The sequence below is a fragment of the Leptosomus discolor genome, chromosome 5, assembly GCF_034619465.1.
Source record: "Leptosomus discolor isolate bLepDis1 chromosome 5, bLepDis1.hap2, whole genome shotgun sequence".
NCBI lineage: Eukaryota > Metazoa > Chordata > Aves > Leptosomiformes > Leptosomidae > Leptosomus > Leptosomus discolor.
In genome coordinates, this window is record NC_141395.1 from 44,725,858 (window position 1) to 44,797,946 (window position 72,089).

General features: G+C 43.6%; 2 protein-coding genes across 3 annotated transcripts; one reads left to right on the forward strand and one right to left on the reverse strand.

Annotated features, from left to right (window-relative positions):
* Positions 1-4,621: 4,621 nt before the first annotated feature.
* On the forward strand, positions 4,622-42,045 carry TRIM55 (tripartite motif containing 55). 2 transcript variants are annotated; one of them, XM_009947779.2, is made up of 10 exons: positions 4,622-4,810; positions 5,222-5,394; positions 12,346-12,511; positions 14,203-14,298; positions 18,755-18,988; positions 20,054-20,076; positions 20,175-20,299; positions 22,438-22,655; positions 24,503-24,787; positions 41,926-42,045. In XM_009947779.2, exons 1-10 carry the CDS (start codon positions 4,622-4,624, stop codon positions 42,043-42,045), a joined length of 1,629 nt encoding a protein of 542 aa, XP_009946081.2. The 2 variants fall into 2 exon arrangements, with proteins under 2 accessions (XP_009946081.2, XP_086321628.1); XM_086465502.1 differs by lacking the exon at positions 24,503-24,787 and having other exon boundaries at positions 4,643-4,810.
* Positions 42,046-44,634: 2,589 nt separating this feature from the next.
* CRH (corticotropin releasing hormone) lies at positions 44,635-45,156 on the reverse strand. The gene has a single exon (XM_009947778.2). It carries the CDS (start codon positions 45,154-45,156, stop codon positions 44,635-44,637), a length of 522 nt encoding a protein of 173 aa, XP_009946080.1.
* Between the last annotated feature and the right edge of the window lie 26,933 nt (positions 45,157-72,089).

Below are 72,089 nucleotides of genomic sequence, written 5' to 3' on the forward strand. Positions count from 1 at the left end.
CTGCACTTTTGATGTGCTCCCAGTGACTCATCCTTAGAAATGTTTTGAGCTTGCCCCTGCTGCTGTGATTTTGTATGTGGAAAAGGAAATTTTGAAAGATGTCACTAACTCCTGTGCTTGTTCTTCTGGAGATCTGAAACTGTTCTCAGACTGTTTTTAGAAGGTCTCCAAATATTGACCGCATATGGACTATCATCATGTATGAGGTACATAAAGACAAATATACATGTTGAGTGGAAAAATGTCAGTCTCAAAAAGCAACTGGTTTTGAAAGTACTTGTCTCTGTTGCAAAGGCTCGCTTTGGCTGCATAAATTGAGTCACGTACAAGGGTAGTTTTGGTATTTATTGTGGGATGACAATAAAAACATGAAATGCATGATACCATTTGCAGTTTGCACTTGTATAGGTAGGAGGGCTTTATCTTATAGCTAGCATATTGGTTTAGTAAGTTGTTGCAAATATAAGTGCAATTTGAGTTTCTGGAACACGCTGGCTGTAGGTGGGAGTGCTGGTGCTCACCATTCACTGCTGAGAGACTGCTCACTGGAGGGTAAGTGGGCACAGGTAAAAGATGAGATGGATGGAGAACCTACCCCCACTGCTCTGAGGGATGCTTGGCTAAAAATGCAAATATTTTCAGCCAAAACAATAAGCAGAGTTAGCAGGATGGGGAGAGGGGAAGGCCGCATTGTTATTTTCCTCTAAATCTCACATTCATTCATGTGGGCAGAAATGGAGGCAGCAGCCTCATTTCCTCACTTTTGTTAGGATGTTGTATTGCTTGGACAGTCAGGATTTCTCACCAGAGGTGAGCGAAGCAGGGCAAAGCTGCAAGAGACAGGCAGGTGGGTCCGGGGGTCTCCCTGTGCAGCAGCAGTAGCTGTTCCCCTCTCTTGCCCCACAAGGGCATCCGCCAGCCCTGCCCTCTTGCAGCAGCTGAGCTCTCATGCAAAGCCCTCAGGTGAGCCCTGCCAGCCTTGGGAGCACAAAGAGCTGCTAGAGGCGTTGATCCCTGGCCAGGTGACGATGGGCATCTCCCTTTGGAGGGGTCTGCCTGCCTCTGGGCTGGGTGGTAGGGGTGGCAGGGTACCAGGGGTGGCAGGGTACTTGCTCATCCCCGAGGATGGACAAGAGGTGGGGCGGCAGCAGGCCAAGGCACCATCACCCCAGGAACCAGGTTGCTCCACGCCACCCACAACGTCCAGTTGAGGATGTCTAGGTGCTTGCAGAGCGGGCTTTGTCTCTGCTGGGCTTGGTGGGGAGGTAAGTCGCATGGTTAGTTATCCTCTGGCAAAAATACACTTTTTCTCTTTGTTTTCCAGTCATGCAAGAGAGCCACAGGGCAGATTTTCTGTGACTGACACACAAGAGCTTCACAGCACTGGTACAAGATAAGAGGATACAGAGGGGAATTCTGTGAATGCAAAACCCAGGGATGTCATTATGACATTGGAACCTGAACCTGGACATCGCTCAACCTCTCCTTCCTCCTCCAAATCCCTCTCCTAAACCCACTGCTTTGCAGCCAGCCTTCCAAGCTCTCCTGGCTGCCAGTCCACAGCCCACAAGCTGTTATTCGGCTGCAAAAATAGAGGAGTTAAAAGCAATGTCTGTAAAAGCAAGCATATCTCTAGGAACTAGTGTTCTGGTTGTATCAACAAAGCCAGGTAACACTCTTGGGCAAGCAATACTGCAAAAAAAAATAATCACAATGTTATGTTCTTCTTGGTGGTGGCTGGCAGACATCCAGAGTTTCTATCCAGGAGTGGAGTTAAAGCAGGTCCTCTTGCCCGTTGTTTGTCACTTGAAAGATGGCTTGGCTTGGTCACTCTTTGAAGGTGGAGAGTTGCGTGTGCTGGTGGTCTTCCCTTGCAGGTGTGGAAGGGGAGGAAGAGAAGGGTGATAGGACTGCCAGGGAGAGATAGGAGGGTGCCAGGCTCTTTCTCACTGCAAGTCCTTCAATGTCCAGCCTAAGCAATCCCTGCTGATGACCTGTGGCTCCACTGCCTCTTGGGCTTTGCTCTTCTCTTCCTCCTTGTTGCAGTGTGGTCATGCAAAGCATGGCTTTCCTGGCACTTCTCATCCAGCCTTTGCAAGCGTGGCCAAGCCTCCACATTTCTTTACCTAGCAATCACTGCTATGGTTCATAATACTTTGACAGAAAAACCTGTACTAATTTTCCATGTGTCTGAACTACATATTCCTGCCAGAAAAAAAATTTCAGCTTAGGCCTGGCCGCAGAAGGTGGGTTTTGTCGGCTCCTTTTTGTGGTTGTGCTATTTATTATCTGTTCCATGTTAGCATGCATCAGCACACAGAAAGGGGAAAACCAGCGGCAGACTGTCCGTCACTTTGTTACCATCAGAAGTCCTCTGCAGATTCATCAGGTGTCACACTCAGCTGAATAAAAGGCTTTCATGGGCAACTGCAGGTAAGTATAAATTCACCAGAATTACATCCCAGAAGCACATTACACCCTGAGAGGTGCCTCAGTTGATTGTCCAAGGGGCCGGCACAGCAGCACAATCCCCCAGCTTTTTTCCATGCCGTGAACACCCCCTTCCCTACGTGACCATAGGCAGGTGTTTCTGTGCACTGACATTTCTAACCTTCAGCTTTTCCTCCCAGAATTTCTCTGTTTCTGCCTGTGTATCAAGGTGGAAGTCTCTGTCTCAACAGGATGGCTTTCCTCGCCTAATTCAAAGCCCCTTATTAAAATAGATTTTGATGCGCAAGGGCTGCTGACTTAGAGTTAGAAGGATAGGAGTGAGGCATTCAGATTCCTCCAGACATGAAAGTCACCTCTGACCCAGCCACAGAGGGGAGGGGAAGAAGAGAAATATCTTCTGGCTGCTGCCAGGAAAGGCTCCCCGAGAGCCCTGCCAAAGCCCCAGCTGTCCACAGCTCAGCTGCTGGAGCAGCCTCTCCCATTGGGCTCTGGGCTCTTGTCTGCACCAGACAGTCGAAACAAAGGTGTGATTTCAAACAGGTTTAACTAAGCTATCACAAATTTCCTGTGAATGCAAGACTTCAGAAAATTGTTTTTATTTTTATTTGAATGCTGACAAATATTTACACAGGGGAAATTCCACCTCGGTGGGCTGCAAATGGGTACAGGATTTCACCCAAATGCTTAAAAAGTATGCAAAATATTGAAAATAAAATAGTCAATAATACATTTAATTTAATGTGATTCATTGCCATTGCATACAGAGCATAGTATTAATTTTCATGCAGAAATCAATGAAAACCTTCATTTTACATTTCCCTGAAGTGTCCAGTTTCCAGACTGGTGCTGCATGCAGATAAAGGGCCCTGCTTAGGAGTTGTGGTCTGCCCCTGGAGACATAGGGGACTCACTCAGCCGCTCTATAGCATACTTTAGGTGCAAGCCGTATCTGTTCATAAGGTAGAAAAAACATGAGAGCTTTCTACAAGACACTTAACAGAGAACATACTGTAGTTACAGATTAAAAGAGAAGACAATATTCTGATTACATGCACAGCACAGTGGTAGGGTTATTTTATACTGTACATGCAAGGACTTAAATTTGAGGATGAGATTTTTATTGCTTGTACAGTTGTGTGATAAACTATTGGCAAGTAGAAGCACAGATGGCTTTCCCTTAAGATCAGGCATCACATGCCACAAATTATCTGGGAAATTGTCATTTTAAAAATAACTCTGGAACAAGTGCCAAGCTGAGAGGGATATCAATGTCTAATAAAGATATATAAACACATCAGTACCCAAAACTAAAATATATTTGAATTAAACTATGCAGAGAGAGAGCACATACAATTAGCACTTATTCTCTAGCAGTACAAATGAAAGCTTTTCATACTGTATTTCTTCTATCTCTTTCTCATCAGGAAATTCAAATAATTTTTTGGTGCATATTTAAGCTGCTGTGGAGTTAATGGCTTGAATAGTCATGTGAGATTCTTACGTTACAGCTCCTAAAAAAAAATCATACCGGAAGAAACTTAAGCACAGTTATAGGCAGGCAATTCTTTTAACCGGTTCTTAGCGTGGTGACATGTTTACGCCCTGAAGTGTCTGAGTTCCAGCAGAGGCATTGCTTGTATTGTCTTCTTCAACAACTGCATGTGCTTCTTACCTTGGAAAGGCAAGATCCTGGCACCTGCCAAAACACACAGGCAAAATTGCATCCGGCATCTCACAGCTACAGCTGGTTGCTCAAAACAGTATTAGGCTGCAGTGTGTGACTGGGTAGATTGGAGCAGCCCTCCACCACCATGCAGAGATAAGGAGGTGAGCAGATTTCATTTGCTTATCACTTGCCCTCTTCCTCGAGGGGTGAAGGCTGCCATGTGGGAGTGAGGAGAGCCAGGGCCCCACTGGCTGCCCCCCCGTCCCCCCGCCAGCTGTCACCTGTCCTAGTCTGTCCTCCTCTCACGTGCTTATATGGGCACGACAGGATGGCATCTTGTGACGCCGCGCTGCTAAAAACAGCCCCAGCTCCCTTCAGCCCCTCATTTAAACAATGTCCTCTGTCCAGAACAACATAGAGAGCCTCTGATTGCAGCACAGCCTTGGACTTATTTAAAGGAAAATTGACCCAGAACCCCCCCTGCAACGCTGTGATCCTGGGCATATGCCCCTGGAAAAGCTAGGGATGAGCACCTCCCTGAACTACAAGTCCTTCTCCAAAGAGCAGCAAACCATGGATAATCTGGAGAAACAGCTGATTTGCCCCATCTGCTTGGAGATGTTCACCAAGCCTGTGGTCATCCTTCCCTGCCAGCACAACCTCTGTCGGAAATGTGCCAGTGACATTTTCCAGGTAGGTTTCTTCCTGCAGAAAGCTCTGCTTCCCAAGCAGCACTGGCTGAAATGAATTAAAAAGCAGATTTTTAACATGTTTTGATTGACTGCTTTTAACTGTTGGTAAGACTGGGTGGGGAGTGATTTAAAGCAGAAGTTGAGTGCTCCCAGGGGTCAGGGCTGAGCTCACAACAGATTAGGGTGTCACCTGTTAGCTGCAGGGACGCGCACATGTGAGCTGGGGAATTGGCCCCTCACCTGGCAGTCACCAGGTGCTTTCCTGGGAGTAGTTTGTTGGAGCAACCCTCTTCTTGGGTGTATTGACAAATGGTTTCTTACGAGCATGTTTTTGCCCCAGTGCTTTTGAAAGAGGTTTTCATGGTTTTGCATGGCCTCACTTGCCTCTCCTTGTGCTGCTTGGCAAGAGCAGGCCTCCAACCCCTACCTGCCAACCAGGGGAGGCACAACCATGGCGTCGGGAGGCCGCTTTCGCTGTCCCTCCTGTAGGCATGAAGTGGTCCTTGACCGGCATGGCATCTACGGGCTGCAGAGGAACCTGCTGGTGGAGAACATCATCGATATCTACAAGCAGGAGTCCACAAGGTAATGAGTGAGTGTGTACCCTTCAGAGGTTTGCCACAAAAGCATACATGGCTTAGGGGACTAGTGGCCTTTGGTCTTTCCGTGCACATGAGGTTGATTTAGTCGTTTCCTCTCTTAGAAGTGGGGAAAGGGATGGTGCTGCCATGTGTGCCTGTCTGTTTGCTATGCAATGAAGTCAGCTCTCACTCAGCACAGAAAACCGTATGCAAATAGATGCTGGATTTCCCTGCTTCCACTTACAGCAGAGGTCTATGCCGTGACTATTCACATGAGCAACACTTACCCATGCAATCAAAGCCCTTGAGGTCAGCATGGCTGCTCACATGAATAAGGGAAACGTAGCTAGGTTCACATCACTTATTTTAAAAGCAGTTCAGACAACTCTTGTTTATCTTTAACCTGTGAGTTCTCATGCTAAAGAAGGGAAATAAATTCCAAATCTCATTAGAAAATCCTGAGGGACAGACAAAGACAGTGCAAACAAGAAGAAAACTGAATTTCACGCAGAATATACCCTGCATCATAATGTCAAATCAAAGCTCAATTAAAAAAAAAGGTCCGTTCCTGTCAGCTTGGGATGTGAACTCAAGGCTTATCTAGGACTCCATAAAAGAAAAGGAACAGCCAGAAATAACATGCATCAGTGTTGTGTGGCTGTGCACAAGAATCAGGACCTCAAGGCAGAGGAATGAGTTAATCCTAAAAAGTAAGACTAGTCCCAAATGTTAACTGCCTGCATTGGATGTGTAATAGATCCAGCAACAGAAAAATGTTGCATTCTTGTCTCACTTTCCGTGGGATGGACCAGATGCATGGTACCACTGTGGGAAACTTGGTAGAGGAGAAGCTAACCCTGGACCCAGGCCACCAAGCAAGCAGCTCTCACCCAGGGAAGCTGCCTTTTGTCAAGAGGGTGGATCCATAGGGATGGTTTTGTACAGAATGGTGTTTTGTACACATGAAGGAAGGTGTAATCCTGGCCATGCTCCCTCACAGTCTTCCCATCCCACCCAACAAGGAGCTTGGTTTCACAGGGACAATGAGGCAGTATCACTGGAGCAGCTGGACACAACTGTCGGATCCCGGTGCTTGGGATGGCTTAGGGCACTTCTACCTTCCTCTGGCAGAGGAGGACAGTCACTAGCAGAGAGAACGTTTTGGAGCCTGACTGTACTTTGGCTGTTCCTAGCTGTTTGAACCCCTTCAGGGACTGCTGTAGCTGGGCATAGTTGGACGCCAAAGCCTCGGAGAGCACGAGGTTGGCTTAAAAATGTCTTTTCTGCTGCCCTTCACACTCAGTGCCAAGGGAAGGTCAACTACCCTTGTGTGTGTCATTGATATCCAAATATTACTTTAGTCAGCAAAACCTGGGAGGAAATGAAGCAGCAAAACTACAGTGGTGGACTTTGCATTTAACCAAATAATCTGGACATGTGTGGCCTCACATCTTTCTTGGGTTTTTTTTTTTTTTTTTCATCTCACAGCTGTGTTTAACTTAAAGAAATGCAGCTCCTTTTCCCACGTAGCTCATGGGCAATTGGAACAAAATTCAGTTAAACAGAAATGTTAGAAATTTAGTAGATTGGTTTTTTAACTCCATGAAAGTAAAACACATGATGAATAAAAGGGGAGAATAGAAAAAAATACAAATATGACCATATATTTGCTTAGACATTTGTCCAAAAGGTTCATTTATTTAATCCATTAAGGTGCTTATTTAACCTTCACGTATGTCCTTAGAATGAAAGTTATCTTCAGGGTTACGTAGCAGTGGCAATGCATAGCAGCGTTATCTAAACTGTTTCTCACTTTGTAGGCCTCAGCTGCTTATCTCCCTCTGCCTAATATTCCTTAGGCTCCCACGAAAGCATAAGCAAGATCTGCCATGGCTTTACCCCATGCTGTCCCACTGAATCAAAAAGTCAAGGGAAATCAAGTCTTCTCAACTTCTTCCTTTTGTATCAGTCTCTTCCAATCTAAGGGCTGGGGTCTGGTAGGGGTACATAAGAGGGTGAGATGTGACCTTTGTCTCCTTGTTTCTTCCCAAGACAACTCTTCAAACTGGCAACACCTGTGATTTCCAGACAGGAGCCTCTTCCCCTTGAGTCCTTCTGTGGGTATAATTCACCATAATTGCATGTGCCAGAATGATGCCAGCTCCCAGCTGCGTTGCACGTGAATTTAGGAGAGTGAGGCGAATTCAGCTGAGGAGCAAACTTTGTCTCCTGTTAGTCAAAAATAATTTATTTCAAAATTATTTTTTAAAATTTGAGTTTCTATTTGAATTAAGGAATTTATTTTTTTTTAAATAAAAGCTGGGGCTGGAGCTGGGCTATGGAGTTGGGAGGGGCTGCCCAAGCCCTCTTGTACAGCCCCTCCTGTTACAAAAAGTCACATCGTATGGTCTTTTATCCCATTGCTCATCAAATTCCAGCTAATGGCAGCGTAGCCTACTGCCCAATTTAGAATCTATTAGGAACACAAGGAACGAAATCTTCAAGCAGCATGTGGCTCCTACAAAGCTGTAAAGGACAGCAAAGGACTGAACCCAGTGGAAACAGAGTTTGCTAAAACATTGAACTAATCTTTGAAAGTCTGTAGGCCACTGATTACCTGAACTATCTGAGGAACATCAGGGTGCCTGCTGCCACCAGGAAAGGGTAGCAACAGGAGTCTGTCACTTCTTGCAAGCTCTGGCAGCCTCTAAACAAGCTCGGCTGGCTGTTCCTGATCAAAAGGTGCTTTGGGCTTTGTTACCAGCTGAATCCTGAACTGAATCTGGCAAGGGACATGAAGGCTAACAAGAAAAGCTCCTACAGGTACATCAGCAGCAAAAGGAGGATTAGGGAAAGTGTGGGTCCACTGCAAAACATAGCAGGAGCTTGTGTGACAAAGGACATAGAAAAGAACAAGGTGCTCAACGCCTTCTTCACCTCAGTCTTTACTAGTAAGATCAGTCTTCAGGAATCCCAGGCCCCCGAGACCAGCAGGAAAGGAGAAGGAAGACTTACCCTGCGCGGAGGGGGATCAGGTTAGGGAATATTAAAAAACCCTGGATGTCCTTATGGGAGGCACCCATGAGTGGTGAGGGAGCTGGCTGTCATTGCAAGGTCACTCTTGATAATCTTTGAAAGGTGATGATAATCAGGATAGGTTCCTGAGGACTGGCCTGGAAGAAATGAAATGTTACTCCAGTCTTCAAGAAGTGCAAGGAGGAGAATCCAGGGAACTACAGACTGGTCATCCTCACGGTGGTCCCTGGAAAGCTGTTGGAGCAAACCCTCCTGGAAACCGTTTTCAAACATGTAAAAGACCAGAAGGTGATTAGAAATAGTCAGCATGGATTTATGAAGGGGAAATCAGCCTGAGCAACCTGTTAGCCTTTTATAGTATGATGACTAACTCAGTGAATAAGAGGAGAGCAGTGGATGTTGTTTATCTAGACTTTCAACACAGTCTCCTAAATATCTTTATTGACAAGCTGATGAAATAAGGTCTTGAGTGCACAATGAAGTGGACTGAAAACTGACTCAACCGTCAGGCTCAAAGAGTCATGGTGAGCAGCATGAAGTCAGGCAGAGGCCACTCAGTAGTGGTGTATGCCTGAGATTGAGACTGAGGCTAGTGCTGTTTAATATCGTCACTAATGACCTGACTGTGCATACAGTCATGCAGATACTCTCCATCCTCTGACCAGGTGCAGGCACTAGGTGATGTGATGGTACAGGAAGGTCTACAGCTATCTTAGTGTCCTCAGTAAAAACATTATCGAAGTTTGATTCAGGATTTCAGTAGAGACCTTTTTAGATTTGTAAGAACCCTAAGGGAATCATACCCTATAACTAAACAGTAGTTTTCCTGAGGTCTTACTATCTCCTTAATTAAAGTGTGCTCCTTTATGTGCCCAGCAACTTTACATTTCCTCACCAAATCACAGAATCACAGAACGGCTGAGATTGGACGGGACCTCTGGACGTCATCTGGTCCAACCACCCTGCTCAAGCAGGGCCACCCAGAGGCAGCTGTCCAGGACCATGCCCAGATGCCTTTTGAGTATTTGCAAGGATGGAGACTTCACAACTTCCCCAGGCAACCTGTGCCAGTGCTCAGTCCCGTTGACTGTTTAGTCCTGATGTTTAGAAGGAACCTCCTGTGTTTCAGTGCGTGTCCACTGCCTCTGGTCCTGGCATTGGGAACAACTGGAAAGAGTCTGGCTCTGTTCTCTTTGCACCCTCCCTCCAGGTGTTTAGATACCTGAAGGTATTGATATGATCAAGGTCATTGTTAAGATACCCCTGAACCTTCTCTTATCCAGGCTGAAAGTCCCAGCTCTCTCAGACTTTCCTCACGGGAGAGATGCATTCAGACCCTTAATCATCTTAGTGGGCTTTTGCTGGGCTCTCTCCAGTATGTCCATGTGTGTCATGCACTGGGCAGCCCAGAACTGGACCCAGTATTCCAGCTGTGGCCTCACCAGTGCTGAGAATCCTCCTCTCCATAAAACATGCACAACACTCCACACATTAAGGTCCAAATCCAATTTTAATGGAAAAGAATAGGCCTGTAGGAATCAAACACAGGGTTAGCATCTCAAAGAACAGAGTCAGAGAACGAGAACAAAAATCTATTAGGCCATTTCAGTAACCTGCCACTTCTTTTGTCACAAGTGTATCTGTGATGAATCTTTTCTTCTACTAAAGCCATGCTGTCATTTTCCTATCAGTTACTCTTTAATCTCCTGTTTCAGGAGCAGCCACCATTTTAAACTTAGAGGTTGTGTTTTGGCTTGTGCTACACCGACATAGACATAGGGAATCCCCTCTGAAGTCAGGGAATGTGGTGCTAATAATCTCTCCTTCTGCACAGCCTAGGAAAGAGACTGTAGATCTGTTTACTTCTAGTCTTTTGTCACTGTCTTCAGGGCCCCGCTAGTTCAAGGAGTTCTGCCAGGTTTCTTCTAGCTCTTTGCAGCACCTTTGAAGATTGGCTACTTCTGGCTGAATTTGCTTGACACTCTCACCTTTTTGCCCTGTGCTATGTGTCTTTCACGCTAGTGGCACCATTCCAGTGTCAAATAACATTCTAGCAGTTTCTGATCTGGTCTTGTAAATATTTGCAGGAAGATCAGCTACTTCAGGCTTAATGAATCACTTTGAAATTCATTGTCTGTTATTGCCCTCACATACAGGCCTTCCCACTGGTGCACTGTAACATGAATATATTAGGGGCTCTTTGCAATCATCTGCAAACAATGTAAAGCATTTTTTATAGTGGAGACACGCCTCTTTGAACTGGCATTGAAATGGTGCTCAGTTTGACACACCGAGTGCCTTATGCAAATGTATTCTGAAAATCTGATTCAAATAATATAGACTTCCTTCAGAAGTGTCTATTACAGATTTTCCTTAGGAACCTTTTAAATTCCAGTGACCTTTTGAAATTAAGAAATATTAATGCATGAGACATTTTCTTTGTTGCCTAATATTTTTTTAAACACATCTAATTGATCACATTCCATTCCCTTCAGAAGAGAAAACTGGTACTTTGTAATCAAAAAACAAAAGCCATGTCCACTCTACCAAACTGTATGGAAAAACTCTACTTTAATATAAGCTAAAATAATGATTTTTCCATATATTTTTTAACTTGAGTAGAATGACTGGTTGCCTCCTTGCTACACAGCTCTGTAGAATGGCTTTTTAAAAAATGTTTCCATGTAATTTCATCAAATTCTACAGTTTTGGAAAATATTTTCTATCAAATGATGAAAAGATATATTTCTATGATGCCATTGCTCCACTGGCTACAGGTAAGTCACAGGTGTCCTTCCAAATGGTAGCAGAAGGTGATAATGGCTTATGTTGGAAATATTTAACATTGCCACAGTAGGAGTGGCAACTTCTGGCAGCTCGAATCCCCAGGCACACTCCCTCCATCAATCTACTGACCCTGTCCTCAGGTACCGCGTCCTTACACGCTCATATGCTTGCCACAGATGCCCTCAGGGTGCTAAGCCTGAAGCATGGACTCAGAAAAGCATCAGCCTGCCCACACAGACTGGATCAGAGCTTTCACTTACACTGGGAACACCAGTTAAGTGGCTTTTTTAAAGAAAGCTAGAACTAAATTAGTTCCTAAGATAGCAGGGATTGACTTGTGTGTATATGGCTAAATCATTTTGGTGAAGAGATGATCAGGACTGAGCTATAGTCTGGTGACAGTTCCTGGCTTAGCACAGGAAAGGAACGCTTCTTGTGTAACCCATGCCCTTGGTGACAGGTACAATTGAGTTACCTACTGTTAAAAAGTTTGACACTGTGTGAGCTAGACACATAACACCTGGCTAAAATTAATGTGTGAGACCTTATTTTGATTGCTGGCATGTGTAAAGGCTGTAAGGACCCAGTCCTATTTGATATTGACAGTACTGACCTGGGCCTCACAAAGCTTGTCAGCAGACATATAGAGTTAAAGGCATAATGCCCACGAATACCTACAGGTCTTGCTTCAAATTAGTCCCCTGCATAAGAGCTTTGCTGCACTAAGGCCAAGTACCCAACATTTTGCATGATGAACCCAAAAGAAATTGCATGCGTTTCATATTTCAGACAGATGTTAGGTATTAATTAAAGTGCACAAGTAGTCTGAGATCAGTCTTAATGAGGTGATTTACATTTTTAAATATGAGCAGGTGTTCAGTCACACTCACAGCTGGAATCCCCCTATGAAGTCATGTTGCTATATTGTCATCACACCCTGTTGTGTCAGGACATTAAGCTGTACTGCTGTCTATTTAGTCATCCCGTGAAGCAAGTTTAAGTCTATGCTATGTATTCAGGTCAGCCTTGGACACTGCTACACAGATGTACTGTATTTTGTGCTGATACCCTAAGTGATGTCATCAGAAACTCATGAGCACCAAGTTTGTTTAAAACTCGTTTTCTTTCGCAGACCTGAAAGGAAATGTGACCAGCCAATGTGTGAAGAGCACGAAGATGAGAGAATTAATATCTATTGTTTGAATTGTGAAATGCCTACCTGCTCCTTGTGCAAAGTCTTTGGTGCCCACAAAGACTGTCAAGTTGCTCCTCTCACAAACATTTACCAGCGACAGAAGGTAAATACCTTTTTGATCTCATAGTCCTCCCAGCAACTGACAGGACCATCAACAGGAAAGTATTACCATGGGCTTCCTGCAACCTTCCAAAGGGGCCTGGGCGTGCCTTTGCTATTCCTGTGTGAGCATGAAAGGCTCACACAAATCTGTGGAAACTGTATAGAAACACAGTGAAATAAATTTATGAGAGATCACACAGAAAAATATTACAGTGTCCCATTTTTGTTAGTGCAGTGAAAAATGTTTTAGACAGCGATTTGCTGTTAACCTGAGGATCTCTTTCAAGGTTCCTATCTCTTTTTTTCAGTGCTTTAAATCTGAAAAAGAGTGGTATTTCCAACACATGAACTGGAAAGAGAACAGAACATTACAAATCAAATAGTTAGCTATCAGGCACTTCTGCCTTAAAGTATCCCATTTTTAAGAAAAGTTAAATGAAAAACCTCCTCCTGCAAGTGAATGCAGGAATATTCAATAGTTGGCAGCACAGGATGTACCTAACATCCTCTGCCCTTGCTGTCACCAGTAAAAGACTTGTTTATTTTTAATACAGTATTAATTTAAAACCTGACTCATTGGGTTATCCTCCTGAGATAAACAGCTCATTTTTCCCAAGGGCTCCAGTGGGGCAAGCAGTCAGACAGGCCAAATTTGCAACCCCAGCCTCCAACTTTGTCACACAGATGCTTGTGTGTGGAAACTACAAATGAGAATTTGCTTTAGGAAAGTAGTTACAACCATCATTTTCAATCAAAAAAAGGAGGGAGAAAGGGGAGAAGTTTCTTGGACTGAATCCATGCCACCATTCACTCCCTTTGCATGGAGATTTGCAAGCAGTGGTTTCCTTCCCAGAGTGCCTGTGGAAAGGGGCAGTCACACCCAAGAATGAAGGTATAAACTGGAGGCTGCAGGATGCTTGTTTCAAAGAATCCTTTACAAAGCTGTGGAGGCCACAGATACGGTTGCCTCTGTCACTACGGCAGTGTTCCAAGGGCCCCTCACCCTCCCCAGCACCCTCCCCAAGTTCTCTAGGGACTAGCTTCTCTGTCTTTCCTCTTCTAAGGATATCCCACACTCATCTCCATTCCCACACTCTGGCCATTTCTTTCTTCCACTCCTTTCCCTCATGCCAGTGGCTCAGCCTCCACCTCCTCCTATTCTCCCTTCCTCTCTACAGTCCCAGCTCTGTAGCACCCTGGTCCCTCCAGGTCTGTGGGCCACCTCTTATCCTCTCCAGGGCTGAGAGCTACAGTCCTCAGGGAAATACCACAGTGGCGTGGCTAGACCCAGGCGCGAAAAAAAAACAACACCTCAAGAGACAAAGTCTTTTCTCTCAACAAATATTTGGGGGCTGTTGAAACATAGCACTTCAGATGAAAGCATCTAGAAGAGCCTTGTAGAACAAAGTGCTTCCTCCTTTCCAAACCACAGTTTCTTCTCCATGAAAAGTTTCAAAACATCAATGTTTTTATAGTTTTTTGGGAGAGGAAACAAATGTCAAAGTACTAGTGGGTAACTTGTGGTCAAGTAAAGCTCCAATTTTCCTTGGTTCTAGTGGAAAGAGCTAGTACTCTGTTAGGACTCCTTCATCTCCTGCTCCTCACTGTTAGATGGGGATTCCACTGCTAGATCCCACCCTGAAGTGGGATGGTGTCTAACACCCCCCTGCTTACTCTTCCCTTACTGCCTAGTCCGAGCTGAGTGATGGCGTTGCAGTCCTGGTGGGGAGCAACGACAGAGTGCAAGGGATAGTCACGCAGCTGGAGGAGACCTGCAAGACAGTTGAGGTAGGTATCACCTCTTTCAATACAGTTATTTCAGTGTGAAGTCACATCTTTCAAACTGCTGGTAACTATCATTCCTTAATTTACTCAAATGCATTCCTACATAGTTTCACTAAACCGTTACTTGTGGCTTTGTACAGTATCAGCTCTACTGCCTCAACCAAAGGATACATGCTGCTCAGCAGCCTGCCTCTGACATTGACCATGTGATCGAGGACAAACAGTAAGGATAATCCATATCAGCATGTCTTGCTCAGCATTCTTAGTGGCATAGGATATCACTGATGTTCAAAGCAGATCCAACAAACTGCCATCAACTCACAGCTCATTTAACGTCTAAGATCAGATTCTAGAGCTGTAAGAGACTGGTGTTAGTCTAAAGTCTGACTGGTCCTGTGAACAGAGCCTTAGTCTCAGCCACAGGGTAGCCACAGCGCAGCTTCCAAGTATGTCAGTGAACTCTGTATTTGGTTGCTTTTACTTCTGCGCAGAGGTAGCTTTTTAATATACTTACATTGTCCTTTAAGGAGTCTTGCTTTGTTGCTGGTGGGAGGGAAGAGTTTGGGTTCTTACTGGATTTTCTGGTGAAAGCCTTACTCTGACAATGCTGGAATTAGTTTTGTGTCATGCAATAGCAGAAGTGGCTTTCATATCCTCCAGAGGTTTGGATCAGCAAAGCAAATACAAATACGAGCTCACCAACTTGAGCATCACAGAAAACAGGCTAAAAGGAGCTCATATGATTTGATTTTATGATCAGAGTTTGATGAAGCATCTGGTGAAGGAGTTGCATGCCTCTCAGCCCAGTTAGAATTATATTGACCCTTCAGAGCTAGAGCAGAAAAGAGAAACAGCATAGAAAAAGAAGTTAATCCAAGATGTATAGATTCTAATTGGTAAGAAAAATTTACTCCACAATCTATGTATACATTTGCCCAAGACTCCTATTTCTTCAGAGGAAGGAAGAACAAAAAATGTCCGAGTTTGGTTCAAAGAACATAAAACCATTTGCCCGAGTAAATGAGAGAGTGTGTTAGCGGCAGTCAGAGCTCTGTAGTCAGGAAGCCTTCACATTACAAGGATGAATTTGGCTGCTATCAGGATTTTGCAGACAGAAATAAGCCTTTCAAGTAGGTTAAATGCAGAAATCTAAATGATACAAAAGCAAAAGCTTATACTCATTTAAGTTGAACTGGCTGAACCAGAAACAAAACTTCAAACATCTAGTCTGAAGTACGGAGAAAACATTGTGCTAAAAAAACATGATAAATACAACAGTTTCTGACACTAGCTTTCTCAGAGTCATCCACGCAGTTTAAAGTCTAACCTTTAAACTTGAAGCCCCAAAGAAAGTGCAGCCATGTTACCTTCAGATGTTTTAACAGGCTTTTCACCTTTAAAGTCAAAGATTGCAAAAATTAGACCTCAGAGCTTACCTTGGCACATTCATGTTACATTTCAAGCAAATCACATTTTCTGCCATACAAGAGCTTTGTTTGAATTGACATCAGTTTGTCCTTGAAGATGAAAAGCTACAGCTGGAGCTCAGAAATGTACACATATGGAAAAGACCCTTATAATCTAGAATCGTCTCTTCTCTCTGCTTAACACTTTGCAGAGAACAATACATATCTGCTTTTGCAGAAAATACATGATCATTTTCCTTTTGGCCGGAGTAAGCAATAGCCTACAATTTTATAATTAGCTATTGCTCTTATCTGACCCTAAAAACCAGAAAAACAAACAGAAAATTGATTAATACTTGTATAGTTTTTAATTGATTGAAAGGTAGACCAAATTACTGTGTATTATATTATACTGAAAATAAAAAGGGGGATATAAAATGCTAAATACTGGAAAACAATAATAAATAAATAAATACTGTTTAGCCCTGTAAACAATATGAGTCAAATAGTGAAGGAAAAATTACAGTGTTTGTTTCAAATGCTAATGGTGTCGGCCAGTCTATACAGTTACTTCAGAACAAGCAGTGCGGCTCATGCTCAGTAGCAAGCACCCTTTTCTTTTTGCTGTAGCTGTGCTTTAAAAAACAAAAAAGGCCAAGAACTTTTTTAGAATGGAAAGTCATGTGTTTATTAACCTTTTTCATTACTCAGTATCTGCTTAGGGTAATTCCATCAGGCAGAGACTTCATATGGGAACAATTTATACAGAAAGAGAAAATTTCAGAAATATTTCAGCAGTTGCAGTTAGGAATCTGTTTTGCACTCTCACTCTTGAGGTTCACAGCTCCATAATACCTACTGTCAGGAAATACTATATATGTAGGGAAGGATGTCTCAGGCACCCTGCTGTCACCGAAACCAGGAAAAAAACTTCTTAATACCAATACAGTATTAAGAAGCAGGCATTCTTCATTGACAGCTGGGCGCGCAGGAGAGGTCTCTCACCAACAATGCACACCTAACCTGTAACAGCTACTGATTGTATTGGATACATGATGCATAATAAACAGGTTCTCATACATAAGCATGTTAATTCCTATATCTCATTATCATCTCTCCACCTTCATCTGGTTATGTGCAGTACATTCCGGAATTGAGTCAAAGGGCTGCTCCACAACCACCCACAGACCTCAGACTCAAAAGGTGCGACCCTCCAATGTCCTTGAGTCCAAGACTTTGGCTCAAGCTATACTTTGGTCACAATGCAAAGACTGTTAACAAAAAGTTGGAGTAATGAATCCTATCTAGCAGATGTTCTTAAACAATAATGTATTAGCTTTGCTCTTAACCATGAACAGACCATCAGTTAATGAACATCTCTGGTCTATGTAACTTGGGACTGTACTGGGTATCTTAACAAAATACATACAATTGATTTGTATACATACAATTGATTTTTATATATGTTTGATATCACTGCTATCACTCTCTTGCTCTTTTTCTCCTAACACTTGTCCTGTGCCAAATGGCAAAGATAGCACACACCCATCTTGAAATAAAGGTTGTTTTATAAGTGATCTGAGTAACATTTCAGACGAGGTCATTGTAGACCAAACCTAAAAGGAGTCTGGAGCAAGTGGAAGCGCAGGAAACACCGGGAGAAGACTAGGAGAAAAGTGAAAGAGGAGAGTAAGATTATTTGAGGTCTGAACAATAGAATGACACCCAGGAACCATGATTCACTTGGTTCAAAAGCTTCCTTATCCCCACACTATGATTCACTAATCAGGAATTTCTGGGGGGTGGCAAGGACCTCCAGAAGGGCAGGACAAGCCTGACCAACTGCAAGGAGTTTTAAATTAGAAGTGCCTATTTAGTCTATTTTTTCTCATTGGGAAGCAAAGATGGACACTCGAGTCCATGCAACAAGATCTATATTCACTCCCCACCCCTCAACCCAGACAGTGATTTTTGGCGACATATCCTTCCTCAAAAGGCTTTGAACGATACAGAGCAGACTGTCACCACTCATAAGAAAGAGGTCTGGCTGAAAGTCAAGAAAAAAAGTGGGATTCTCTCTGGCCAAGTGCTATGAATAATCAGTCTTTTCACTTCCAAAAGTACTGTGGGACCCAGCCTCAGTTCCTAGGAAAGTGATTTAAATAATCACCACTGTCCACAACCAGATATAACCACAATAAGGTTATGCCCATCTGTGTGCCCTGGGGCACACAGATGACTCAAGTATTCTATTTGATACGCCTTAGACATTATAGATGACCTGTCCCTGATTTCCTCCCAATAAATCCGCCCTTGCAAAAGCAGTGTGTTCATGTTAGAGATTGCTCAATGAAGCAGTTATCAAACCCGTCCTCCTTACTCAATGAAATATGCTATGTTGTCTGGATGGAAGTAAAATAAATGTGTCTCAAAAAATGATGTGAAAATCAGTGCCTGGAGGTAGAGTTGGAACCTGATTTCTGCTTATTGTCTTTGTGCTTTTGTCACACACCATTTTCTTTGTGGTACCTCTACCTCATTTAGTGCACAGTAAATAGCATATAATAGACACCTATTGTCAAAACAGAGTCTTTGAGAGCATATGTGAAAATCAAGCCCAGCCAGGATAGTTCCAGGTTCTCTGGTAGAAAAAGAAAATTCTGATTTGATGTGATTGCTCCTTTAAAAACCATTCTGGTCGTGGAAATGAACCCAGCTGCTAATATGGTAGTGGTTTTTACTTTTTCTGCAGACTTTGATATATAACTACAGATGTCATAAATACATTTCACAATTTTTTAGCAAACTGACAAGTTATACATAACCTGTTTGGAGGCTTTTAATAGCTTGAAACTCAGAGTTTGAGAACAGTTTTAAAACTTTTGTTCCAATAGCTTGGACTTTGAAAATTATAAAAGTCTCCGGGATCATTCAGAATCCTTTGCACTGTTCAGAAAGAGAAATTTATTTTATGAAAATGCTTCCAAGCAACTGTAAAAATAGCAACTCTTTTAAGAACATAATATGTTTAACATAAACCAAATGATTCACAGGAATGCTGCAGACAACAGAAGGAGCAGCTGTGTGAAAAATTTGATTATCTCTATTCTGTACTGGAAGAAAGAAAAAATGAAATGACACAAATAATCACTAGAACCCAAGAGGAGAAACTGGAACACGTCCGCTCCCTGATGAAGAAGTATGCGGATCATTTGGAAGCTGTGTCAAAGCTGGTTGAATCAGGAATCCAGTTCATGGAAGAACCAGAAATGGCCGTATTTTTGCAGGTATAAAGTCTATAAATAGAGACAGAAAAAGAATGATGGGTTTATTGAAGTACTATTTAAGCATTTCTCAATTTTAGGTACATTCAGAGTTTGGTCATCTTTGAGTGAACATTTATACAAACTCATTTTTAAACACTTACATCAGCATAGACGAATGACTAGTTTTCTTGTGAATAGTATCCAAACCAAGAATGTGAGTATTTGATATCTCCACCAAGATATACTATTCTGTGTATGAATTTCTGGTCCCAAAGAAGAAACAGGAGTTTTAACATTTTCTGATATATTCTGATATCTTTATTGTCCCTCCACTATAACATATGTGTATATGAACTTCTGTGAGTTATAGGTTTCATTTGTATACTGACAGAGTGATTAACTTTCCAAGAACTAAGCATTGACTTTAATGTTCTAAGTCACATTTTTATGCCTTTACTTCTTTTTTTTTTTTCCTTCTGTTTTCTTACTATAAACTTAGGAAAGCTGATTAGGAAACCAGCAGCAGCCTGTTCACTGAATTCATTGTCCTGCAAATTTATAATTCCTCTTTATTAAAGGCTGGAAGGATGTTTTCTTCCCCCCACCCCACCCCCACCCCCCAAAAAAAAAAATCTAAAAAACCCCATAACTTATTTTCATCAAAGAATTGCCTTTGAAGACTACAATATTCTGTCCAGACAAATAACATTTTGTGACTACAGAAGCATGCCCTCATGGACAGTCAAAGATACAGTTATATATCTTTGGTAATGGAACAATTGCTTTTCACCACAAACGCACATATACAAAAGAGTAAAAATATTTCCATTTCATTTTTGTAGAAAGTGTGTGTATTTCCTATGATATTCAGATTTTAATTAAAAAGTCTTCAATGAACTAAAAGATTTACTCAGATGTATCCCAATTACCATAAAAATTTTATCTCATTCATAGATCTCATGGTTGTCATTTATGAGATCCATACCAGTGCATTTAGAAGAAGCCAGTGTAAGAATTAGATCTCAATGCATAAAATCTCTGAAAAAATGGAACTATTTAAGAAGTTATTTCCTTTTTTTTTCACAGAATGCCAAAACATTGCTGCAAAAGTAAGTATTTAAACTTGGGACTCTTGATTTTATGATGAATTACTAATTACAAATCTATCTGCAAATCCAAAAACTGATAACCAATCTCTCTGTTTTAGAATTACTGAAACATCTAAAGGATTTCAAATGGAAAAAATAGAGGATGGATATGAAAATATGAACCAACTCACAGTGAACCTCAGTAGAGAAGAAAAGATTATACGAGAAATTGATTTTGACAGAGGTATGTCATTTATTTCACCTATTACATCTTAAATTGCAGCCGAGTGTGATTTACATGATGATGCTGAGTAGGAAAACTTGAATCGTATTTCTCTCCATCCCAAAGTGTAATTAGACCATTTTGTATCAGTTATAATCAAAAGCAAAAATCCATCAGAGTCAAAAAAATCACATAAGCTGTTGATATCATTAATCTTACCTTTTACATGGCCTCAACACTTTCCTAAGCTCATGATTTTACTGACTGCTCATGTGAAGGGACCACAAAATTAAGCTTTCATCTCAGTCTATAAAGTCTTTTTTTCCCTAAAAGATGCCATTTTTGTATGACCTGTCTGCTCTATGAAGTTATTAAAGAAACAGAAGTCTTGCTACTAAAAGAAGTACTTAAGAAAGATAGTTTTTTTAACTCTTTTTTATAACAATCAAGAAACACAACAGAAACATAATCAAAATTCAAGATCACAGAGTTATAGAGGGAAGCAAATATTATCGTCTTTCATTCCATCTAACATCATGTCATGTCCTTTGTCATGACATCATGTCTAAACATGCTTAATGTGTCAATATAATAATGCAAAGTTGTAATTCTGCGTTAACCAAAGCAGCCTGAAATCTAGGTTTACCTAGATCATCTATGCTTTACCTTACAGAGTAAGCCACAAGAAGTTAATTGAACTCTCCTATTAAAAGGCAGCAGTCATAATCATGTGGATATCTCTAACTTTCTTGCTAGCACTGGGTTCTGCTAGTAAATTTACATTTGCCTTTATCAGCCCAGTTAAGTCTCTTGCAGATGCCACCCACTGCTTACTCCCCTGCCCCGCCTTATACAAACTTCACAGCTGTTTCACGTGAAGGACCTTGCATGCCTGCTGTGCAGATCTTGGTCTGTAGGTTGGGATCTGTGGGCTAGCTGTGCTTGGCATAGGGGCCCACCTAGCAAGACAGCAGATGTGGCACCAGTCAGCAGCAGAGGAGCAGGTGCTATCTCGCAGGGCCATGAATCTCAGGGATTTGTCCTGGGAGGGACAATCCCTAGTCACAATCTCGTGCCTGGTTCATCCCTGTGATGAGCCACAGCTGCCACACACGTGCATCTGCCAAGATTGTGACCTTGTTCTCCAGGCACACCCTCCCACTATGTGATGGGAAATGTGACACCCACTCCTTGGGAACAAGACATTAGCAAGGGCTTTGGCACTCAGGAGTTCAGTCCTGCATTTGAAACTCCTACTACAGTCAATGAGGTCCTCTGCAGGCAGGGGACATGAAAGCAGAGATTCAGCACTCTTCTTATAGGAGTGTATTTGTCTGCAGAAACGTTTCTCTGTTATGAGGCTGTTACTTAATTTGCAGATCTGCATTCCTTCTACATACTCAGGCAGAACTGTAACCTGTGAAAAATACACAGCCAATTTGTAGCTTGGGTTAATGCATACATCTAAATTTATTTCTCTGAAGAGCCAGGGTGGGTCTGAACAACTTCTGACGTTCGTGAGGATGAACAGTGTGATTATGCAAAAGAAAATGTATTGTTAGAGGGCTCCCTCTGGAAACAAGGCGAGCCACAAATGCTGACAGCAGGATGTGTCAGATGACACAAAAGCGACGGTTTGACCAAGTTTGGCAGTCTGGTTTTAGGGAGGTTGGTATCCCTAACCTCCAGCCCTGTATTGCAAAGCACTGACCTAATAAAGATTTATTATGATGGCTTCAATAGTGTTTAAAACAAACGTACACCTGAAATTGCAAGAGGTATTTTTTTACTGGCAAATTGTCCCAAACCAGGTATCCTCTGCCCAGAAAGTGCAGGGCGGTGCATCCTTTATGAGGGTAACTGCATTGGTGGAAGTTTCCTTCCTCCTTCCCACGGAAAGGGCCAGCTTAAGATTTTACAAGTGTGCGTGCTCAGTGTCCTCCCTGCTGCGAAGCACCTGCTGGCAGCTCCATGGCAGGGCCCAGTCCAGGCTAGTGGGAGCAGATTCCTCATCACTGCCCTCTCAGCCTGTGTCCTCTTCCAGGCAGCAGATTACCAGTAGCTTTGCCATGCAATTTTAAGTATTGTTTTAGTTACATAAAGGCTATAGCCATCTTCATGTGGTGCTCGGCCCTCTCCTTTTACGTGTGTCCTATCAGAGGAGGAGGGGGAAGAGGAAGAGGAGGAGATAGTGGATGGTGAAGATTTGGATGAAGTCCACACAGAGTCATCAGGAGAGGAGGAGGAAGAGGTGGAGGAGGAAGGGGCTGAGAAAGCACCACAGCCACTTCAGCAGGACCCCAAACCGCAGAACACAGTGGGAGAGACCCTGGACAAACCCACACCGGTGCCACTGCCTGTTGCCATGGCTGGTCAGGTAAGTGCCCTCGGTGCCCCGCTGCCCCACCAGGTATGCTGAGTGCACCATGGCAGGGCAAGAAAACACTCTCCTGTGGCCTGTAGGCACCATGCGTCAGGGGCACGGCTAATGGATTCGATGCACTGGAGAGCAAAATAGTTCATTGCCCTTGTACACATATATGCAACTGTGCCCCGCCCTCTCAACCTGCATCTATATCACTTGATAGGTAAAAAATTACGCTGCTAGTTAAGTAGAGATGTATGTGGGATACATAAGATATAAATAAAAGAGATTCAGTTTGTGAGTTAAGCACATTACAATGGATATTCTGCTTGCTGTGATTTAACTCAGACTAACTATTACAAATGAAATGGTTGTTAAAATATTTATACTAGGATAATTTTGCATTCTCTCTGGATTTCATGAGCTTCCCACCACCAGTTTTTAGATCATACTTCTAATCTGTTTTCTGAGAATGGTGTTTGCCGCTTTCATCTCTGGTCATCCTAGGGATAACGTCTAGATGGATGCGGAAATATCATACCTTACAACCTAGCAGCAAACAGATTCAGGGTGTGAATAATTTAGGCTAGCACTTTTTCTTTAGAAATGAGATTAGAACGAGACCATAATTGCCACATATTCTAAAAGACCTACATAAAAAAACATACTTCGTGTACTACTTTAGCTGGCCTTACATATAATTAACTTAGAAAATTCTACTCTTATGCAATTTAACCAGTGAAGTTGCTGAGTAGATAAAGGCTACTGTGAGGGTATTTGAGGAGACCAGTGTGAAAACAAAAGAGCACATAAAGAATCCTTGATTGTAGTAAACTCCCCACATAAAATGAGGGAAGATAAATCCTATAGATCCGTTTTGGCTTTGATTTAAAAACATACATGAGTTTGCATCAGTTGTGTGGAGACTCTTAAATGAGGCTTTATTGATTTATCCAAAGTGTGTATTTTAAGGATTTGCGCTGACTTAACTAAACTTACGTTGCCTAACTGATGTAGGTTTTTATGCAAGAACTACACACAAGCAATTCTGCCTACTAACATGAAGTCTCTCACTTCTAAGGCTAAAATGGGAAAGGTACGGCATGCTGCTGTAGCGATTGTAAAATGCCATTAGGATATTGTCAGACGTGGCATGTGGGTGTTGCCATGTATGGGATACCTGTATTTCAGCTTTTGCTTTCTGGTGTAAGAAAGGCAAAGCAGAAATGCTGTGGTGATAGCAGGTACCATGTGGGTGAAGCCCATCAGCTTGATGCAGGTAGAGAGGCACAGTTCAGCTGGCTGCTCCTTTCCTGGCACAGCAACTATGCTTGGCTTATAGCATTGATAGCAAGGCTGGTGGGCAAACGTGTCTCTCCAGTGTCTTTGTATTCCTCTTATTCTGACTGCTTATATCAACAGGCTTATAGGTAAATGTGTTGTCCTTAACCCAAAACCCAACAAGCCATTCAAAGGTACCTACACTTGTCATTCATGGCTAGTACCTGTTCATGAGGCTCTTATGCAGGATTTCTTACACTTTTAGGATTGAATTGGGTGTTTACCTGAATTAAGGAACCTCTTGCTTACTGCTTTCTCAGTCAGCATCCCCTTCCCAGCTAATTCTACCCTCCTATTTTATTTTTTGGGTAACTTATTTTCTTTCCTGTACCTGTGTTATTCAGACAATGGTTGCTTTTTCTTCACATTTTGATTGTAATTCTTTCAGACCATATATTACAACAAATCTATTCCTTGCAGTGAAATATATCAAACATGGCATGCAGAGCAACATGGCTGTGGCAGGAAGTTAACGTGGTGCACTCTGCTTGTTCTTCTCTTTATCTGTCCTAATTAAGGATGAGGTTGTGACACCAAGTGGTTCTCAACAGACCCCAGAGTCTGACACTCAAGGGCCAGCTGCAGCAGAAACCATCGATCCCTTGTTTTACCCTAGCTGGTATACTCAATCGCGGCCATCAAGCAGTCTGACCTCAACCCCAGTGAGTGGGTTGGGGAAAGTAGGGCCTCCTGTTTCTCTGGAAACAAGTGCAAAGAAGGCAGAAGCCTCGGCGGCAGCAGCGATCAAGGAAAGCACACCAGGGAGTGGTAAGGAAAGTAGTGCCACTGCAGCAACATCCAAGGTCAGTGCTACCGAAGTCAGCCCAGAGGGCTGTGACGCACAGCAAGGCGGGAATGGCAATTGTTAAGGAAAATGTGACTTAATTTTCCTCTGCATGTTGAAGAATAAGAATAATTTCAGAAATATGGAAACAGTATAAATTGTTGTTTCAGCAAATTCACTGGATTTACAGATGGTTTCAATATGTGACAGGCTGACTTTTCAGCTTCAGAGTAGCATGTCGATGGCTGCTTGTGCTTAACTGCCAGCACACCTCACTTGTGCGAGCTGTTACCTGAGCTACTCACGCGCACCCTCAGGAGCTGTTGAAGAGGCTGGTGATGTCTCTGAGCATCAGATGTTTGCGTGTGTTAGTAGCAGACAAATCCTGTGCATGAGATTGTTCTTGACACCTGTTGAAAGCTTGTGTACATCACATGCCATCCTACCACCGCTGGTTGGGCAGCTATGGCTTGGCTTTGCCTCCTGCAGCTCTGTGCTGGCACTTGGAGTATACAGCTTCCTCCTGTGAACATGAAGCTATGCAAATAGCCGTAGCCTTCTTGTGCGTGATTGTCTCTCAGTAAGCAGTGCGATTTCCTGGGTTTGGATCTGTTGCACAGTTTCCTCCAAGGATTCTCAGAACTTGATTAAAGGAGAGCATGAAGCTAACATATTCCAGTTCTGTGTTAGACTACCAGCAGCATGATGGGATAACAGAGACTGACGTGTTGAGTATGGGAGGGCGTTTTCCTTGAAATTACAATGTTAGAGTTGGAATAACCTGAATTTGAATATTCCTTCTTCTGCATATGTGTACAAACTCCACATGGTCAAACATCCAAGGAACAGAGCTGAGGGGGCTTTCTGTGAAGGATTTGAACACTACCCCAGCTCTTGCTCTAGTGCCTGACTACCAGCCCATGAGCAGCACTCTCTAAATCAAACCATCCTGATTCACAGGCCTAAGCCATATGTTTTAACAAAGCAATTGCCTGTATGTGCGCGACGAGAGGAGTTCATGTGTGTGTGTGAAAAAGCACACGTGGGTAGTAAGTAAATCATGCTGTTTCCTTTAAAGTTGGAGTCAACCATTTAGCATACATAAGCAGCCCTACCACAATAAACCATCACATGGTGGGCAAAAAGTAAGAAGGAGTTCATACAGATATGATAAAAGGGGTACTTATCTTTTAGCTGGAGGCGTTAGTCAGTGACATTTGAATTTGGTGATGGAAGGATTCTCACTGACTTCAGTCTTAATAAAAGCAACATTTGACCCCCAAATTTCAGTGGCTATTTTTCAAGTCAAGGTTTGATTTGAAAATATTTGAGTGGAATAAAAAAAAAAGATTATTTTAAAGTTGCCAAATCTACTATGACCTTGTCTTCTTAAGTATATTCCAAACAAGTTGGCAAAAGCAGGTAAATTCACAGTGAAATTAATTGCTGCTGTTTCTTCTTATCAGTTCCACTAATGACTGGGCAGATAAACCTCACCATAGGCAAGTACAATCCTTACTGGGTAAATTCCCTGGGAGCTTGCCTGACTGCAGTCTACTTCCCTGGGTCCTAATTTACCAGTATCAAGTAAAAGAGAAAAAATAGTTTGATATGGCCAACTGTCTGAAAAAAGTGGCAGTGGTTTTCAGTCACATCGAAGCAGATATCTCGTACCCAGCTCTCTTCATCACTGGCTACTAGAAATAAAAACAGGCACAATTCCTGTCGGTGTGTGAATTTGGGGATGCTGGGTTTCAATATTTTCCCAGATCACGAGTGACACTCTCATTTTAGGAGAAGGAGGAGAATGTTGAGAAGAGTAGCACATTGTTCTGGGGACAGTGGGAGAAAGGAGCAGAGGACACAGCAGAGGGTGAGCTTGCCCCTGGTCTGGAGACAGAGGAAAGGATAGGAAAGCTTAGAAAGCAGAAAGGTGTGGAGTGTGCTGAAGAACAGAAAAAACAGAGTGACCAAGCTAACAAGGGTGGTGCCACAAGATGATGCCATGGTCAGATTTGCAGATCTGAGCTGAAATGTGTCTGTCAGGAGCAAAACGGCCTCTGTCATGTGGCAGAGATAATTTTTAAGTATGTGAACTTCAACTTTGGTTTTTCCTGTATGTGATTTTTATGCAACACACTCTGAAAAGCCATATTTGTTTAATTTTTTAAAACCCCAGCTGATGTTCCTTACCCCACTGTTTTTACTACCTCCAGTTAAAGGATGTAATGGAAAAGTGCTGTGGAAACAGAGCTTTTTCACTGAGTGTAGTGATAATGACTAGTTCATGTCATGACAACACTAGTGAAGCACTCTTCTTATTTTCTCACAGGAGTTAGCATTCTGCATATCACTTTTGGCATTTCTTATCGTACTACATCATCTTTGGAATCTGATTCAATACATGATTTATACTTTCATGGGTAGGAAATATTTTGTTTTACCATAAACTAACAGTTAAAATAGTGTCTCTGGTGATGTTCCTACACAGTTTTAAAGGATTTTTTCCCCTTTCTTCCCATCCAAAAACATCATGCTAGTTCACAATACAAGCTGCCTCAAAAATTTCTTCCTTGCGCCTTGAAAACACCACCCTTTAGCTTACTCCTGCATGGTTAAACATTGCATCTCCCTGGTTAAAAATGAAAAGAGACATTTACTCCCTCAGATATATGGGCTTATATATCAGTTGCTGTTCAGATAAGCATCAGGATGGAGAACCTGTGGGTTGACAAGAGATGTGAAGAGCCCCAAGCTTGTTCAGTCCAACAAATGGGGGAGGAAGATCTGGAGAGAAATGGTTGTCACCAGAGGGGCAAACATCAGGAAGAAGAATCCACTGAATAATCCCGCTGCCAGGATTCCCACCACAAGCAAATCCCCAGTGGTCCCTCAGGGGAGATGGCTCCCCCTGCTCCCTCAAGGGCCCCGTGGGCATGGGGACATTCCCCCCCTCGAGGGAGCACCACCATGGAGAGGGTCCCTTCACACCCCAATCCACATAGCACACCCCACATGTTGGGCACTCCTCTTCAGGCCCTTTTTCCACCAAAAGGTATCTGAAGCCATCTCTCCCACATTCCCAGTGAGCGTGGAGTACCAAACATAGCCCTGAAATTCATCCCCATGCAGCTGGGAGAGGATCCCAGCCCTTTAGACACCCAAGGCTCTGTGTGTGCTTTTAAATATCCCTGCTTAAAAAATGTTTTTCTGTAGGCAAAGCCTTTTTTTCCTTAGGTCACACTAATTAAGAGCTAAAATATCTACAATATCAAGGACTAAGAACTTCACTACCCAGTGAAGTTGTCCCAAATGAAAATATATAAATTAAACATTTACTATTCTATAACACCTCTTTCAGAGTAGCTTCTTTTTTTGCTAGACACTGTGCATGATTTAGTTCTTCCAGCTCCACATTCACACCCCTCTTAGGTAAGACATACGTGTTGAATTTCCAAAGTGATATAGCTGAACTGCAGAGAATTCTGTGTTACCACTGGGGCGTTTAATCATATTTACTGAAGGCCAAAGGCCTCTGACACAAAACAACTACAGTTTCCTTTGGGTATTTGCTGTAATGACAGAAGAATTCCATTTTGGTCTATTCTTCAAGACAAAAATCTTTATTTTTCCCTGCTCATTTTCTGTATGGCACTCTAAGCACTGTACAGCATGATATGCTGCATCTATGAAAAATCATAAATTATTATTCAGCTTTTATGTGCAAAAATTCCAGCACTATGACTGAATTATATATCTCCATTTAAAAAAAAAAAAAAAAAAAAAAAAAGCGGTGAGAAACTATCACCTATGCTTTAGCTGCATACGTTACACAAAAAGATGCACTGACTGGTGATAATTTGAATTTGAAAAGCATCAGACACTGAATCTCAATTAAATTTATGGATCAGAGTTTAATTCTCATTTATTTGTGTTTGGTTTTGAAAATTCCTTGTATTATTACAAAAGGACAAAGACCTTGTTTGTACTCCTGGGAAATCAGGCATGTGACTAGCATTATGCTCTTTTTTCCCTCTCTTTCTTTTTTAATTCAAAATACCTACCTTTTGAAATCAAAAATAGACAAATGAAGAAAGTTCTTATTTCTACCATTTGAGACCTCTTTCTGTGTGGTATCTAGTGATAGATTTATGATTTATTTAATCATGAAATAGAAAGGAGGTGAGGCAGAAAGGCATTTTGATCTCGGACTCTATTTGCATAAAAATTATTTTCTTCTCCATGTGTGACAAGGTGGCTATTCAGACAGTTTATGTGTCTTCATCTTTCATGTGACATGTCAGGTCACTGCCCTTTTTTCTTTTTGTGTGATAAGTCTCTGAAAGCCGAATAAGAAAATTGCTTGAAATAACGGTAATAATAATATATAATAATAATAATATAAATCTTCATGACTCTCATCATAAAGCAGTATATAATTTATTTTCAGGCTATTTTAATAGAATGCACTGATAGGAATTTCCTTGGTTTTCAGCAGCAGAAAGAGGTCGGTTCCACTTAGTAGTCCCCCAAATTTACCATATTTAAGGGCTGCTTCACTCTAAGAAATTGTATCACTGTCAAGAAATTTCCTCCAGAATGCAGGAGCGTGTATCAGCAGGGATACAGAAACAGGAGGTGCAGCTCACAGGCTTGGTCTAAGAAGGGATGGCAGGAGATGATTCAGCATGAACAAAATAGGGAGCTCAGCACTAGAGAGGTGCATCCCGCTTCAGGGAGTGCCTCAGTCAGAAGCATAGTCACCACACACTGTTTCTGTGTTTGACAGAGGACGAGAGGCATCTCCAGTAAGAGCGCCAGTTCACCAACTGCTGCTGGTTCACGCTTGGCAACTCTTCACATCTGCCTGCTGAATGTAAGATGCCATCACTCTTAACCCAGGTGCCTCTGCTCAGTGTCTAAAGCTCAGGGGGTCCTTTGAAGTGAACCTGAGCCTCTGTAGATGACAACTGGGAGTGAATGATTAAAACGCAGGGAGTGGGAATAGCATCAATGAGCTGCCTTGACACCAAGGGGAGTAATGTATTAGTGGAAGGTAACATCAACATTAACAAGCAGCCCTTTCCAGTGCATGAGAGAAACAGATCTTGGAGTCCAAACCAAAAACTTAGAGAGCTTAGAGATAGTCTGTGTGGTGGGTTACAGAAAGAGGTTGAAGTAAGCCTTCACCAAGTCTTAAATTGTCTTCTTGTATTCTGTCTCAGAAGACAGGCTAAGTGAGCTAGGAAGAAGAATATGTCTTTTATGCATTAGGCTTCAAAAACTCGTTCACCTATTTGGCATTTCAGGAGGCAGGCAAGTGGTTTTGTGCTCTTTATACCTGAAGGATGCTACCAATAGCATATAGGTGTGGAGCTTGAGGCATATAAAGAATGGTGTGTGTGTTTTGTAAATTCTCATGGCATCTAACTGTTGGACTGGCACACCTGAAGCAGGGCATAGAGCCCTTCAGGCTATTGGAAATCTGACATCTAAATATGCATTGAGTCATCTTTAGTAGTACGATTAGTTTGCAGGAGTGCTGAACATCACTTCTAACAGTGAAAATGCTCCGTACCCCTAGCTAGAAAGCCAGATATGTAAGCCCCTCCTGCTGCCCATCTTTAAGCAACCAAACAAGAGAAGCTGGCCCTTCAATTCCCTTGTGCAGACCTCCGATAGCTAGAGAAAGCCATGCATGTCAAGAACAGTAAAACCAGTTTCCAGGAATGTGTAGTCCTTAAAATTGTCCTTACATGTGAAACCACTCTACTACTTGGTTTGTAATAGAGGAATCCCAAAAATTATCAGTGACAGGTATGTTATAACAAAATGCACTTGTGTTGTCGCTGGAAGAAGGCAGATCCCCAAATACCTTATATCTGCCCAAATTATTTCAGTCTGTTTAAAATACAGAGGGCAATGGATGCATAAGGAAAATTTTGTTCAGTTTTTTCCCTAACTGGATTTTTGTAGGCAATATCTCTCATGCAGTGGCACCATGTAAATTAGTGAGAGTTTATGAAAGTCTTGTATTCACCTGAGTCTCTGGTTATCCAGTTTATTTCACCTAAGATGAAGTACTGGACCCTATATTCTTTTTCTCAAATTTCCCATCAGAGATGTATCTGGCTGTGGCTCCAAAGGACTCAAGAGCATACATTAGTTTGAAAGGAAATGCAAGTTAGTCATCCACAAACAATATTCTGATCTAATTTCCCTTTGCTGCCAGTAAGTACAGTGGTTTAATTCCATGAGGATATAAAATATAATCAGGACTGAGCTGTTTGGGAGGAGAAATACTAATGGAGTGGCCTAGTTAATCTTGTTTCATTAGTTTTAAAATTTTCTATTACTTTCTTGCAACCTTATGCCATCTGCCAGAATTGTCATAGGGACAGTCCTCTCTGTATTCATTGCCCTGCTGCTGAATAATTCAATTTCAGCTGGTGATCCTTCAGATATTTTTCCATGAGACACCTTTAAATCACATGTCAGAGAGGTCAGTACTTAGCGAAGTCTTAGCCAATTGGTTGTCATGTCAATATACAGACAACACGCACAAAATAAGATCATTTAAAACCAAAATAAGCCTGAGAAAGATCATGCTGTACTTGTTGCCCACGTACCTCTGCTTTTCCTCTGCTTTATAAAAGGTACAGTCCCACATTTTAGTGCAGCACTGCTCGGGAATGATTGCATGAGTGTGGCAGTGGTACGCAAATAATAATTTCCTTTCTAATCTTCAAATTGGAAACTCAGTCTTGCCAATCTGCTCAGGTAAGGAAGCTAAGTACCCCCTTCAAGCCAACTGCTCCAAGAGAGGGGATTGCCTGCTCAAGATAAGGCAGTCTTGCAAGGCTGAATCTTGTGGGAATGATGCTAAGCGATGCTCTGCCTCCCCTCTGGCCCACCCGACACAGCTTTCCCACAGTTTCGCCCCAGAGCGGGACAATAAGTTTGTTAGCATTCACAGCAGCGCAGCCCAGACAGCTGTCTCCCAGGAAGCTAGCTGCTGCTCTGAAAGCCCTCTGCTCCTCGCAACAACTGTGTTTAGTGCTAATGGAGGGTCTGGGAATGCAGAGAGCAAAAGTCAACTTGATAGTATATCATCTAGGTCTTGATATACTTGTACTGTATCTTTTCTTAGGTAGAAAAATGGATGGGTTTATTTCTGTACCATTAAAAAATCGGCAAAGTTTGACAGAATGAAAAATGGGTCATCTATCCTCCATAAAATTGAGCCTGTTGTAGGAGACACATGAATCATTTAGTATATAAGCCCAAATTAAATTGTTTGAAGCTTCTTCCTAAACAACTCTTAAATTTCACTTAGAAAAAAATGTGTTCAGCTTGTATCTGAAATATCAGCCAAACACTAGATGCAAGAAACTCAGTTAATGGTCCAAAAATTCTGCCTTTCCTTCTCAGTAATTTGACTTAGTGAATTGGGACTGAATTATAGCGGCTGAGTCCGAGGCCACTCAGGCTGATGTTCAGTTGGTGGCAAATCCTGCCTGGAAATTTCCATTTTGCATCTTGACTTTGTGCTTCAGGTGAGATTTTTTTCCCCCTCAGTTTAGCAAATACATGCAGAGAAAACTGAGAAAGTCTTGATTGTTCCTCTTTTAACACCTCTCTCCCCGCTGCTTCTGAAAATTATCTGAGTGATTCAGAGGCAGCAATGATGAGTTGTGAGGGCAATGCATTAAGACTAGCTTTCAGAAAACAGTTTCTCATAATTAATCTGAGTGGCAAATACTTCACCTGAAGTTTTACCTCAAATAGTCTGCTCTGTCTGGTGAGTCATAAATATAATCAGATTTATGTATATTTCATTTTTTTCAGTCCATTACTAGCAAAAGGACCTCCACAATGACAGTGTGGACAAAATTATGTCTCCTATTCAAATTAATACAAAGCCAGGTTCACCTAGACATTGTCTTTCTAGACTAGCTCATTTAAATACTGAATTCTACCTGCACTTGACCTCCTCCTCCAGGTATCACTGTCTGCTCATTGTTAAGGCTTTCAGAAAAAAAACAGGGTGTAAACAAAAAATATTGCTTAATCATGGATGAACTGTTGCTGTTTTACATCACATTATGGTAGATTTTATGTCACAGAAACATAAGCCATCTGTTTTTGAAATATTTGGTTAGTTGTCATCCTACTGCCTTGAGACAGCTCAGGCTTTCAATATAGCCATACCTCATCTATGGAAAGCAGTGCTTGTAGTCCTGTAACCATTAGAAATGGATCAATATTTAAATTCCAGAACATCTCACTGAAAATCCCACTGGCAGTAGTTAGTAAACTGGGCCCGAGTCCTTGTGTTTGGCCACTTCCAGGCTTTCCTGACTCATGAGCAGGCAAGGGGCTGGCCCACAGCACCCTGCAGGATTTGGTGCCCACCTACCTGGCATTTGAAACAAAGATAAACAGTGGGGGTTTGCATGTACAGCCAAAATGAAATGGAAAAAAGAAGAGGGACATATCAAACAGCGTTGATTCAGTCTTAGATCCCTTTTCAGGTGATACATATTCCCGACACCTTTACAATAATCTTCAGGTCATTAAGTAAGAGACCAGTGACTAATTCAGAAAACCTCTTATGCCAGGCTACTGGCCAATGGAGATAGATAGGTGCCATGATGTTTAAACCATGCTGCAGATGTCCAACATATATTTCACGCCTTTGACTAAGCAGGGAATGAGGATCTCAAGTTCCCAGAGACTAAGTGACCTGAATTTCTCATTGTTCTTTTTAATTTAGAGAGTACCCTATAAAATCTGCCTGAGTCTGTCTCAACCACTGAACGTGGTGATCAAAACACAGACCCAGTCTCCTAGAGCACTCCTGGCTCAGCACTTCTGCACACAGAAGTGGCTTTTTTTCTGGATGAAACACCTGCTCTATGACTCGCTGTATTACAAAATGCCTTACTGAGGAAAGGTAACTAGCATTTCCCCCCTCAGTGCTGGTGAGCCCTTTCAACATCTGGCACCAGATTTATTTTTTAAAATACATGCATTTTTATATATATGCACAATTTCATAATTTAATTTCATTTAAAAAATAATATTCCTTTTCTTAAAAAATGGAACTGGTGCCTGCCCAGATGCAGGTCAGTTCCAAGCTTGTCTCTGGTGACAGTTGCCTGTGATCTGTGCTCTATACTCTGTAATAACCTGGTCAATAACTGTGATTGAATCAGAGACTTTAAGAGCAGTATTTGTCACAGCTTCCTTAGACTTCATGTGGAAACAGTGTGAGATGGGCAGAAGGAAGCTTGATTTAATATCTTGCACATCAATTGGCCAAGTGCCATACAAGCAAGACAGCATGGCTAATGGGCCAGCAGAGATTACGATGTGAGATGTGGTACCACACATGTGTGTCCAGGAAGTCACAGCGTGGCTCACTGAGCAATGTGTTGTTGGAGCAGCTTCAGATACTTCAGTTGGCTACCAGCTTCAGATACTGTGGTTGTGGTAAGAAGATTCAGGCTACCGAAGACATGGAAAAATGAGAACACAAAGGAAAAAAGGGCAGCAGCAACAGGTGATGAGGGAGCAAATGTTTTAACTGTGGCCAAGACTTTCTTTTTCTGTTATGTGTTTGCTTTAAAGAATGGCAGCTGGTTGTTAGCTGATGTTCCAGCTTTTTTTCCTGCATCTACATCAGTGTGTGTTTGTCTCTCAGAGAAGGTATGCTGTGTCTGCAGTTCACATATACCACTCCCCGCATACAACAGCCCAAATCAGTCAAGTCATGATGTGAGCAGTGCTCCAACCTCCAAAGCATGGAATGTATCTACACACCTTGCAGCTATGCTGGCTCTGTTAACTGATCCCATGACTGGAGCTCTAGGGTGAATCACAGTCTGAACTGGCACTCTGTCTTACTTATTGGATTTACAGAAATATCATTTGCAGAGGAAGAAAAAGCTTTAAATTACAACAGCCCATATTACTCAAAGGAAAGGCTACTTGACAGAGACAGACATGATGTTAAACCATTACTAGGTTTGCTACTTCTTCCTGAAAGCTAATAGCGAAGTTTCTCTGACATGGATTAGGTGGGCTACTGCCTCAAAGAAGTTCTTGGGAGGTCTTTACTTCTTGTTTAACTTGTTGATCTGAAGTCATATCTACTTGTTTGATGAAGCAGCAGCAGAAGGAAGAGGGGAGAACTGGCAGCCGTGAGTAGCTTTCTGTCACTGGTGGCCAGTGTGTATATCTTACTCCTACAGCCTCTCAAGATGATATTTCCTTTGCTAGACAGTTCTCCAGCAGGGCTGGAAGGGAGCAGAAATAATAGAGGGCTGATTGATTAGGAGGCCCCCAAAAACTTCACTCTGAGAGGAATGAACAATGATGTGTGGATAGATCCAGGAAAGACTGTTCTGATTACACAGCCTTAACCTTCATGTGTTCATAAGACTCTCCTCTTGGGTTTTCTTAATTTTCCTGGACAGTGGCAGGACTAGGTTTTATGCAAATCTGTAGTTAATCACTCTTGACAAAAAATAACACCAATGAGGTGAAGCAATGGGTGAAATACTACACAAGTATGTTATTTATGGCTTTTTTGAGTCATGAAAAAGATACGTGACATAAATAAGGGAATTGAATTTCCTTTCTCCCAAGTAACAGTTAGAAGAAAGCTGCTCTCTCACACCATTCTTTAAAATTTTTTCCACCACTGGTTCAAGTGTCTGGACCTCCATATCCCATGGGAGATGTGTGGATCCTATACGAAAATAAGCTATATCTGGGTTGTTTTCCTCTGAAATATATTTGGTCTCTTTAAGGTCATTATGTAGGAGACATTGCATTAGTCATTATCCACATAATGTTAACTGCAATACAATGAAAATTATTGAAGAAAGGCATTCCTCCCAATGGACTTTTAAAATTCATTACTGACCACTATTAAGAGAGTAGCATATCTCATACTGTGACTGATGGAGCTTGTCTGTGCATATTATTTTGTCTGCTACCATATGTATTTCTGTGGCAGGTAATAATTGCAATTCTTTTAGAGAATATTCTGTTAGCTCCCGCTAATAAAAAAGAAAAGACCCATACAAAATAAGCAGGCTCTTAGCTTGAAACAATATTGTGATATATGTGACAGCTGCCAGGTATAATGCTGAAGACTGCATAAAATTACGAAAACAAAAGGCTCGAACTAAAGTTTAAACTATTTAAAAATAACCTGTTGTGCTCCCTTTGTTTCCACTACCTGGAAGTATTGAGTGCCAGAAGTGTAACACTTGACATTTGAGGCAGACAAATAGCCTACAGATTCTATGGTTGCTTTGCGACCAGAAAGCATTTTTTAATTATGCCTGTTGTCAACACTGGGAGTTGTTTCTAAACAAGCCAGTTAGAATATGGGAATTAACTTTAATTTCTCACTCATTTGCTGAGGCTACAGAAACCGTGGAAGCAAGAAGCTTGTATTTTCACTGCTTCTCCTTCCAAGACCCTTGTGTTCTAACAAATTCACACTCTTGCACTCCTGATAGGTCAAGAGGAGGCAGCAAAGGCATTTGGTAGTTCACACGCCTCTAAGGGTGTAGATCCATTTTTTCCTCTGGTAGCAAAAGTGATTTAGAAGTTTCTTGCCAAATGACCCTGCTTCTTATTCCTGCCCAGATGCCACCACTCACATGGCATTTGTGCTGAGGCAGCTGTTTGTTGGGCTGTATTGGAATCGAATCATTCAAATGGTCCAGGTTTAGGTTCACCTCAAAAAAAAAAAAAAAATCTGATGTCATTCCAGTGACGTTCCCATTCTTAGCACGGCCCTGCAAACAGCTGCAGCAAATGGACAGTGAACCATGGAGGCAAAGCAGGAAGAGGTGGATGGAGAGCCAAGGGTCAGGGCCTGCTTTGGTTAGCACTGTTGCTCAAGAAAACATTTATATGGGTTGTAACCAACCATTCCATCAATTTGATTAGTTGTAAGAAATCATAGAATCATAGAACGGTTTGTGTTGGAAGAGACCTTAAAGACCATCTAGTTCCAACCCTCCTGCCATGGCAGGGACACCTTCCACTAGACTAGGTTGCTCAAGGCTCCATCCAATCTGACGTTGAACATTTCAAGGATGGAGTGCCCACAACTTCCTCAGGCAACTTTTTCCAGTGTCTCACAAATAACACCCTATCCTAGGGCATACTGACTTCTAATAAGCCACGTGCATTCTTTTCTCACTTATTTCACTGTAAATTTAGACCTTTCTCATTAACATGGTCAAAACTGAAAACGTGACTCCACAACATGGTAAATATAGTTTTAGAGAATTCAGCAATAGGTCAGAAATAACATACTCGGGTAACACAAAGTGTACAACTACTACAAATTTGCTAGGTAGAACCATATTTGGTCAAAAAATATGAGGAGGTCATTTTCACTTTGCCAACAAAGGCATGATCTATTCTCCTGTGGCCAGTATAAAACCAGCAACCATTTTTGTTTCCTGATTAATTACAAAAAGTTGTGATCACTTAGTTATACTCAATCCAGATAAAATATACAGCTGGGTGATCTACAGGCCTGGAGGAAACAAGCGTTTCAGCCCTCATATCTCTTATTCTTCACATCTCCTTGCAAGCTGGTGTGATATAACCTCTGGGAGGGACATTATAACAATGGTTTCTCCAGATCCTACTTACCAGAAGTCGTCAAAGATTAGCAAAAAATTGCCATAGCAAAAACCAAATTAAAGAAGACTGTGAAGACTTTTTCTCCCCACTCACTAAATTCAAGAGTTACTGATCTTGTAGAAGTAATAGTGCAGTCAAAGTTCTCAATTCCTATCAAGAAGTTTTCTGATGTCCTGAAGTATTTGGCTGGAATCTTTCTTGTGTGATTACTTAAAATCCAGATCTGGTCTAACCCGGTCACCAAGAGTGTGTCTAGAGTCAGTAGAAAGAAACAGCTACCTCCAGAGGTCAATCCACCCTATAGACACTTCTTTTAGGATGGGACAAATCACCCCCTGGTTGTGTCTTTCTCACATCACTCCAATAAGAGGGCATGAGTACAGTTTGCTTGAGTGGATATCTCATTTCTGGATGACTTGAATTTGGTAACATGGATACTAGTCTTTGTACCTGAAGGTTATGAAGATTAAGGTGGTAAAGCAGAAAACACTGTGTAGACTTCATTTTTTTTCAAATATCTAGAAGGCCTAGACTGCCTATTTTTCCCCAACATAAATAGGATAACTGCCGGGCCCTAAGAAATTAAAATGTCATGACAAAACCATCCCATTCACTCCTTTCCTCCCCTCCACACTGTTATACAGATTTAGGTAGCGCTCTGCTTAAGGAAGAAAATGCTGCTGAAAGATGCTGAATACCTGCAACTTTGATACAACTCGTCAACTTAAACCCTGAGATCTTTATACTGTTTATTCATACAAATTCTAGTGTGCCAGATGCTGAGGAGTGCTGAATGGCTGCTCAGTGGGCGTTGCTGTTGCTCAGTACCTCCAAAGAATTGGCATGCAAACTCTAGCCTGGATTTTGCTTATGTGAAAAACAAATCCAGCCATCAGTCACGCAGGGTGTGCTTCTCTCCTCACTTCATGAGCTGGCCTGGTGAAAATTCCTGGTGCTTATTGAAAGAATCAGCTGATGTCACTCGACACCACAGGGGAAAATACAAATCAAAGTGTAAGCATTCAGCACTCTCTCAGCATTGGACTAATGTGATTAATGTAATCTGAGGTAAACACTTCAAATATTCCTTATGACTGTTAGAGATCCAAACCAAGGGTTGGGACTTATTATGCTAGCTAATGTGAAAAACAAGCCCTACCCCTGAGATAAAGCTCAGGTAGAAGCTTGACAACAGTTACCTAATAGCAATGGACAGACACAATGAAGTGTTGAATCTGAACCATCTGAAAGCCATGTGGCAAGGGCTGTGCCATGCTCAGCAGAAAGCTTTTCTCTGACAGCAGAGTAGGGCTGTGGTAACAGGGAGAGCAAGGTGATCCGGGACAAGATTGCAAGGACCTACAGAGCGGCTGGATGCACAAATCCCATTGACACTGAGGAGACCTGCTACTGCTTTCTACCTTTCAGAACCACCTCCTGGTTCAAAAAAGCTGTTTTCTGCAAAAGTCTACAGCTGTAATCTTTGTCTCGGACAATCCCAGCACAACTCTGAGTTGTGTGGGGCTGCTGTTGGAAAGGGGGAACAAACTTAACATGGACAGAATTGCTCCTGGCACCTTTTGCTGGTCTCTTGCCTCACATGAGGATAATGTACCTCAGGCACTGTATGACTTGGAGCATAAACACTAAAGTGTCACAGGTTTGAAAACACAAGTATAAAAGCCAAAGAATGGCCCTACTGTCAATTGTGTGCTTGCTTCACTCCCAGCTGGGTGTGATAGCAAATGATCGCTCTTGGAAAGGCACATCAAGGGACTGCAGACTGGCAGCTTGCTGAGTCCAGTGAGGTGCAGGGAGTAAATCCAGCCAAACCCAGTGGGAGTGTGTTGGAGCTCTGACATTGTTTTGCTGACAGAGAAAGATGTCATCATAGCAGAATATGAAGGAGTTAACACATTATGAAATACAGTTTTGGCAGTGATGCAAACAAAAATTGTTTTGTTTGAAATGCAGTAACAGTGCTGTTGGTTAACAAAGTAATGCAGTCATTTTGCCAGTCTAAGTCAGTACATTGTGCTCTTTTTCTTCCAGTGTGTTAGGTCCAAATCCTACAAAACAAGCTGCTTAAATTTGAGCTCATAGATAGTTCTTTGCTTCAAAGTTAACCTTAGTTTAATGTGTATTTCTGGATGGTGGCCAGTTGGAATAGCAAGTGGAAATGCTAAAGGAAGCCTGTCTTGCGCAGGAAGAGTTATGACGAGGTACCAGTGTGGTTTTAAGTAAAAAAGAATAAAAATGAAGGAAATTAATTTTTAAAGATTTTTCCAGCCCTGTTCCTTTGGCAGGGTCAGAAGTGAAGAGGGCTGTCCCATGCCTGCTTACACACACTACTGAGAGCTCAGAGCACAAAATTGCACAGCCAATTTCAAAATGACTCTTAGCTAGTCCAGGCAATCCGTCTGTCCTTCCAAAAATAAAAGGCAAAATTTTCAACGTCACAGAGGATTAATAAACCACCTACACTTCTGTGTCTACCAAGATCAAGAGAGCGCAGAATCCCTTACAACTCAGAACATCTAGCCATGTGTTTATTGCTGATACCTGACTTTCGTAATCAGGTGGAAAAGTTTGTGTTCAGCACTTTCCAGGGATGAGAAGCAGATCTTCTAAAATCGAGACTCAATTAACTACCTGCCTTTTCAGCTCAAGATCTGGCCCCATGGGCCCAGTTCTTTACTGTGCTTTTGCATAAGCCTGGGAGATGACCCTTCTCACCAGCATTGCTGAAAATGGACTTTTGTATTCAAGCAGGTGGCTGTTTCTCACAGATTTTTCACCATACTTGTGCTATCGTTAATGTGCATGATCAAATTAGCAAGCAAAAGTTACATTCTTCTGCAAGATCTTTGTCCATAAAAATCCTTCCCAAGCCCTGTATTTTGCAGTGAATAGCAGTGAGTGCCTTGCTTTGAAAATATGAATCTAAAAGTCCAACATTAGTCCACATTTCAAATATTAAAACATATTTTCAGACAGTATTTCACTGGGACAAGTAGGGTTATTTCAGTCTAGAGCCACTGAGGATCTGGGTCTAAAAAAGGAGGTATGAACCCTACTTAGATATACATAAAGAGATAGGAAGATATTTTTTCAAATCCCCCATGCTGTCTTGTTTGTTGGTGTCACAACACTTAAATAGGTAGTAATGGATGAAGCCCAGTAGCCAATTTATACTTAACATATCATGAGTTCTTACTAATTCCTGTGGTAGACCTTAACATTCAGTGCTTACAAAAATGCTTAGGAAAATCATCCATACCATGCTTCAGTTCTTCATAAGCATCCTTGCTTCATTGTTTGTTCCTGGATATGTCTGTTAGCATCACTGCTTTGGTAACTTTCCGTTTTAGGACAATGCTATAAATGATTGAGACATGTTAAAATTCAGAGAACACTACTCTGTCATTTTCCCTCTATTGAGTAGTATCTTGACATCAAATAGTTCTCCTGAGATCATGCTGAAGTTCCCAATGTAAGGTGAAAGCCTACATAGAGAAGGCTGGCAGTATGGCTATTTTAATAATGTGCAATAATGTATGTATAATCTAGGAATATAGAGGAGGGAAAAATTCCTATATAATGCAAGTTAAATTGTGGTTTTAGTGACGAAGACACAAGGCATTCCTTAGCTACCGAATCACCTGTTTGCATTTTTTTTTTTTATCTTTAATAGGTTTTCTGATACTATCACAAAGCCAGTCTTCATTCTCTGCCAAAGGGATCTGAAAACATTGGAACTAGTAAAAATATTTCTATATATCATCCTGGTCTGTTAAAAATTCAGCTAATTTAAAAAAATACTAATAATTCCTGTAATTAGCAGCTACAGCACATCATGTCCAGATTCTTTTTTTTTTTACTCTAAGTGTAGGATACCTGTGCAAACAAAAGCAGAATTTGGCCTGGGATATAAGCAGAAGCTTATCTCTCTGTGTTACTTATTTCCTGTTCTTGGGCCGAGTGAAACTGAAGTGAAATAAATATTAAAAGACTTAAAGGAAAAAAAAAAACAAACCACATATCCAAGGCAGATTTCATGACAGCAGAACAAGTATCGTTTTGAGTGGCAACACACTGACAATAATGTTTGGCTCCGGTCCACATCAATCTGGAGGCCAGGCTACGCAAGCCAAGCTGGCTCAAGATCACTTCTAAACAGACAGTTGTCACCTTTGGTGCAATAATATTCCAGAGGTATACAAATCAGGACTAAGCCCTTTGCATAGATGCGACATGCTCATCCAGAGTAATCCTTCCTCTGCTGTTGTCTGTGGCAAAAGTCCCTCCGACTTCTCTGGTGTTAGAAGTCTGGCTGGCCTCCCCAAGTTTTTATGCTCCCTGCCTTTTCCCCTCTTTCTCACTTAATTCTGCTTTTCTGCATGTTGTGAAATCTTAAGGATTTTAATGGAATTCATCTTTTCCTCTTCCATTTGTCAATCTTTCTTTCTTTTACAGACTGGTTCTGAACCATCCCCTCAAGGACGAGTGGAGGAAACTCCAGCGAGCAATGAGAGGGGTGACGAGCCGGCTCGTCATGTCTTCTCCTTCTCCTGGTTGAACTCACTGAATGAATGATGACTCACTCCCACTGGCTTCTGGTGTGCTTCTCCTCAGAGGGACCGCAAGCGCAGGCAGCCTGGCTGCAATCAACAAAGAAACTGGCCTGGAAAGGGACATCTGAGCAGGTTTTGTTCCCAGGAACTCAGTTGACCTCCACATCGTACCCAGCCCTTGAGATGACAGTCCTGAGAGGGATGGGAGCATGGAGACAAATTACCATACTGTACTGTAGTCAGAGTGTTTTCTAATCATTTCTTGTTTCTGAGGGGAAAATGGCATCACTACAGCTGTAGGCTGAGCACTGCTAGTGTTTTTTTACTCACTTTTTTGGCATGACCACATGTAGGGTAAATTCTTCACCAATGTTGTTAGCTAAAATGCTGGCATGATACTCATTAATAGCATCCTTTGTCAAAACAGTGTTTCTCCTCAGTGCCCTCCTGCATCTGCAATCATCGGTGCTGGTGACTTTAGTGACACCATCATGCCCTTGGCTCCCCAAAGTCAGGGCAGTGTCTAAGCACCTCCCTTCAGTCACTTGTCCTCACAGTACCGGTGCTTCCCCAACTGTGGAGGCTGAACACAGGAGGGGAGAAGGAAGCTGCCATTTCTTCCTTTGCACTTACTCTTCTTGCCAAGCCACAACAGATGACACTCATATAAACAGGTTATTTGTAGGGAAGGTGCCCAGTGGCAGGGATGAGGAAGATGCACATGCCAAAAGCACCAGCCAAGCCCCCATGCATGGATGCAGGGCACAGCTCTGAGCATGTGGGGCAGACGCCAGAGTGCTGCCCATGTCTGTTCAACCATAATCTGTGTCTACGTTTTCTCAGTCATCCATGTGTGTAGGAAAAGGGGCATGTTCTTCCATGTGGTGAGGTGGTCATGAGTACTCATTCAAGGTTTAATGTTAAGGCCCCATGGTGCACTGTAGAAAAAGCGAACGCCAAATGTCCTGTTCAGTGTGCATGGCAGATGTTGAGCCATCTAATGAAATCAAATTTGTGTCTTAAAAGAAGCTCTACAAGTTCTACTGAAGGTGACATTCTGAAGGTTTTGTCACTGGGAACAAGGTGTCAGCACTCAGTAGTTTTAAGAGAGATTGGCAGGTTGCTGTGAGTGCTTGGTGCCATAGGAGACCAGGTGTCAAGCTCTGCACTAGGGCTGAGTGTGGATCTATCCAGGAGCCCCAAGCCAGGCCCCGAACGTACCGTTTTGGCAAGGGACTGTGTTGGGTCATGGGGCTGTGCTACACCCCAGTGGGACCGGGGAGCTGGCAGCAATCCCTGGGTAGCAGGCTGTGAGGGGTCTGTATCTGTCACCCCTGGAAAACGCTCCTGCCAGAGAAGTTTTGGAGGGCTGCGTGGGCCAGCTGCCTGCAAAGCTTTGGGACTCGCAGAGCCCAGAGCAAGCACCATTCCGCACTACCACTACATCACCTCCGGCTGCTGGAGCAGCTTTTCACTGGGATTTGGTTTGGGGTGAAGGATTTCCTCTTTTCTCCTGGTTGTCCTGGAGGATTTCCTTCACTTCCTTACGGGGAGTTTCTCCACATGCACCACCACTTCCCCAGCGCCCTTGGGAGGGACCCGGCTTGGGCACCGCCGCCTGGACGGGCGAAGCCAAGGCAGGGAGGAACCTGCCTATTTGGGGTGCGGGGAGGATGAGCAGAGTCAGAAAGAAAACACAGAAGAACTTCGGGAGCACCGCATCGGTTTCCCGTCGCTGCGCTCCGGCAGGAGGAGGCTGCCCGGTCCCGGCCGCAGCGTCAGGAGCCGGGTACCCCCCTCGGGGTGCTGCTGAGGTGGGACTCGGCAGGGCTGGAGGAGACCGACCGGCCCCCGACCTCCCCGTCCAGTCCCCGGGAGCAGCCTGTGCCGAGAGCGGCGGCGTGGGGCAGCCCCTGACCGGCGCAAGCGGCGGCAGCACGTCGGGGTGCGCCTCTGGGAAAGCCAGCAGGGCCGGGGGTCCCCGGGCTGGGGAGCGGAAAAATACCCTCGGGGGTGATTTAGGGCTCCCTACGACTCTGGATGTCGGCGGCCGTGGATGCCCTCCCCGCCCCCGCCCGGCAAGCGCTGAGAGAGGCGCAGCAGCCCTCAGGCGTCTAAGCAAGAAAAGTCTATCAAGCCATCGTTACTTTGCAGCTTTTATTAAAAATATAAATATTAAACATTCTGTTACACAACCAAATCGACGGAGCTGTTTATTGTGAAAATGTTTACAGGAAAAAAGTGGATTTAAAGTAACTTACAGAGATTCACCCTCCCACCTCCCTGCCCCCAGCAGAAAAGTTATCTGTCTTCTTGGCACCATTTCTTCCAAAGCTCACACATCCCTACGTAGCGATGGCACTAGAATAACTGGGAAATGAAGAAATAAATAAAGGTAGGGGAGGTTACGAACGACACTCATGTTTCTGCACTTGGTACACGGCTGTGCATGCTAGTCAAGGGACAGAGGCTGTTCGGAGTACACCCTTCTAGGTTTAAAGCTATATAAAAATAAAGAGATGACATCAGAGCAGCACTATGTTACATCGGACGGTGTAATTATTCCTGTGCTAACTGCGGAATCTCTTTGGCAAGGCGGGGAGGGGCCATTTCATTTCCCGATTATCTCCATCAGTTTCCTGTTGCTGTGAGCTTGCTGCGCTAACTGCTCGGCTCGGGCCATTTCCAAGACTTCTCGCAGGAGGTGGAAAGTCAGATCCAGAGAAATAGGAGGCTCCTCGGATCGCTTCTCCCTCTCCACGGCCTCACTCTCGGCTTCGCCTTCCTCGGGGCTCCCCAGCGAGCGCTCGAGCAGCTGCTGCAGCTGTGGCACCGCCGCCCGGAAAAAGTTGCTGGCAGGGGCTTCGGGCTGTAGGTGGCTGGTGCTGCTGGAAGAGGCGGAGAAAGAGCCAACGGGTCTCTTGTTGAGGTTGCCCAGGCGCAGGAAGTACTCTTCTCCCATGCGGAGCAGGACGGGCAGAGTTTGCTGCTGCTGCTGGGGCTGCTGGAAGAAATCTGGGTGGTGCAGAGCCCCGTGGGCGGCTACTGGGCTCTTGCTGAGAGCTCTGCACTCCTGGCAGGGCAGGAGGGCGACCAGCAGGATTCCCGTGGAGACCAGCAGCGTGATCTTCATGGTCGGGGGGGGCCCAAACCTGCGCAGGCAGACGGGGGACGGGGGACGGGGGGAGGTTACACAGCCGAGCCGCGGCGGCGGGGAGGCAGAGCGGAGCCGGGGAGGGGGCGCCCCCCGCCGCCGCTGTCCCGGTGCTGAAACGCGCCGCACCGCGCCTCTCCGCGCCCCTCCGCGCTCCGCACACCGCGGCCCGGTTGCGCTCAGCCACGGCCCGGCTGGCCCCCGCCGTCGAGGCGGCCGCCCGCCGCGGAACAGCCCCGCGGGGCGGCTCCGGGCTGCACCGGCAGCGGCTCCCGGGGACGGGGGCTGGGCTGAGCCCCTGCCGAGAGAGTCCACGCGTCTGCTTGGACCCGCGCCTCTTCACCCACCCAGTGGGTGAGAGGGTGCGTGGGGTGCCTGTGGCTAGGTGGCTGTCCCCAGGAGCTGCGGGGTGACAGCGCCCGGTTCCCCCGCGCCGCCCCGCTCCCTGCCCGGCCGGGGGAGCTCCCCGCCTCCCGCGGGTCGCCGCGCTCAGCCCCGCGCAGCGCAGCGCAGCGCAGCCCGCTCCGCGCCCGGGCGCGGCCCCGCACATACCTGGGGCGGCGGCGGCGGCAGGGCAGGGCAGGCGGCGGGGCTTGGTGGTGCCAGGCGTCCCTTCCTCTCTCTCTCCCTCGGAGCCGGCTCCTGGCGAACTTGGGATCAGATTCGGTCCTAATCAGAGCCGGGGCGCGGGATTTTTATAGCTTAGACCCTCGCCTGGAATCACGCAGAACTTGCCTAATAAGCTGACGCTCTCCTGACAGCCCGATTGCGTGCCCCGATCCACTGCTGAATAAATCATGGGGGCCCGTCGGAGCGGCGATGGGCCGAGTTTCGCTATCGCAACCCCAAATCTCACGTCCAATTATATCAACAGATATTTATCGCCTCTGCAGTGACGTCAGCCGGGCCGGGGGCCGGGGAGCAGGGTGCCCCCCCCACCACCACCACCACTCCATTGACAAAAATACTTGAATGAGATTTCCTACTGGGCGCCTAATATGAGAGGTCACTCCGAGGAAACTCCGCAGGTGGGCCGGCCGCGGGGAGGGACCCGACCCTCCCGGGACCAGGGGCTGCCACCCCGGCCGCTGTCCTTCCCCGTCCTCGCTGCTCCCTGGCCTCCCGCCCCCGCCGCCTCCGGGCCCCCCCGCCGTCGCTGCGGCCGGCCAGTGCAGGAGGCTCCGCGGGGCGCGGGTTTTGCGCGGAGCCCACCTTTGCTCCGCGCCCGGGGCCAGCCCGGGCCGAGGCAGCGCTTTTCCCCCTGCCAAGCGGGCAGAAGGGCGGCCGAGCTCCGCGGGGCAGGGCCGCTGCCGGTGCCGGGAGGGACCTGCGGCACTGCCGACACCGCCCCGTCGCACGGGCTGCCCGGGGGCCCGCGGCCGGGAGAGGGGGCGGAAAGCGGTGGAGAGGGCCGGGGGTGATGCCCGCCGCCGGGGTCGCTCCGGGAGAACGTACCGGGGCAGTGACCACAGCCCCACGCTGCTCCGCCCGCTCCCTCCTCCCCTGCGACCGCAGGCACTGCCGCCTACTCGTCCCGGCCCTGCCCCCGCACTGCCAGCTCCCACTCGTTCGTCCTGGCCATCGTTGCCCGCCATTGTCTTCACACTTCTTGTGTGGAGGTAGCAACTGTTCTTTTTTCCTCTTTTTTTTTCCCCTCCTCCATACCACTAGTTGACCTTCCCGACCCGTTCACCCCCACGGACATATGCTGCCCTGCTGGCCCTCCTCAGCTAAGGCCCTACCCTCCAGGATGTCCTAATCCCACGTTGAGCTTCCTTTGAAGTGCTCTTCTGCCTCCATTATGACTGCATGCACCAGACCATATTCCACCAATGCCTACAGCTGGGTTGCTTACCCTCAGATCTCCTCTTCCAGGAGGCAGCACTGCCTGTAGAAATAACCTCTACCCAATGCCCATTCCACCCCTAATGTGCGTTCCTCAGGTTTTGCATCTCATCAGCCTTGCCACTTCATCTCAGTCCTGCTTTTCCACTGCCTCAGTGGCAACATTAATCGTGTTCTTCCCTTTAAATTGGAAAATTGTACAGAAATCCTACTGTTTTTATCCTGCCTAGACTGTAAACGCTTGGGGTCATGCACTTGCACATCTCTCACCGCAGCAAGGAGTTTCAACAAACCACAGAAGATAGTCGTAGGCTATCAATGCTAAATCAGTGACGGATCTGAAATCCATTTCCTTAATAAAATAACAAAGTTCAAACAACTTAATATATGAGGTTGGCCACAGCCCAATTCTGAGCATCTCTTTAGGGATGCTACACACTTCAATTTTTTGTTATACCTACCTCCAGTCTCAGATGCTGTTGGTGAAGTGCCAGAGGATCAGATCTTGTGCATCACAAAGAAAAAAAATGTAAAAACAAGTAGAAATACCAGAGATTTGTCTCTGCATTACCTCTGTTAACTCAGGCATTCATGAACGGAAATGCGTATTACAATGAAAACCGAAGGGAATATATCGTGTAGCTAGTCGCAGCAGAAGCTATTTGTATGCTTTTAAAGCATGTCAGCACAGCTTTCAGTGAGAACAAGAGGTTCAAAGAAACAGAAGCTAAGTTAAATCAGTTGATGGAAAATGCAAGAGGAACTTATTAAACTCAAACCCTCCAGATGTACTCTGGGGTGGGTTTTATCACAGTGTTTCAATTTTTAAGTTTATTGTATCTTTTTAAAGATACAAAACCTCTTAAAATGATGTGATCATAAATGTAAAGATGGAAGCATTCTGATCCAAATACATTTTTTTAGTGTCGTGGGTGAGATCTGAAACATAGAGCTGCATCTCTCCAAAAGATTGATGCTGATGAGAATTGGCTCAGATTATTTTACGGTTTTCATCATTTATTATATTATTTAGGTCCCTTTAGGCAGACAGTTTTGTCCCTTGAAGGATTACGAGGATAGCAAATAAAGCATAGGAGTAGGCTAGGAGAGCTCCTGCAATTCTCACAACCTGTCAGGTTTTTCCTGACCCCTGTCTCTGAGCAGGGTCTGCAGTGTCTCACACACACTTGTTTCTAATTCAGCATGGTCATATTACCCCATTTTCTCCACAGACCCTGAATTATGTGTGAGAGGGCTTGCAACAATTTAAATACAGGGAAGACTGTGAGATATTTGAGTGCCTTGATAATGAGGCATATAAAATATCACAGATACACAGACCAAAAAGTACTTCCCTCAGCGCTTCAAATGCAGAACTGACTGAGATCAGAGAAGTCCTTTCTCCAGAGCCATCAGTTTTTGGGTGAAATCTCAGCTGTTACTCCTGGAGGAGATTACAACAGAAGAAATCCTAGATTCTCACCAGAGGGGTGAAACAGAGAGACAAAGCAGATAGCAGGTATATCTGGATTAGAGTTTTACGTTTAGTGGCACAGTTGGAGATTTTCTTTCACAAGAAAAGAATTCATGCTTGACTCATTCTGCAAACATCAGGGGCAAACAGAATTTTTGCAGTGAATCACAAAATAACATTGTCTTGAAATAAAAAGTGTTATCAAGGCCCATCTCCTCTCTGCTGACTTGTGTTGGGTGCACCTACTCTGTAGCCTTAGTGATCTCAAACTCAGGCATCTATTGAAAGGCAATTGTAGTTACTCTGCTGTAGCTAATAGAAAGCAAAAGCATGCCCAAAGTATGATATGTCCCATTGCAAAATAGTACCTCAGCCTTCTGGAGAAGCTCATCTTATTCCCTTGGCTATAAAGGCAGCACAGAGAACTACCTTAGCCTAGTCACTGAATTTTTAGATAGCTAATGTGAGGCAAGAGGAATCCCTCCTCAACGATTGACCATAGCATAGAGATCATACCATTCTAAAAACAGCAATACAGAAGGGATGATGGTAAACTGAGGGTACGGCTCCTACCCCAGGTATTTTTGAAGATGTCCAACTACAAACATGGAATAACACACACTAGATGTAGATCAGCTCTCTACTACAGTGCAATATTTAATTACCACTCCAGCTTTTGTCAGAAGGCAGTAAGAATTTCTGGTATTGTTGTGTTCAGCAAACATTCTGTGTCATCTTGCATAACCACTTCAACTGATCACCATTCTTACTCAGTCCCTGTGGTCAGTTCTCTAACACACGATCTTATATTCTGTGACTATTTCGGGTGAACTCAGTGCATCTCACCCACTCTGAGGTGCCAGCAATCCTACACTGGCATATCTATACATTACACTTCCATTTCATCTTCGCTACTCCTGATACTAAGAAATCTAAATCTGGTGGTCATAAATGTTACGGATTCTAGGGCAATTTAGAGAAAAAGAAAAAATATTCAATGTATCTTATTCTGCCTGAAGGTGATAAGTCATTTTAAGAACAAAATACGTTTGCTTATCATTCCTTACCAGACTGAATTTACTAGACTAACCATAGAGAACCTTAATTAAAGTGAATTATAAAAATCAATAAAAATAAATAAATAAAATACAAGAGTGTGTTCTAGGTCAGGAAAAAGAACAAAACAGATATGGAGATCAGCTGTCTGCCCTTTCTTCTGACCCCAGAAGTCTTCAAAGTTCTCTCATTCAGTTTTAATTTCTCTTTCAATATTTCATTGACCTCACTCCAGGATGGGAATCACATGCTCATGTCACAGGCATTTTCTGTCATATGTCTCACTGTCATATCAGAGCTAAACCTACAACATAACAGGTTTTCCTACAGTCCTGTAAGAGAGAGGAAAGCACCTTAATTTCCCAAACTTTCTAGTGGGGAAAAACATGAGAGGACAAAGAGATACCCTCAGCATCTCTCAAGGTTTTGTGTATGAGGCAGGTGTGAATTGCATTTTCCAAGACCAAGTTCATAAGCTGAACCAGAGGACTGTTTTCATTTGTGACTTAATGTCCGTACTCTTGATCCCAGACGGCTGCCCACAAGACACACTTCATGGTCTCAGGGCCCCAAAGGAAAGAATAATTCCTCAGTAATATCCTCTCAGTTCCACCGTGCCTGAGGAGAACAGCCGTTCACAGCAGCTCACACATGGGTGGATTTGCGGGGATGATTTTCCTCCCAAATCCTGACCTCCAGCTGAGCAGAGGCCAGCACACACCACTCAGGAATCTCAAGCATGGACCTTCTGCCCCAGCTCTTGCTAGGGCAGAAGCCCTGTGCCCAAAGCTCAGCGCGCCTGGGGTGTGGGGGTTATTCACATGAGAGGAGCTGTGCATGTACAGTCTCGGGCATCACCAACAAGCACTTTTGGAAGCCTCACAGCCAGGCTGTGAGAAGCGTGCAGGCTGCAAGGGCTGCACCTCTCTCCTCCTGACAGCCTTCACCCAGGGAGGCAACAGCTGACCTTTAGGTTTACTTCACAAGACTTGTCAGTTGCTCTTCTTGGTCTCGAAAAAGGGCTGGAGAAGGCTGCGCAGGTACATGTGCGAGCCCTCTATGCCGTTAATGATGGTGCTGCAGAAACTCATCTCAGTTATTGGTAGCAATAAGGAAATCCATCAAACAAGAGCTCCATGAGAGCACCAAGCAATTGGTATCCCTGACTGTCTTGGTGTCTGGATACTTCTGGCCATGAGAGAAATTTTGCTGGTTAGCTGAGCATTTGATCTGTCTGGCTGTGTTTGGCCCAGACCAGGGCAAGGATGAGGGATTGGGTTTGCACCTCGCATGGATCTGGAACAATCCACTGAAATCGTCAGGTTCACCGTACCTCTCAGTGGCAGAGACAAGGATGCACACAACCTGTGCAGGCCACAGGATACAGGCTGCAGTGCACATGCGGGATGCCGAACCAGAGGAGGGCAGGTGTCGGGCACACAGGCCAAGCCACTGGCTGAGGGGAGGTAAGGGAGACCAGGGTGGGCCTGCAGGGGAGGGCAGGTGGGAATACCCACATTGTGTCTCCCCAGGCACTTCCCTGCCCCTGGGCGGTTAGAGCCTGGATCTGTCCCTTTACTCAGCACTGAGAGCGGGGCACAGAGGGGAGCCCACAGTGCTGTGACTGCATTACGGATGGCTGCTTGCAGGCTTGTTCCAGGGAGTCTGCGAGGAACCATGCACTGAAGGCCAGGAGCAGATGAGAGCCTGTCTGTTCAGCTAGGACATCCTGATGGAAAGGGCCACTGAGCCAGTGATAGCTTCAGCCATCAAACACAGCACTGACACCAGGGACCCGGCCTTGCTCTCATCATGTGCAGCACCAGGCCTACCATCAGACATTAACATCGGCAGCAATATTCAGTTCATTCAGCTTTAAAATTGTAGCCATGTAACAAGCATGGGGAAACCATGCTGCTGGGGTGATGGATCTGGGTGTCCCTATGAAAATCAAGAGGAGCATTTGAGCTCAGCTGGGCTGGTGTGGCACCTTTCTGTTATCCAGGTGGAAGCAATTTGAGCCAACTGCTGGGGCTACGTTTTTTTTCAGAGGCCAACCCACTGCTGTCCCGCTGGAGGAGAAGATAACGGGAGAAATGTTGGAGTTGGAATTTGCAGAAAGCAAAACCCTCACTCAATGGCAAAACATCCACCGTGTGTGTTTGTTGTGCACCAGAATTTCCTTCATAATGTAAGATACATGATACGTTCACATGTAAGAGCATACACACCATGAGAATGAGACTGAGAAATGACAAAATGTGTAGAGAGGGAAAATGATCAGTGCAATTTAAAGCAGGTTTCTGGTACCAAAAGCAATTCCTGCTCCTGGAATTCTGTTACAACCCCAACTGTTGCTACCAAAAAAAAAAAAAAAAAGAAAGGAAAAAAAAAAGTTTAGCCTTCACCCAGCTATATCGTCAAGGCTGAGAATCCCCACATAAACACCAGAAGAGCTGAGAATGTAATCTTCTTTAACAATCTCATGATTCTGAAAACAATCTCAATATCTGGGGGAGAAGGAGATGGGGGCAGCACAATTTTGGAATGCTTGTGGCTAGAGATGTTGCAACTGCCTTCTCACTCCTTTCAAGTAAGGAAATATGGGAAGAAATACAAACACACTATCTGTCTTGAATGGCTGGGCAACGAGCTATATATAGAATCTGCTCTGTCCTACTTAAGTTATGACTAATGCTAAACAATTAGAAATTCAGATGTCTGCATATTTGAAGGAGCAAACTTCTCTAATGCACCATGTATTGTTCATTAAAAAATGGAAGAACCAAAGTCTCTCTAAGCTCTGGCTTATCAACAGGTGCATGTTGCTGGAAGTGGAGCCCCATGAGACTAATTGCAAGGGATAATGAACAAGATGAGGCGTTTCTTGGAAAAAAAGCTTGTTATCTTTATAATGACCATACTCATGCCAGAGATCACAAATTCTTTAGGGAAGGGACTTCCTTTTTTTGTTCCATGCCTGCTTGGTGTCTAGCACAGCGGCACCCTAGCCTGTGACTAGGAATCCTAAGTGCTACTGCAATTCAAGCAGTACATTATAGTAAAAGTAGTATTAAATTAGCTGGGAACATGAAGGTGGTTTTCATCAGCATCTCTGATGTACAGGATCAACAAACATTTCTCTAAGCCAGAGGCCAGTGGAGTTTTATTTGAAAACACTTCATTTTTATGAGGAGAAGAGAATGCTAATACAAAAGTACAGTTCACTCTCAGGAATCTGGCAGGTCTTTTTGTCTGGTTTCTCTAATTCAGGGCTGCAGTGTCTGGAAGCACTGGAGTAGGTTTTGATATAGCCAAGATGAAAGACTGGGTGAAGGAATCAAAGTAAAGAATAAAAACACAAAGTACACCAGCCAATAAATGGAAGAAATTATCAGTCTCCAACAGCCAAGATCTCCAGATTTCTTAACTGTTCCCATTCTCACTGTAGGCTACTGTTGTTGCAAAGCATATACTTAATGAATGTACTCACTGGATGGTTTCCTTCATTTCTCTTCTGCTTTGTCATCATTGTGGATATAATGACAGGGGCTATGGATGGCACTGCCACACACACATCATCATATGTTGCTCTTTTAGCAAATGAGGAAGATTTTAGTCTGGCAGAAAATGCTGGCTTTATTCTTAACTCCTGGTGCTGGGAAAACAAAGGCAAGTAGCTGCTTCTCTGCAACTAGAAGCTTCCAGTAAACTTAGAAGCAGCTATATCTTCGGCCTGAGGATGTCATTAAAAAACCCTCTATTCTAGGCTAGTGGATATGAAAACCAAGTAAGACAGTCTATGAATATTCCTAGGCACTAAGTTTATTATTTCTCCTTCTCCAGGAAACAGCAGGGCCAGTGGCCTGACATCAGGCCACTTGATAAGAAGTAGATCTCAAACTGCTTTGCAAATATTACCATGGAAGTTAATGAAGTTAATGAATAGCCACATATAACTAATTTTGTTTAACACTGAAACACATTCTGCACTGAGGTAGCCCAACCCAGAACCAGGGCCCACAGACTGGGCTAAAACTAGCACCACAACACATTTATGAATACTGCATCCAAGCAAGGCTGCAGGATGGGGGTGTTACAAAGCAAGCCTACCTCATGTAATGGGCACAGAGATGCTTAGACTACCCAAGTTTGCATCATACTGCTCTGGAAATGCAATGTCACATCTCCTGTAAGAGTCTTGCTGAGGGCTGGTGGCTCCTCGCTTTTCTTTGCAAGAGCAGGCACACGGGTTTGGAGCAGCAGTAGCTCAACACTCTCTCACTGTGCTCTGCTTTACATGCCCTTGGATCAACAGTTAAACTGAAACTTGGCTAAAACCAACTGGGTAAATGCCAAGAAGTCTTCAGCACTCATCTCTGACATCACCTGGCTCATCCAGATTAGGTTCTTACTAAATGGCAGAAGAAGGATGAGATTTTAGGAATGAATAACTAAAGCAGAGAGCCATAGGGTGGGCTCAAAGACATTAGGAGCCACAAGTTCACAGCTCCTCCTAAGATGCTTTCAAACAGGAGAAGACAGTTGCTACCAGAGGGGCCAAAGATTTTTTTAAACTTAAAAAAATAACACCAGAACTGTAATCAGTAAATATAGTCTGATTTTAAGCAGTACTTCAGTAAATAGTGTCACTTTTGAGGCAGATGCATACATGGGAATACAAAGGTTGGAAGGCTTTCTCAGTTCCCTCCTTGAAGGCTGTGTGAAGAATAATTTTAGAGCAGCCAAAGTTAAGGTGTTAACAGTGAGTGCCATTGACTTTTGGGTGTTGCTGTAAGACAGCAGCATGTGTAATAATACTCCCTGGAGGTTGAATCTCTTCAGTTTTCTATGAGTATCTTGTGCTCAGGGAAGATTTTAAAAATCCTTGACTCAACCAGACAGATCATCTGAAGCTCCAGGGGATGCCACCCCAGGAAGTCTGCTCAGCAATGCCTCTACCATGGGAGATGGATCCAGAGGAACCTGGAAACACATCTAGTAAAAGGGTTGGCACAAAAGCACTTCAGGCTTAGTCAGAATTGTTCGTAGGCTTGAGAGTGAGAAAGGTCTCTCCCTCTGTTAGTAGAAGGAACAGGGTCCCTAGAAGTAATGTGGGGAGCACATTTCAGTCCCTCACTTGTCCTACCTGTATTGATGATCCTGAAGGGAAAAAGGTACTGGTTTCGACACAGAGGAGATGAAATTTTGCATCCTGAAATCTAGGGTTTTGACACTGACTGTAATTAAACTTGTTTTGGCCCCAAACTGAAAAGCACACACTTTCTTCCTATTTGTCTTGGCAGAGCTTTTGGCAGAGCTGTGTGATGGAGGCTGGCTGACTGTTGCAGAACAGCAATGGAAAGGAGATGCCAATAACAGCAAACTGGTGAACTGGAAAAGAAGGGCAGTGGTAAATGAACTGGCTTCTACATGGCAATAGGTGATTGAACTGCACCATCATGTCTTTCTTATGTCAGCAAGAACAATAACAGTAGGTACATATGTGTGAATCAGGATAGCTTCCAATGTCACTACTACAGTGAGTGTGCCTAAGAGGTGGAATTTCTCTCTGGATCCTTTTGTTATTTCTATTAACAAACAAACTTCCAATTAAAGAAATGAGCAAGAAGGAATACTGTGTATTTTACAACCAACCAACTTTTCCATTATAGCTCTATTTAGACCCAAGAAACACTCAAGCAGGTCCTTCAGGGAACAAGGAATGGAGGTATTAATCCACTCTAAGAGTGAAGGAATTGTGCCACATGTTTTTTTTGTTGCAGCTGGAAACTATGTCTCTTACCACAGGCACAGGACTATCCTCCCTCCAGCTGCTTAGCAACGTGTGAGGACAAACTACTGATAAACAACATGTCCTAGATACCTAAACAAAGGGTAAATGTCCCAGTTTTGGCCCCTCAGAACAGGTCTTTATTTCAAAAAAATGAGCTACATGATAATCACTTCAAAAATCCATCAGAGTCAACCAAGCAGAGTCAAAATCGGCTTATGGAAAATAAGGCATTACGTGACTTTTCCTTCACAGAGAATGAAAACAAAGTCCCAGTTTGGGATCAAGGCCAGATTTCAAATCTTGAACAGCATCCTGAAGTGCAACTCTGTCTCTGATTCTGCTTGAGATACTACATGGAGCTTGAGGCAGAACTACCTCATACTCCAAAGAACGAATGCTGTAGCTTAAATAACTTGACATGCTAGCTGTCATTATGACTGGAGCCACAAGGAATAAATTTTCCATCTGCATGTATTTCCACCACAGTATCACAGAGATCCTATTCAGTTTGACTTCTGTCTTCTAAGAATTGGACATGAATGATGCCAGCTGCAGAGCAGTCGCAGACAACAGTCTGGTGAATCTTTTCAGGCTTATTGACACCTAGTGATAACCAATCTCTGTTCATTACCAAAACCAGATAGTCTACTTATCCTTCAGCCTTCCTTTACGGTTAGGATCTAACTTGAGACAGAGTAAGATGCTTTCAAGAATCTAAACGAAAGCAAATCTTCCATTGACTTCTCTCTTCTGAAAGTGAATGACCTGTGTTGTTGTGAACTCATGGCATGTATAATTCCTAGTGGTTTTGGAGAAAGAAAGAAATAATTTGATAGCACAGTTTCAGATGAGGCACATACAGATTTTATACTCTAAATAACCTGGCCTTCTCCAATTTGCCAAGCAGAGCATCAGTATCATGCCACTACCCAGGACACCAGTTATTGACTGTATCTCCCAACTGCGCTCAACCCGAGTTAATTTTCCTTCAGGAGCCAACATATGCCTCACTAGCCATGCTGTGTCTTCAACTGTACTACCCTTCTGAGGGCTGAAGAAGTAACAACTATCACAGTGCTTACCATACTACACAAATACAGCACGGATCTGTCATTCATTTGCCTGAGTCTTCAGTCAGACAGCACTCTCTGCCCCTGCTCAACACGCTAGGGCCCAATCACACAGCTCTGTGCACAGTGGCTCTGATGGGAAGTGGTCTGCAGGTTAGGGACTTTGTGATCCAGCAACAGGCTTTGCATTTAATTGAACAGAATTTTAATAGAATAATATAGAATTTTCTTCCATGAATCTGTCTGAACAAAGATTGAAGTGCTCTGTCTGTGAATGGCATCTGCATTAAAAATAAAAAAGCCCCATAACAGATCCTAACATGTAAAGTGACTGTGATGATAGGTAAAAGAGAACTTCAGTTGCACAACCCGTCTATAAATCCGGTGAGATCCTTCTTTTCTTAAGAAAGGTCTCTCTGCATCTGACATTGCTGTCCTTATACTGGAAAAGAAAGGAATTGATTTTATAATTGTTTGTTGAAGTCCTGATTCTTCCACAACGTAAACAATGCAGATGGTCACTTACAGCTCATATTTCCAATGGAAACGCGAGAAATTCCAGTAGTGCTTTGTAAGGCTGTACATTGCTTGTTTTGTGCCTCTAGCTGAGGAAACAACATCTCTCTGAGAAGAGAAGAATCAAATTATCTTTATCCCAAAAGGCTAAGCTTCCTGACTCCCCATCATTTATTTATTTAGCTTGAATCATCCCATACCTACAGGCAGGAGCCAAGAGGTGGTGCTAGAACTCAGCTATCCTGTACTCAGCAAACATCTATTCCATCCAGTTTTCAGGTGGGAAAATGTAAAAGATGATTGCACTCACTATCTTTTATAATATTTCCAACTAGTGTTGTTTAGTCTCTCTCAGCTGTCTGTGTTGTTAGGAAGAGTATAACCTGTTTTGCAGTTTTATGGGCTAGCTGTTCTGGAAAGCAATCATCCTCAATTCTTCCAACTCACTTCCTAGAGTTCTTGAAACTGTTCAGAAGCGCTCATTACCAATATAATGAGAGCAACTACCTCAGATGCAAATATTCATGAGTTAATCTCGTCTCATTGTTCCTAAATTGAGCACTAGAGCAACATACTACCAAATACGCATGAGTCAAATCATGCTTAAAACTAACACCAGGCCTTTCATCAGTAACAAATGTCCTACTTCAGGGAAGAATTACCAGCAGTTCTTTCAGTGTCAGTGAATCGCACTACATTTTGGGTTAAGGGCCTTGAGGAAGAAAGCAAGAACACAGGAGGTACTTACAGCATCACTGACAGAAGCATCTGCCATAGCTGAGGCTTTTCTTGCCTGCTGGCGTATGCCTGAACTGGGAAATCAGTCCTCTGAGAATTGTTCCCTCTGTGCAGTCATCCTCAAAGGGAAATTTTGGTGCTGCCAGAGGAAGTTAGAGCAATGTTAGGAAGAGCGGATATCTCTCTGCTGAGAGAACCACACAGCGAGGTTTCAGTGGCAGCTTTGCAGACAGACCTTTCTAAATCAAACTAAGCAGAGACCACGAGAGCAGTGAATACCATTTTTATTATCAACAAACAGTACTTATCACTTGTTACCTGCACCACCCTTTAGCAACCAAATTTAAAAGGCTCCCAAAAGAACCCTCCTTTTAGATCTTCCAGTGTGTTTTCTGTATTTATCTTCATTAAAATTTGGACAATTAAGCCTCCTTCATAGACTTCACTCATTCTATGAAAACAGCCCACTAAAGACTGTTACTTCATAATCAACAAGAGGTAGCAAATAAATTGTAGCATCATAATCAATGGTTAGGGAATTTCTTGAAGGGCTCCTGAACAATTAGCTGCAGAGCACTTGAAGTTAAATTTTCGCAAGCTGCTCGTGAATAAACCTGGTTTTATTTCATCATAAAAAGAACATACTGAGATAACAAACTCAAATGCTAGGATATTATGTAATGCCATATTATTATATTCTTCTATAATTTGTATAACATTGCATTATTATGCACCAGACCAAGTTTCTTTGGAACTAATGAATGTAACAGCCATCTTCCATTTTGGGATAAATGTAAGTATCAATTATAGTACTCTAGGGAATCAGACAATAAATGATACTATTCTCTGTCCCCAAAATGCGCGCACATCACCAATAAAGCCATACATCAGCATAACTAGCAGGGGAAGTTTATTGGATGTTGGTTTTGGAAGGCTATCCATCTGAGAGAGGCTGAGAAGACTAAAGCTGCTGAGAAAGAAATGCAGAAAAGGTCGTGACATGATCAGAGCAAGCTCTGGGCACACAGCTCCAAGCACTCAGTGCTGCAAATCTGACCTGGCACCTGCCAGCATTGGATCAAAAGTGCTGCAGCCACCTGGTGCAAAGTGCTACTGGATCAAAAATCTTCAAAAACAAGTTAATTTCGTACCAGCAGGGTTGTGCTGCTTTGGGTATCATCTGTTCCCCCTAAAGCTGGCACAGAAGATGGAGGCAGTATAAATACCACAGCACGTGATGCAAGTAATTTGACAGAAATGGGAGCATATATTCATGCTTCAGCTGGATCAGTGGGTGATCTGGTGGCATGCAGTTCTACCAGCAATGAAAGTGGCACCACCACCAAAAAAAAGAGAGGGGACTTTCAGGCTAAGCACCGACTGAAAAAGGAGTCCAAACTATGAACAATTATCCTTTGTCACTTGATTCTTTCATGAAAGTTTTGACAAAGAAACACCATTTTGTCAGCTTTTATGTTTCAGTCACTACGGACTCATGCCCAAATGGGGAACAATAGTACATTTAGACTACAACAGAATATTTTGCTTTAAATAGCCCATTTGGCAACATATACCCAAGTTCCATAATAAAACAGCAATAGCGTAGTCATTTAGTATTTCTAATTAACTGAGAAGACCAATGCATTTCAAATAAGATACAAACAAGCAGATAAAGTGTTTTAAGCTCTCATGGTCTCTCTCTCTGCCAAAGAACACACAAATAAAGCTAAGACACAAGATTGGAGATTATTTCTTTCCTTTTTTTTTCCAAATAAATTCTGTTACCAAACTATGTCCTAAAGGCCTTATCCAGATATTACTTCAGTAGAATGTCCTTCATCACTTTGGGTTTACCCATGACTCAGTGGAGACAATTGGTGGAACTGTTATCCCATAGGAAACACCTGGAGCCAGCATTTCCAGGTGTGTTCTTTCCTTAGCAATTGATGAACACTTGCTAATGCAGTAGCACAAGAATTACCACCACGAGAAAGAGCACTTTGGGTGACCTACAGGCAATTTTGTAGTTCCTGGTCTGTCCATAATTGCGTGCTCACCATTGTCTATTTTGATCTGTTATTATTAGTATTATATCCCACCTTGTTTCGTAGACAGCCACCTCCACCCTTGTGTAAGGAATAAGAATTAGAGTTAGGCCAAGACTTGGAAGACAATGTTCACTTCCTTTCTCTGGTACTGTCATCCTAGGTGACTTTGAGCAAGCCATGTACTGTTTCAGTGCCTGACTTCCTTACCCATTCTTTCTGAAGATGCTTACAGTAAAGAATATAGGGTACACAGACGTTACTGTCCTGGAAGACCCTACATGAGATATGCACAGCCCAGTAGCTTCCTAGGTCATCTCAACCATGCCAGTCCCTCAGTGCTGTGATCTCTCCTCCCCTCCTACCAGGTTTATTTTGGAGTTCACAGATAAATGTCTCAGTAGAATGTCGCTAATCAGGCACAATATTTTGCATGTAGTTAATCATTCATATGGGACTCTGCATTTCAAACAGTTCAGATTTTCCTAATTAATGTTTTGCATCATGATCATATTTACAGTAATTGGGATTGATATTTGAAGTACAGTAAAAGCTGTCATCTCATTCCCTCCTAAAGAATACAATTACCTTCATTTGTTAGCAATTTCATCCCAACATTTGGGTTTATTACACTTGACAACATAAAGCCAGCTCTTTCAGAGACACAGTTGAGCAAAGCAGCATCAGCCCAGGCATAAAAGACACTGTAGACCTCAACTCAGAGGCTAGAGTCGTCAGTGCCTTCCTGACTTATATCCTGGCAGCAAAATCAATGCAAAAGTGTCTCAAGGATAAGAATTTCCCTTGTGCCCTTGATAGACTTCAGTCCATGACTACTGAGGAAGATGATAGCTTTTGTAATCAGCCAATTCTCTGACGTTCATGTGCTACAGGAGACAGCTTGTGCCCAGGTTAACTCAGCCCAACTTCCACCTAATTCCTCGTGCCTAGTGTTTTCAATTAGCACCTCTGAAGGCCTACAGCCAGCGAAGAGGAAATACTAGGCACAGAAACTGGGGCAAAAGTCAGACCACAGGAACCAAGGCATTATAGCCTTTTCAGGTTTTTACATCTCTGGATTATATTCCTAAAGGAGGGCTGCAGAGTGGCACATGCTACTCATGTCATTGAAATCCATAGCTGCCATTGCATCCAAAAGTTAATTTTGTGATCAGGTGTTAAAATACACCTGTGTACAGGTCTATGCCATATAGCCATATACGCCTCACCAAGGTGTTTTTAAGTATGCCATACGGGCACTTCAGAGCAAGCCAGCTGCTCCATAGACGGGTAAGAGGATGGAAGTGTGCCATACTTGTTTCTTGTTCTGGGAAGTCCTATTTCAGCTACTGATTATTACCTAATAACCTAATCAGCAGCAACAGCAATATTTGGCACTTGAAAACACTTTATATCCAAAGAGCTACACAGCAAATTAGGTAGAAAATTAATTCCTAACTAATTAGCAAAAGAAGCAAGCAAAACAAATATTTTAGGATCAGAAGACAGAGCTATAGAAGAGAGGTCAGACCAATAGAGCAGTCATTCATTTATTGTGCCTTTCTGTAGGGAAACAGATGCTTTTCAACAAGGAAATATGGTAAACTATGATTTTAGCAGATGTTAGTGGGTCAAGGTCAGGCCTAGTGGGATACTTTGAGTTGCCTAATTAATAAACATTTAAACACTAAGGAAAAAATGTTTAGATCACACTCACCCCGGCATGTTAGTGAGCACCAAAGACATCTCCCTACCTGGGGTAAGCAAGATGAGAAACAGAAATCAGGAGGACCCACCCTTCCCACCTACCTGCTGAGAAAACCAAATTTGTCTCTGTGTGAAATTTCAGCACAAAGTTTTCTGATGAAATCAGTTCCATGATTCAACAGTTCAATAAGCAGAAACCTCTCTCTTCTTAGTAATTTTCCCAAGAGTCTCCTCCAACTGTTTTAGCTCTTAATTTCTCTCTCTTCTCTTTTTTCTTCCTTTTTTTTTTTTTGCTACAAGCAACTTCTTCCCCAAGCACCTATCTACAATTGAATCCTACTCTAAATTCATGTCAAGATCAGCTTATGTATTCATTGCTGAATGAATTTCAAATATGTGCTCCTTGTGTTCCCTTCCCAACAGGATAGAGGCCTCTTGAGTTGCTTTAAATGTCTCATTACAAATGCTTCATTAGAAACTACGTCACAGATTGTGTCAATCTGGTCCACTCTTTCATGCCAAAAAAGTAAAGACTTTCAAGCTGTGCCTTTCTTACGATTAAGTTTCCAATCTGTTTTTAGAATCTCAATCAGTTCTTTAAGGAATGCAAATGTTACTTCTCCCTTTAGTGCTGAAACTAGCCATTGGGAAATGCACATGCATAATGCTCTCCTGTTCCTGCATGTATTGAAACAATAATCAATGCTGGAAGGGCAGACTACTTTCTATATATTTTCTGAAGGACGCGCAGACGTGCTACGCTCATAGGGACAGACCGCCTCTCTCACACTGTGTGAACCAAAATAATTCAATAGAAATCAATATTACATGTGACAAGAGTTTAATCAAAATTAGTGTGAGAAGCTTAAGTCTATTGGGGCTAAAGCTGCTTTTATGATAATGTAACATGAGTCAAGTTTCTTTGAGCCTGTTTTTCCCCTCAGCCAGACCTGGCTTACATCACCATAAATGTATTTACTTCAAGGGATTATTCTTAACTGCTACTTTCTGCTTAGTGCCACTTGGCTCCATCATTGTTTCCTTCATACTCAGGAGCCCCACCTGCTTTACAGACACTGTGAACCTCAGTTTTGTCAGTAATTCTTACTATGCTCCCTAATACCTGAATGGTAGAGGCCTTCTGCTTCTGTGGCTTCTGAACCATGTGGTGAAATAGAGATTTTTATTTTTTTTTTGCTACTAATTCAGCCTCAGAAGCTGAGTTAAAAGCTCCTATTTGGTGTGAAACCATAAAGAACTAGTACAGAAGAGTGTTCTCAAGCAGATGAGCAGCAGTGAAAACAGAGGCTATCAGTGAAAATGTGAGATGGAAAATCTAGCACCTTGGATATGAGAAGCTCAACCCAAGTAAAAATAGGAGGTAGAACACACAAAACACACGACAAATTACTCCTTGTTGACAGTGTCAGAGCAGAAAGTGGATAGGACACCTATGCTGCTGGCAGCTGTTCATTCAGACAGCCTCACCTGTGCGACGGTCCTGGCTGAGATACACCAAACCATCGTCTTGCCTCAAGGCAGGATCACAAAGACTCCACATCCTCTCGTATCAGTCTTCCCTTATTGTCAACATTTCCTAAGATTTAATCACAATATCAACATAGCCGGTGAGTTTTCATTCTATCAAAACCTTATTTGGAGAGTGAGACTGTGTTTCACTGTCTTCTTTGTATTAACCCTTTTCGGTTTCTTTCATCTATCCACATACACTTTTTTTCCTAGGACCGCATCACCCATACTACTCTCCTCTAGAGTACATCTGTCTTGCAGGATGGTGGACACAAGACTGGGCACAAGACTGAAGTATTAAGTAAAGCACTTCTTGCCATACATTTGCAATATCTGGGTTTTTTTATCCAAACAATGTGACACATTTGATGTAAGTTCAGTTGTGATTTTCTGTAATTCCTAGACTTCTTTCAGTAGACCTGTGCCTACTGAAGACTCATTTTAGGTTTATGCATTTTTCTTCCTAACAATAGAATTTTGCTTATTGGGTTGCAGTCTTCACTGGCAAGTGCTCTAGCCACACCGCCCAAGTTGAAGAAGGCAAAGGCAGGGGCTGGCAGAATGAAGAATGACCCACTGTAGGAGAGTATCAGGTTCAAGAACATCTAAGGAACCTGAAGGTGCACAAGTCCATGGGACCTGAAAAGATGCATTCGTAGGTTCTGAAAGAACTGGCGAATGAATTGGCTAAGCCACTATCCATCATATTCTAGAAGTCATGGCAGTCTGGTGAAGTTCCCACTGACTGGAAAAGGGGAAACATAACCTCCATATTTAAAAAGGGAAAAAAGGAAAACCTGGGGAACTACAGGCCAGCCAGTCTCACCTCTGCGCCCAGCAAGATCATGGAGCAGATCCTCCTGGAAACTATCTAGGGCATATGGAAAATAAGAGGTGGTTGGTGACAGCTCACACGGCTTCACTAAAGGCAGATCGTGCCTGACAAATTTGGTGGCCTTCTACGGTGGGGTTACAGTGTTGGTGGATAAGGGAAGAGCAACTGATGTCATCTACCTGGACTTGTGCAAAGCATTGGACACTGTCCCACGTGACATCCTTGTCTCTAAACAACAGATACATGGATTTGATGGATGGACCACTCAGTGGATAAGGAAATGGCTAGATGGTTGCACTCAAAGAGTGATGTTCAATGGCTCGATGTCCAAGTGGCGACCATTGACAAGCGGTGTTCCTTAAGGGTCAGTATTAGGTCCAGTGTTACTTAACATCTTTATTGGCAACATGGACAGTGGGACTGAGTGCACCCTCAGCAACTTTGACAAAGACACCAAGCTGTGTGGTGCAGTTGACACGCTGAAGGGAAGGGAGGCCATCCAGAGGGACCTGGACAGGCTGGAGAGGTGGGCCCGTGTGAACCTCATGAAGTACTACAAGGCCAAATGCACCTGGGTCAAGGCAATCCCAAGCAGCACAGACACAAGCTGGGCGATGAAAGGATTGAGAGCAGTCCTGCAGAGAAGGACTTGAGGGGTGCTGGTGGATGAAAAACTGAATATGCGCCAGCAATGTGTGCTTGTAGCCCAGAAAGCAAATCATATCCTGGGCTGCATCGAAAGAAGCATGACCAGCAGGTGATCCTCCCCCTCTCCTCTGCTCTGGTGAGACCCCACCTGCAGTACTGCATCCAGCTCTGGGGCCCCCAGTGTCAGAGAGACATGGACCTGCTCAAGCGGGTCCAGAGGAGGCCAAGAAGATGATCAGTGGGCTGAAGCACTTCCCCTATGAGGACAGGCTGAGAGAGTTGGTATTGTTCAGCCTGGAGAAGAGAAAGTTCTGGGGAGACCTTAGAGTGGCCTTCTAGGCTACAGGAAAGGTGGGGAGAGACTCTTTATCAGGGAGGGTAGTGATAGGACAAGGGGCAACGGTTTCAAACTGAAAAAGGGGAGATTTAGATTAGATATTAGGAAGAAATTCTTCCCTGTGAGGTGGTGAGACACTGGACCAGATTGCCCGGAGAAGCTGTGGCAGCCCCGTTCCTGGAATTGTTCAAGGCCAGGTTGGATGGGGCTTGGAGCAACCTGGTCTTGTGGAAGGTGCCCCTGCCCATGGTGTGGGGGGGGCTGGAACTATATGGTCTTTAAGATCCCTTCCAATCCAAATCATTCTATGCTTCTATGATTTTTAGCCCAGTGGGGATTTTTTAAGTTTGTCAAGAACACATGCTGCCCCTCCCAGATGGGTGTCATATACAGGTTTAACAGGTATCTTGTCTATTCCATCATCCAAACCACTAATGAAATACTGAATATCAAGCCCAGGTTACAACTCCTTGGATGTATCTCCTCAGTTGGAAAGGTAATCATAACTACTCTCTGAACAAGGTTTTTAAAACCAGATTTGCACTGTCTGTGTTGTATTTTCATTTAGAGCAATCTTCTTCAACCTTATTCAACAACCACTGAACCCTTTTGAAAAAAAAACAAAAACAAAAACAAAATAAAAATCCATGGACCATCTTGTGCAATGGCACCACATGAGGTTTAGGTGTGGTGAAAACTAGATGAAAGTTTATTTCTCCTCCCTTCTTGTTTTGCATTCCCAGCATGCATAGGAGTGTGCACACATTTCTTTTTAAATGTTGTTAGTAACAATTTTGCAACTCATCTCTGATATCTCACAAAAGACTAGAGGTCAGTCCACAGACTACCAGAAAGAAGCTTGAATTAGACCAGGTTCCTCTGTATTACTTAAGAGAAATACCCCTGACACAGTGTCAAAAGTCTATTGGAGTCAAGTTTCATCTGTTGCTTCTTGATTAAAGCACTCTCCAGGTTCTGAAGGAAAGGGAGAGTTCATATGTTTTGTGTCCCAGTGTCACAGTACTTTGGCTAAGTAGCAGTAGGATGCTGACAGCTATATGTTTTCTTAAGTTTATATGATTCCAGGGATTCTTAGGGGGAAAAAAAATAGCTCAAAGAATGGTGTTATGGATTGCAAAGTACTGGAAACCGTAAGGTGCTGCTTCCAAAGATGGGCACACTGTCGTGCATTGCCCTCAAGGGCAATCTTCTACCACAACCAAAGCTGAAGCATGCTTTGCATTACTGTGGCAATGGCTGTGCATGTCTGTCTGACTTCCAGAGACCAAGTTTATCACAGATGCTCAGAGCCTCAAGCCTTCAGCAGACATATCACCTTCTTTGGCTGAAAGAGTTAATCCATTGTTGTGACCACAGATTACATATTGAGCTATGCACCATGCTGTCACAGATGTTTTAACACTTTTGTATGCCTGACGTGAGTAGGAGGATCTTCAAGGGAAGCTGTAACCACAAATACATTACATTTAATCTTGGAGGAGAAGCCATGCAATGTCTAATTAGATTTTCTTCATTTCTTCGTCAGAGTTGGCCAGTTGGGATGTTATGAAGTTTCATAACATATTAACTGAAAGTAAGGACTGTTTTCTGTTGGTGGTGTTTTCTTCCCAGCTGACTAAGTGTCAATTAGCTAGTGGAAGAAATTTTATTGAGTTGTGCTGAGTTCTCAAATGACTAACAAGTCTGCTCCTGAGCTCTGGAAGAAAATATTATATCACCTGTGATGTGTGTCATCCCAAGGATGAGGCAGCAGAGTTGAAGGAGCACTGGAACATGTACAGCTGGATTTCTTGTTTTCCAGATGAGGCCCAGGCAGTATAGTCCAAGTATATGCTGTTTGAAAGGGAACAGGTTAGTAAAAGCCTCCAAATCAACACATCCACATCTCATCACAGAAACTACAGACTGCAAACATTTACAAGCCCAAGTTTGAGCACAGGCTTTTGAACATACCAATTCAAATGCCTTGTTGAGGCTATGTAGACTGGGATGGTATTTACTGAGCTCATTTGGATACCTGCAGCAGTCTGACTGCATCGGCTATGCACTACACCCACACATGCTAACCTTGTTGAGAGGTGGGACTTCTTAGCTCCTATAGAGGACACAAGCTAGTACCGCCTCACAGGACTATCCTCTACATTATGGAGGTACTGGCCAGCTGAGGGAACTTGACCCATGAATATCTGCATTTTGTTCCTTTGCGAAGCACAGATGCATCCTCTCAAAGTGTCAGCTTGCATCTCAGTTATGGCCTCCTTTTGCTACTTTGGCAACAAAAAGATACAACAGTTATTCACTGTAAGGTACCTCTGCATTGCCACAGCAGCACTGAAGAACCTTTATGTTGCCAAAAAGAGGTGATTTGACTGTATAGTCCAGAGCTGGCCACATTTTACAGATGCTATTCAGTTGTGGCTGAACCCTGTCCTTAGCCACAGGGCAGTGAGGGTGGAGGAGCAGCCTGCAGTCCATGGAAGAACATAGGCAGAGTAGAGAGCACACTGTTCTCCCTGAGGTACCAGATGCTAAAAAGCTGAATCACCTTTCCACAATTTCAGTTGTACAGCTGCAGAGGTTAACACAGCCTCCTGGGAGTTGCGGAGCAGTCCTAGCCTACAGCACAGTCCTCGGTGCTCCAGTGAAGCTCGTCTCCTGGATCATCCATACAGCTAGCACTGTAATTAAGACATCTGATCCACTGAAAAGTGGTGTCTAATGCATTGATCCATTGAGCTCTCTAATCTGGTGGGGTGTAACGGGTTTGTGCACGAGGTTTTGGTAGCAGGGGAGTTACAGGGGTGGCTTCTGTGAGAGGCTACTACGAGTTTCCCCTGTCTGATACAGCCAATGCCAGCCAGCTCTAAGATGGACCCACCACTGGCCAAGGCCGAGCCAATCGGTGACAGTGGTTGCGCCTCTGGGATAACGTATTTAAGAAACGAAAAAAGTTATTGCACAGCAGTAATTGCAGTGAGAGAGAGGAGTGAGAATACGTGAGAGACACAGACACCAAGGTCAGTGAAGAAGGAGGGGGAGGAGATGCTTCAGGCGCCAGAGCAGTGACTCCCCTGCGGCCTGTGGTGAAGACCATGGTGAGGCAGGCTGTCCCCCTGCAGCCCATGGGCGGTGGAGCAGGTGACTGCCTGCACCCCGTGGAGGATGTCACACCAGAGTAGGTAGATGCCTGAAGGAAGCTGTGACCCCGTGGGAAGCCTACACCCGAGCAGGCTCCTGGCAGGACCTGTGGCCCATGGAGAGAGAGAAGCCCACGCTGGAGCAGGTTTGCTGCTAGTGACCCCATGGGGGGGGGGGGGCCACGCTGGAGCAATCAGTTCCTGGAGGACTGCACCCCATGGAGGAGACCCACACTGGAGCTGTTCATGGAGAACTGTAGCCCGTGGGAAGGACTCATGCTGAAGAAGTCATGGAGGACTGTCTCCCGTGAGAGGGGACCCCATATTGGAGCATGGGAAGCGTGTGAGGAGTCCTCCCCCTGAGGAGGAAAGAACGGCAGAAAACAACGTGTGATGAACTGACCCCAACCCCCATTCCCTGTCCCACTGTGCCGCTCAGAGGGAGGAGGGAGAGAAATTGGGAACAAAGTTAATTCTGGGAAAGAAAGGAGGGGTGGGAGGAAGGTGTTTTAAGATTTGGGTTTATTTCTCATTACTCCTCTCTCAGTTAATTGGTAATAAATTACATTTTTCCTCTGACATCGAGTCTGTTTTGCCCATGATGGTAAATGTTGAGTGTTCTCCCTGTCCTCATCTCAACGTCCCCTGTTCAGTTGAGGAGGAGGAGAGTAATAGAATGGCTTTGGTGGGCACCTGGCATCCAGCCAGGGTCAACCCACCACATGGGGAAAGGCATTAAGAAGATGTCGGCACTGGAGGAAAACATGGGCCACACAGCTCCAAGTCAGAGCAGAGACACACCATTTTTATCATGAAATAGGGCAACCATTGTCACAGACTGCCTAGTCAAGAGCTAGGCTCTCCAGTTCTCAGGTGTTTTCAAAACAGGACTTGGTGCCTTTCTGGGAGGTCTTACATCAAACATGTTACTGAATTCAACTTAGAAATGACAATGGCCTGCATGCATGTGATGCATGAAGGGTTTCAGGCTAGATGATCTAAAGATGCTTTCTGGCCTTAAATACCATCTATCTTCATGCCTATTTTGTCCTTGATGATGCAGAACCAACAGCAGGGACTAGCCTTGAGAAATAAGTCTACTATCTCTCTTCTGATTTTAGTCTTTCCAGAAAATGTTTTATTTTTTTAAACTGACATCCTCTTCAACACAAATGTTTTCTACCAAAGGTTCACAAGCAAGTACGTGCTCATTTACATCATTTTCAGACTCGCTGCCATTATTAATTCAGATTTTTTTTTTTAACATAATATGTTGATGCACTCAATTTTTGAATGACTTACCTAATTCTCTGAGTCAGTGGATTGTATGCCTTCACCCAGTAAAAGTATACTTTAATCTCAGCCATCCAATTCTTTAAACCTTCAAAGACGGAATGATGTAATCCAGCAGTGCAATTGACTGCTGTTTGAATTTCTGAGGAAGATCTCTGGTCCTGCACCTATGTCATAAAACAGAACTTCAATTGCCCTAGAGCTTACCGGCATGGCTTCACACTGCTTCAGTTCACCTCTGGCTCCAAGGAACTGATTTAGACCATGGCATATTTCAGGACAGCCTTAAAGCTGCTCTGAATTCTGAGGGCTCCATATTCCTCTAGGTCTGCAGGAGCTGGTGAGGCCAATGGCTGTAGTACCCTTCAACCATGCTCCTCTTTTCCCTGGCTCAGACTGCAGGCTTCCCAGCATCAACTGGTCTGAATCTGACTCCACTTAATGGCACCAATGCAGAACAAGAGCTTGAGGTGCATGTGCACATGTAGCTTCTACTGCCTTCGGACCATAAAGTTGCAAGCTGACATGCAGCAAATGTCTATGGGCAGTCAAGTGATCTAGAAGAAACCAGATGCAAAGTTTCCTGCTTCCTAGGTATGCCCAGCAGACAGTACAGATACAGGTAAAGAACTCAGATAAGTCTGATCTGTCTTTTTAAGAAGGACAAAATATGGAGGTGGATGTTTCCTCCCCAGTCCCACCTTGTGCACAATGGTAGCATCTGCTATGGACTACTTAGAGCTTTCTACTACAACTGAATAAAATCCAGTCTCAGGAGGAGGACAGGAAAATTAACTCCTGTATAAATACAAATGTATAATACTTAAAAGTTTCATTTGAGCTGCCTTGGCCAGCTAACCCACCAGCTGCAATATGTACCAGCATACATGCCTGATTAAAAAAAAAAGTCTGCCATTAAATTTTCAGGTGAAACAGACTAGATGGAATAGTTCCTCTTTCCCAGCCCATGTATTGTTAACATACCTTTGGCTGAGTGTCAGGCTGTCTAACTAAGCGCATTTCTTAAAATGAGAGTGAAGGTGTTGTCCGCATCAGATTTGCTGGAGAGAGTCTTCAATAACTGTCCTTCATCTGAGATAAATTACACACAATCAGCAACCCCATTTTCAGAAAATAAATTGGGAGTAAGAAAGCGTTATTAAAACTGCTAAATCAACTCAGCACAGGTAAATACAAGTCCTACATGCAGCTTTTCACTGGTTTACAATTACTTAATTCCCTGAAATTAAAGTAAAATGAACTGCCTGATTGATCTTGTAATCCAGGGGCCACAAACTGCCTTTGTTAATAGAAGACCTGCTGGTTGATTAATAGAGAGAATTGCTAATTTACATGCTATTCACTATGCTATAATTTTTCCTCTGAACTGAGTTGTTAAAAATAAACAATTTCTTTTCCTTCCCAAATAGGATAAAAGAGAGAATTTATTACCAGGAATGTTTTGTGGCTTTGGGCAGAAAGTTAAATTTAGAACTTAGACTACTTACACAAAATGCTTTATAAATATTTTAAGGAGCTAGCTTCCACTTTCTTCTGAATATAAATAGGAGCAGTGAACAAACGGAAACAAGGGTTTGGGATGGAGTGTTGTTCACAGAGCCTGATGTACCTCTGAAAATGAGTGAATGTATTTTGCTTGGGATTTAGCCTTTCTTGACTCTGTACCTTGTCTGTATAAAATTGCAAAGCCCATGGTAGCCAGACTGGTCAGGTGGGAACCTGTTGGTGACTCAGTCTGTAGCCCAAGAACACCCTGCCTCCTGCCCAGATGTACATGCACTGGTTCTTCCTCACCTATAAACTGGGGTACAGCTCTGGCTGCTGCTCCCTGGGCATGGGCCTAGGTGCTTTCTCACCAGAACTGTGGTGTATGAACACGTTTATTTGTTAGCATCTGTGTAGTTTTAATTTAGCATGCCATGCTTGCTTTGGAATGTCCAGTAAGTAAAGACCAGTCCCCACTGTCACCCCACATTAATTCTCAGCCTTGCCTACCAGCTGTGCCGTGCTCAGCCAGTCTAAGCCTCTGCAGTGTCTGGTCTTCCTTTTCTGCACCTTTTCTGATTTAGCTGGACCAAGCCTGGGTGTTATTACAGCAAAATACAGTCAGACACCTCTTCCTCATCTCAGTAAGCAGGACGCAACTGGGAGATAAGTAAAGCCAGTCAGCTCTTATGGGAAACCTGTGCCTGCCCAAGTTCAGCCTGGGGCACAGCTGAGGTAGCTGATGGGCAGACAGGTTCTCCCATGAGCTAGTCCTTCAAGCGACTCTATTTAAGAGGGTATTAAGAACTCTGGGACACGTTCCTGTAACTCCTTTGCACCAAACTCTCTCCAAACTGATGTCCCAGAATAGAAGCAAAGACACGTGCGTGGATTGTATGCAGCAAAAAACAAAACTCTGGCCAGACCAGAGGTTTGGATCTGAGTCTGGATCTGGGCACACTTTGCAGTGTATATACAGTATATGTCAAGAGTGACATTTTAGAAGAGCTTAGGAGAAGAACAAATGATGACTTGCATCTCCCTGAACGTAACTCCAACAGCAGTACTAGAAAAGAGCAATCAGCCCTTTTTAACCACACTTGTTCTCACAGAAGAGTCAGGAAATTAAAGATTTTTTCTAGGCAAAGAGATCAAATGAATTTTGGTCCCACACTTCAAAAAACCTGGCACTTTTACCAAATAATGAAGACTTTCAATAGGAAAGGACAATTAATTACTTCAAAGAAGCTGCTAAATGTTAATAAGCGCAGAACTTTAACATAATAATCTTCATCTGACAACTATTCCCATTAACAGTTTCTGTGTTAAGGAATATTTAGAAATCCCGACTGAAATT

Coding starts and splice junctions, on each gene's coding strand:
- CRH (XM_009947778.2), bottom strand. CDS start 45,156: ATGAAGATCACGCTGCTGGTCTCCACGGGAATCCTGCTGGTCGCCCTC.
- TRIM55 (XM_009947779.2), top strand. CDS start 4,622: ATGCCCCTGGAAAAGCTAGGGATGAGCACCTCCCTGAACTACAAGTCC. Junction 18,989..20,053: donor AAATGGCCGTATTTTTGCAG/GTATAAAGTCTA, acceptor TTTTTTTCACAG/AATGCCAAAACATTGCTGCA. Junction 22,656..24,502: donor CTGTTGCCATGGCTGGTCAG/GTAAGTGCCCTC, acceptor GTCCTAATTAAG/GATGAGGTTGTGACACCAAG.